Genomic DNA, 72089 nt, shown 5'->3' on the forward strand with positions numbered 1-72089 from the left:
AACCTTTCTTTTGAAAGAGCAGCTTTGAAACACTCTTTTCGTAGAATCTGCAAGTGGATATTTGGAGCGCTTTGAGGCCTATGCTGGGAAATGACATCTCTTCACCTAAAAACTAGACAGAAGCATTCTGAGAAACTTCTGTGTGACGAGTGCATTCAACTCACAGACTTGAACGTTCCCTTTGATAGAACAGTTTTGAAACACTCCTTTTGTAGAATCTGCAAGTGTTTATTCGGAGCACCTTGAGGCCTATGTTGGAAAAGGAAATATCTTCACATAAAAACTAGAGAGAAGGATTCTCAGAAACTTCTTTGTGATGAGTTCATTCAACTCACAGAGTTGAACCTACCAATTGATAGAGAAGTTTGGAAACACTCTTTTTGTAGAATCTGCAAGTGGATCTTTGGAGCCGTTTGAGGCCTATGCTGGAAAAAGAAATATCTTCACATAAAAACTGAACAGAAGCATTCTCAGAAACTTCTTTGTGTTGAGTGCATTCAACTCACAGACTTGAACTTACCTATAGAAAGAGCAGTTTTGAAACACTCTTTTGGTAAAATCTGCAAGTGGTTATTTGGAGCACTTCGAGGCCTGTGCTGGGATATGGAATATCTTCACCTAAAAACTACAGAGAAGCATTCTCAGAAAGTTCTTCACGATGCATTCGCTCAACTCACAGAGTTGAACCTTCCTTTTGATAGAACAGTTTTGAAACACTCTTTTTGTAGAATCTGCAAGAGGATATTTGGAGCGTTTTGAGGCCTATGCTGGAAAAGGAAATATCTTCACATAAAAACTAGACAGAAGCATTCTCAGAAACTTCTGTGTGATGAGTGCATTCAACTCACAGACTTGAACGTTCCTCTCGAAAGAGCAGTTTTGAAACACTCCTTTTGTAGAATCTGCAAGTGTTTATTTGGAGCGCTTTGAGGCCTATGTTGGAAAAGGAAATATCTTCACATACAAACTAGACAGAAGCATTCTCCGAAACTTCTTTGTGATGAGTGCATTCTACTCACAGTGTTGAAGCTTGCTTTTGATAGAGCAGTTTTGAAACACTCTTTTGGTAGAATCTGCAAGTGGATATTTGGAGGGCTTTGAGGCCTATGCTGGAAAAGGAAATGTCTTCACATAAAAACTAGACAGAAGCATTCCAGGAAACTTCTGTATGATAAGTGCATTCAACTCACAGACTTGAACGTTCCTTTTGATAGAACTCTTTTGAAACACTCCTTTTGTGGAATTTGCAAGTGTTTATTTGGAGCGCTTTGAGGCCTAAGCTGGAAAAGGAAATATCTTCACGTAAGAACTAGACAGAAGCATTCTCAGAAACTTCTTTCTGATGAGTGCATTCAACACACAGACTTGAACCTTGCTTTTGAAAGAGCAGCTTTGAAACACTCTTTTCGTAGAATCTGCAAGTGGATATTTGGAGCGCTTTGAGGCCTATGCTGGGAAATGACATCTCTTCACCTAAAAACTAGACAGAAGCATTCTGAGAAACTTCTGTGTGACGAGTGCATTCAACTCACAGACTTGAACGTTCCCTTTGATAGAACAGTTTTGAAACACTCCTTTTGTAGAATCTGCAAGTGTTTATTCGGAGCACCTTGAGGCCTATGTTGGAAAAGGAAATATCTTCACATAAAAACTAGAGAGAAGGATTCTCAGAAACTTCTTTGTGATGAGTTCATTCAACTCACAGAGTTGAACCTACCAATTGATAGAGAAGTTTGGAAACACTCTTTTTGTAGAATCTGCAAGTGGATCTTTGGAGCCGTTTGAGGCCTATGCTGGAAAAAGAAATATCTTCACATAAAAACTGAACAGAAGCATTCTCAGAAACTTCTTTGTGTTGAGTGCATTCAACTCACAGACTTGAACTTACCTATAGAAAGAGCAGTTTTGAAACACTCTTTTGGTAAAATCTGCAAGTGGTTATTTGGAGCACTTCGAGGCCTGTGCTGGGATATGGAATATCTTCACCTAAAAACTACAGAGAAGCATTCTCAGAAAGTTCTTCACGATGCATTCGCTCAACTCACAGAGTTGAACCTTCCTTTTGATAGAACAGTTTTGAAACACTCTTTTTGTAGAATCTGCAAGAGGATATTTGGAGCGTTTTGAGGCCTATGCTGGAAAAGGAAATATCTTCACATAAAAACTAGACAGAAGCATTCTCAGAAACTTCTGTGTGATGAGTGCATTCAACTCACAGACTTGAACGTTCCTCTCGAAAGAGCAGTTTTGAAACACTCCTTTTGTAGAATCTGCAAGTGTTTATTTGGAGCGCTTTGAGGCCTATGTTGGAAAAGGAAATATCTTCACATACAAACTAGACAGAAGCATTCTCCGAAACTTCTTTGTGATGAGTGCATTCTACTCACAGTGTTGAAGCTTACTTTTGATAGAGCAGTTTTGAAACACTCTTTTGGTAGAATCTGCAAGTGGATATTTGGAGGGCTTTGAGGCCTATGCTGGAAAAGGAAATGTCTTCACATAAAAACTAGACAGAAGCATTCCAGGAAACTTCTGTATGATAAGTGCATTCAACTCACAGACTTGAACGTTCCTTTTGATAGAACTCTTTTGAAACACTCCTTTTGTGGAATTTGCAAGTGTTTATTTGGAGCGCTTTGAGGCCTAAGCTGGAAAAGGAAATATCTTCACGTAAGAACTAGACAGAAGCATTCTCAGAAACTTCTTTCCGATGAGTGCATTCAACACACAGACTTGAACCTTGCTTTTGAAAGAGCAGCTTTGAAACACTCTTTTCGTAGAATCTGCAAGTGGATATTTGGAGCGCTTTGAGGCCTATGCTGGGAAATGAAATCTCTTCACCTAAAAACTAGACAGAAGCATTCTGAGAAACTTCTGTGTGATGAGTGCATTCAACTCACAGACTTGAACGTTCCCTTTGATAGAACAGTTTTGAAACACTCCTTTTGTAGAATCTGCAAGTGTTTATTCGGAGCACCTTGAGGCCTATGTTGGAAAAGGAAATATCTTCACATAAAAACTAGACAGAAGCATTCTCAGAAACTTCTTTGTGATGAGTTCATTCAACTCACAGAGTTGAACCTACCAATTGATAGAGAAGTTTGGAAACACTCTTTTTGTAGAATCTGCAAGTGGATATTTGGAGCCGTTTGAGGCCTATGCTGGAAAAGGAAATATCTTCACATAAAAACTGAACAGAATCATTCTCAGAAACTTCTTTGTGTTGAGTGCATTCAACTCACAGACTTGAACTTACCTATTGAAAGAGAAGTTTTGAAACACTCTTTTGGTAAAATCTGCAAGTGGTTATTTGGAGCACTTCGAGGCCTGTGCTGGGATATGGAATATCTTCACCTAAAAACTACAGAGAAGCATTCTCAGAAAGTTCTTCACGATGCATTCGCTCAACTCACAGAGTTGAACCTTCCTTTTGATAGAACAGTTTTGAAACACTCTTTTTGTAGAATCTGCAAGAGGATATTTGGAGCGTTTTGAGGCCTATGCTGGAAAAGGAAATATCTTCACATAAAAACTAGACAGAAGCATTCTCAGAAACTTCTGTGTGATGAGTGCATTCAACTCACAGACTTGAACGTTCCTCTCGAAAGAGCAGTTTTGAAACACTCCTTTTGTAGAATCTGCAAGTGTTTATTTGGAGCGCTTTGAGGCCTATGTTGGAAAAGGAAATATCTTCACATACAAACTAGACAGAAGCATTCTCCGAAACTTCTTTGTGATGAGTGCATTCTACTCACAGTGTTGAAGCTTGCTTTTGATAGAGCAGTTTTGAAACACTCTTTTGGTAGAATCTGCAAGTGGATATTTGGAGGGCTTTGAGGCCTATGCTGGAAAAGGAAATGTCTTCACATAAAAACTAGACAGAAGCATTCCAGGAAACTTCTGTATGATAAGTGCATTCAACTCACAGACTTGAACGTTCCTTTTGATAGAACTCTTTTGAAAACTCCTTTTGTGGAATTTGCAAGTGTTTATTTGGAGCGCTTTGAGGCCTAAGCTGGAAAAGGAAATATCTTCACGTAAGAACTAGACAGAAGCATTCTCAGAAACTTCTTTCTGATGAGTGCATTCAACACACAGACTTGAACCTTGCTTTTGAAAGAGCAGCTTTGAAACACTCTTTTCGTAGAATCTGCAAGTGGATATTTGGAGCGCTTTGAGGCCTATGCTGGGAAATGAAATCTCTTCACCTAAAAACTAGACAGAAGCATTCTGAGAAACTTCTGTGTGATGAGAGCATTCAACTCACAGACTTGAACGTTCCCTTTGATAGAACCGTTTTGAAACACTCCTTTTGTAGAATCTGCAAGTGTTTATTCGGAGCACCTTGAGGCCTATGTTGGAAAAGGAAATATCTTCACATAAAAACTAGAGAGAAGGATTCTCAGAAACTTCTTTGTGATGAGTTCATTCAACTCACAGAGTTGAACCTACCCATTGATAGAGAAGTTTGGAAACACTCTTTTTGTAGAATCTGCAAGTGGATTTTGGAACCGTTTGAGGCCTATGCTGGAAAAAGAAATATCTTCACATAAAAACTGAACAGAAGCATTCTCAGAAACTTCTTTGTGTTGAGTGCATTCAACTCACAGACTTGAACTTACCTATAGAAAGAGCAGTTTTGAAACACTCTTTTGGTAAAATCTGCAAGTGGTTATTTGGAGCACTTCGAGGCCTGTGCTGGGATATGGAATATCTTCACCTAAAAACTACAGAGAAGCATTCTCAGAAAGTTCTTCACGATGCATTCGCTCAACTCACAGAGTTGAACCTTCCTTTTGATAGAACAGTTTTGAAACACTCTTTTTGTAGAATCTGCAAGAGGATATTTGGAGCGTTTTGAGGCCTATGCTGGAAAAGGAAATATCTTCACATAAAAACTAGACAGAAGCATTCTCAGAAACTTCTGTGTGATGAGTGCATTCAACTCACAGACTTGAACGTTCCTCTCGAAAGAGCAGTTTTGAAACACTCCTTTTGTAGAATCTGCAAGTGTTTATTTGGAGCGCTTTGAGGCCTATGTTGGAAAAGGAAATATCTTCACATACAAACTAGACAGAAGCATTCTCCGAAACTTCTTTGTGATGAGTGCATTCTACTCACAGTGTTGAAGCTTGCTTTTGATAGAGCAGTTTTGAAACACTCTTTTGGTAGAATCTGCAAGTGGATATTTGGAGGGCTTTGAGGCCTATGCTGGAAAAGGAAATGTCTTCACATAAAAACTAGACAGAAGCATTCCAGGAAACTTCTGTATGATAAGTGCATTCAACTCACAGACTTGAACGTTCCTTTTGATAGAACTCTTTTGAAACACTCCTTTTGTGGAATTTGCAAGTGTTTATTTGGAGCGCTTTGAGGCCTAAGCTGGAAAAGGAAATATCTTCACGTAAGAACTAGACAGAAGCATTCTCAGAAACTTCTTTCTGATGAGTGCATTCAACACACAGACTTGAACCTTGCTTTTGAAAGAGCAGCTTTGAAACACTCTTTTCGTAGAATCTGCAAGTGGATATTTGGAGCGCTTTGACTCCTATGCTGGGAAATGACATCTCTTCACCTAAAAACTAGACAGAAGCATTCTGAGAAACTTCTGTGTGATGAGTGCATTCAACTCACAGACTTGAACGTTCCCTTTGATAGAACCGTTTTGAAACACTCCTTTTGTAGAATCTGCAAGTGTTTATTCGGAGCACCTTGAGGCCTATGTTGGAAAAGGAAATATCTTCACATAAAAACTAGAGAGAAGGATTCTCAGAAACTTCTTTGTGATGAGTTCATTCAACTCACAGAGTTGAACCTACCCATTAATAGAGAAGTTTGGAAACACTCTTTTTGTAGAATCTGCAAGTGGATTTTGGAACCGTTTGAGGCCTATGCTGGAAGAAGAAATATCTTCACATAAAAACTGAACAGAAGCATTCTCAGAAACTTCTTTGTGTTGAGTGCATTCAACTCACAGACTTGAACTTACCTATAGAAAGAGCAGTTTTGAAACACTCTTTTGGTAAAATCTGCAAGTGGTTATTTGGAGCACTTCGAGGCCTGTGCTGGGATATGGAATATCTTCACCTAAAAACTACAGAGAAGCATTCTCAGAAAGTTCTTCACGATGCATTCGCTCAACTCACAGAGTTGAACCTTCCTTTTGATAGAACAGTTTTGAAACACTCTTTTTGTAGAATCTGCAAGAGGATATTTGGAGCGTTTTGAGGCCTATGCTGGAAAAGGAAATATCTTCACATAAAAACTAGACAGAAGCATTCTCAGAAACTTCTGTGTGATGAGTGCATTCAACTCACAGACTTGAACGTTCCTCTCGAAAGAGCAGTTTTGAAACACTCCTTTTGTAGAATCTGCAAGTGTTTATTTGGAGCGCTTTGAGGCCTATGTTGGAAAAGGAAATATCTTCACATAAAAACTAGACAGAAGCATTCTCCGAAACTTCTTTGTGATGAGTGCATTCTACTCACAGTGTTGAAGCTTGCTTTTGATAGAGCAGTTTTGAAACACTCTTTTGGTAGAATCTGCAAGTGGATATTTGGAGGGCTTTGAGGCCTATGCTGGAAAAGGAAATGTCTTCACATAAAAACTAGACAGAAGCATTCCAGGAAACTTCTGTATGATAAGTGCATTCAACTCACAGACTTGAACATTCCTTTTGATAGAACTCTTTTGAAACACTCCTTTTGTGGAATTTGCAAGTGTTTATTTGGAGCGCTTTGAGGCCTAAGCTGGAAAAGGAAATATCTTCACGTAAGAACTAGACAGAAGCATTCTCAGAAACTTCTTTCTGATGAGTGCATTCAACACACAGACTTGAACCTTGCTTTTGAAAGAGCAGCTTTGAAACACTCTTTTCGTAGAATCTGCAAGTGGATATTTGGAGCGCTTTGAGGGCTATGCTGGGAAATGACATCTCTTCACCTAAAAACTAGACAGAAGCATTCTGAGAAACTTCTGTGTGACGAGTGCATTCAACTCACAGACTTGAACGTTCCCTTTGATAGAACAGTTTTGAAACACTCCTTTTGTAGAATCTGCAAGTGTTTATTCGGAGCACCTTGAGGCCTATGTTGGAAAAGGAAATATCTTCACATAAAAACTAGAGAGAAGGATTCTCAGAAACTTCTTTGTGATGAGTTCATTCAACTCACAGAGTTGAACCTACCAATTGATAGAGAAGTTTGGAAACACTCTTTTTGTAGAATCTGCAAGTGGATCTTTGGAGCCGTTTGAGGCCTATGCTGGAAAAAGAAATATCTTCACATAAAAACTGAACAGAAGCATTCTCAGAAACTTCTTTGTGTTGAGTGCATTCAACTCACAGACGTGAACTTACCTATAGAAAGAGCAGTTTTGAAACACTCTTTTGGTAAAATCTGCAAGTGGTTATTTGGAGCACTTCGAGGCCTGTGCTGGGATATGGAATATCTTCACCTAAAAACTACAGAGAAGCATTCTCAGAAAGTTCTTCACGATGCATTCGCTCAACTCACAGAGTTGAACCTTCCTTTTGATAGAACAGTTTTGAAACACTCTTTTTGTAGAATCTGCAAGAGGATATTTGGAGCGTTTTGAGGCCTATGCTGGAAAAGGAAATATCTTCACATAAAAACTAGACAGAAGCATTCCCAGAAACTTCTGTGTGATGAGTGCATTCAACTCACAGACTTGAACGTTCCTCTCGAAAGAGCAGTTTTGAAACACTCCTTTTGTAGAATCTGCAAGTGTTTATTTGGAGCGCTTTGAGGCCTATGTTGGAAAAGGAAATATCTTCACATACAAACTAGACAGAAGCATTCTCCGAAACTTCTTTGTGATGAGTGCATTCTACTCACAGTGTTGAAGCTTGCTTTTGATAGAGCAGTTTTGAAACACTCTTTTGGTAGAATCTGCAAGTGGATATTTGGAGGGCTTTGAGGCCTATGCTGGAAAAGGAAATGTCTTCACATAAAAACTAGACAGAAGCATTCCAGGAAACTTCTGTATGATAAGTGCATTCAACTCACAGACTTGAACGTTCCTTTTGATAGAACTCTTTTGAAACACTCCTTTTGTGGAATTTGCAAGTGTTTATTTGGAGCGCTTTGAGGCCTAAGCTGGAAAAGGAAATATCTTCACGTAAGAACTAGACAGAAGCATTCTCAGAAACTTCTTTCTGATGAGTGCATTCAACACACAGACTTGAACCTTGCTTTTGAAAGAGCAGCTTTGAAACACTCTTTTCGTAGAATCTGCAAGTGGATATTTGGAGCGCTTTGAGGCCTATGCTGGGAAATGACATCTCTTCACCTAAAAACTAGACAGAAGCATTCTGAGAAACTTCTGTGTGACGAGTGCATTCAACTCACAGACTTGAACGTTCCCTTTGATAGAACAGTTTTGAAACACTCCTTTTGTAGAATCTGCAAGTGTTTATTCGGAGCACCTTGAGGCCTATGTTGGAAAAGGAAATATCTTCACATAAAAACTAGAGAGAAGGATTCTCAGAAACTTCTTTGTGATGAGTTCATTCAACTCACAGAGTTGAACCTACCAATTGATAGAGAAGTTTGGAAACACTCTTTTTGTAGAATCTGCAAGTGGATCTTTGGAGCCGTTTGAGGCCTATGCTGGAAAAAGAAATATCTTCACATAAAAACTGAACAGAAGCATTCTCAGAAACTTCTTTGTGTTGAGTGCATTCAACTCACAGACTTGAACTTACCTATAGAAAGAGCAGTTTTGAAACACTCTTTTGGTAAAATCTGCAAGTGGTTATTTGGAGCACTTCGAGGCCTGTGCTGGGATATGGAATATCTTCACCTAAAAACTACAGAGAAGCATTCTCAGAAAGTTCTTCACGATGCATTCGCTCAACTCACAGAGTTGAACCTTCCTTTTGATAGAACAGTTTTGAAACACTCTTTTTGTAGAATCTGCAAGAGGATATTTGGAGCGTTTTGAGGCCTATGCTGGAAAAGGAAATATCTTCACATAAAAACTAGACAGAAGCATTCTCAGAAACTTCTGTGTGATGAGTGCATTCAACTCACAGACTTGAACGTTCCTCTCGAAAGAGCAGTTTTGAAACACTCCTTTTGTAGAATCTGCAAGTGTTTATTTGGAGCGCTTTGAGGCCTATGTTGGAAAAGGAAATATCTTCACATACAAACTAGACAGAAGCATTCTCCGAAACTTCTTTGTGATGAGTGCATTCTACTCACAGTGTTGAAGCTTACTTTTGATAGAGCAGTTTTGAAACACTCTTTTGGTAGAATCTGCAAGTGGATATTTGGAGGGCTTTGAGGCCTATGCTGGAAAAGGAAATGTCTTCACATAAAAACAAGACAGAAGCATTCCAGGAAACTTCTGTATGATAAGTGCATTCAACTCACAGACTTGAACGTTCCTTTTGATAGAACTCTTTTGAAACACTCCTTTTGTGGAATTTGCAAGTGTTTATTTGGAGCGCTTTGAGGCCTAAGCTGGAAAAGGAAATATCTTCACGTAAGAACTAGACAGAAGCATTCTCAGAAACTTCTTTCCGATGAGTGCATTCAACACACAGACTTGAACCTTGCTTTTGAAAGAGCAGCTTTGAAACACTCTTTTCTGAGAATCTGCAAGTGGATATTTGGAGCGCTTTGAGGCCTATGCTGGGAAATGAAATCTCTTCACCTAAAAACTAGACAGAAGCATTCTGAGAAACTTCTGTGTGATGAGTGCATTCAACTCACAGACTTGAACGTTCCCTTTGATAGAACAGTTTTGAAACACTCCTTTTGTAGAATCTGCAAGTGTTTATTCGGAGCACCTTGAGGCCTATGTTGGAAAAGGAAATATCTTCACATAAAAACTAGACAGAAGCATTCTCAGAAACTTCTTTGTGATGAGTTCATTCAACTCACAGAGTTGAACCTACCAATTGATAGAGAAGTTTGGAAACACTCTTTTTGTAGAATCTGCAAGTGGATATTTGGAGCCGTTTGAGGCCTATGCTGGAAAAGGAAATATCTTCACATAAAAACTGAACAGAAGCATTCTCAGAAACTTCTTTGTGTTGAGTGCATTCAACTCACAGACTTGAACTTACCTATTGAAAGAGAAGTTTTGAAACACTCTTTTGGTAAAATCTGCAAGTGGTTATTTGGAGCACTTCGAGGCCTGTGCTGGGATATGGAATATCTTCACCTAAAAACTACAGAGAAGCATTCTCAGAAAGTTCTTCACGATGCATTCGCTCAACTCACAGAGTTGAACCTTCCTTTTGATAGAACAGTTTTGAAACACTCTTTTTGTAGAATCTGCAAGAGGATATTTGGAGCGTTTTGAGGCCTATGCTGGAAAAGGAAATATCTTCACATAAAAACTAGACAGAAGCATTCTCAGAAACTTCTGTGTGATGAGTGCATTCAACTCACAGACTTGAACGTTCCTCTCGAAAGAGCAGTTTTGAAACACTCCTTTTGTAGAATCTGCAAGTGTTTATTTGGAGCGCTTTGAGGCCTATGTTGGAAAAGGAAATATCTTCACATACAAACTAGACAGAAGCATTCTCCGAAACTTCTTTGTGATGAGTGCATTCTACTCACAGTGTTGAAGCTTGCTTTTGATAGAGCAGTTTTGAAACACTCTTTTGGTAGAATCTGCAAGTGGATATTTGGAGGGCTTTGAGGCCTATGCTGGAAAAGGAAATGTCTTCACATAAAAACTAGACAGAAGCATTCCAGGAAACTTCTGTATGATAAGTGCATTCAACTCACCGACTTGAACGTTCCTTTTGATAGAACTCTTTTGAAACACTCCTTTTGTGGAATTTGCAAGTGTTTATTTGGAGCGCTTTGAGGCCTAAGCTGGAAAAGGAAATATCTTCACGTAAGAACTAGACAGAAGCATTCTCAGAAACTTCTTTCTGATGAGTGCATTCAACACACAGACTTGAACCTTGCTTTTGAAAGAGCAGCTTTGAAACACTCTTTTCGTAGAATCTGCAAGTGGATATTTGGAGCGCTTTGAGGCCTATGCTGGGAAATGACATCTCTTCACCTAAAAACTAGACAGAAGCATTCTGAGAAACTTCTGTGTGACGAGTGCATTCAACTCACAGACTTGAACGTTCCCTTTGATAGAACAGTTTTGAAACACTCCTTTTGTAGAATCTGCAAGTGTTTATTCGGAGCACCTTGAGGCCTATGTTGGAAAAGGAAATATCTTCACATAAAAACTAGAGAGAAGGATTCTCAGAAACTTCTTTGTGATGAGTTCATTCAACTCACAGAGTTGAACCTACCAATTGATAGAGAAGTTTGGAAACACTCTTTTTGTAGAATCTGCAAGTGGATCTTTGGAGCCGTTTGAGGCCTATGCTGGAAAAAGAAATATCTTCACATAAAAACTGAACAGAAGCATTCTCAGAAACTTCTTTGTGTTGAGTGCATTCAACTCACAGACTTGAACTTACCTATAGAAAGAGCAGTTTTGAAACACTCTTTTGGTAAAATCTGCAAGTGGTTATTTGGAGCACTTCGAGGCCTGTGCTGGGATATGGAATATCTTCACCTAAAAACTACAGAGAAGCATTCTCAGAAAGTTCTTCACGATGCATTCGCTCAACTCACAGAATTGAACCTTCCTTTTGATAGAACAGTTTTGAAACACTCTTTTTGTAGAATCTGCAAGAGGATATTTGGAGCGTTTTGAGGCCTATGCTGGAAAAGGAAATATCTTCACATAAAAACTAGACAGAAGCATTCTCAGAAACTTCTGTGTGATGAGTGCATTCAACTCACAGACTTGAACGTTCCTCTCAAAAGAGCAGTTTTGAAACACTCCTTTTGTAGAATCTGCAAGTGTTTATTTGGAGCGCTTTGAGGCCTATGTTGGAAAAGGAAATATCTTCACATACAAACTAGACAGAAGCATTCTCCGAAACTTCTTTGTGATGAGTGCATTCTACTCACAGTGTTGAAGCTTGCTTTTGATAGAGCAGTTTTGAAACACTCTTTTGGTAGAATCTGCAAGTGGATATTTGGAGGGCTTTGAGGCCTATGCTGGAAAAGGAAATGTCTTCACATAAAAACTAGACAGAAGCATTCCAGGAAACTTCTGTATGATAAGTGCATTCAACTCACAGACTTGAACGTTCCTTTTGATAGAACTCTTTTGAAACACTCCTTTTGTGGAATTTGCAAGTGTTTATTTGGAGCGCTTTGAGGCCTAAGCTGGAAAAGGAAATATCTTCACGTAAGAACTAGACACAAGCATTCTCAGAAACTTCTTTCTGATGAGTGCATTCAACACACAGACTTGAACCTTGCTTTGGAAAGAGCAGCTTTGAAACACTCTTTTCGTAGAATCTGCAAGTGGATATTTGGAGCGCTTTGAGGCCTATGCTGGGAAATGAAATCTCTTCACCTAAAAACTAGACAGAAGCATTCTGAGAAACTTCTGTGTGATGAGTGCATTCAACTCACAGACTTGAACGTTCCCTTTGATAGAACAGTTTTGAAACACTCCTTTTGTAGAATCTGCAAGTGTTTATTCGGAGCACCTTGAGGCCTATGTTGGAAAAGGAAATATCTTGACATAAAAACTAGACAGAAGCATTCTCAGAAACTTCTTTGTGATGAGTTCATTCAACTCACAGAGTTGAACCTACCAATTGATAGAGAAGTTTGGAAACACTCTTTTTGTAGAATCTGCAAGTGGATATTTGGAGCCGTTTGAGGCCTATGCTGGAAAAGGAAATATCTTCACATAAAAACTGAACAGAAGCATTCTCAGAAACTTCTTTGTGTTGAGTGCATTCAACTCACAGACTTGAACTTACCTATAGAAAGAGCAGTTTTGAAACACACTTTTGGTAAAATCTGCAAGTGGTTATTTGGAGCACTTCGAGGCCTGTGCTGGGATATGGAATATCTTCACCTAAAAACTACAGAGAAGCATTCTCAGAAAGTTCTTCACGATGCATTCGCTCAACTCACAGAGTTGAACCTTCCTTTTGATAGAACAGTTTTGAAACACTCTTTTTGTAGAATCTGCAAGAGGATATTTGGAGCATTTTGAGGCCTATGCTGGAAAAGGAAATATCTTCACATAAAAACTAGACAGAAGCATTCTCAGAAACTTCTGTGTGATGAGTGCATTCAACTCACAGACTTGAACGTTCCTCTCGAAAGAGCAGTTTTGAAACACTCCTTTTGTAGAATCTGCAAGTGTTTATTTGGAGCGCTTTGAGGCCTATGTTGGAAAAGGAAATATCTTCACATAAAAACTAGACAGAAGCATTCTCCGAAACTTCTTTGTGATGAGTGCATTCTACTCACAGTGTTGAAGCTTGCTTTTGATAGAGCAGTTTTGAAACACTCTTTTGGTAGGATCTGCAAGTGGATATTTGGAGGGCTTTGAGGCCTATGCTGGAAAAGGAAATGTCTTCACATAAAAACAAGACAGAAGCATTCCAGGAAACTTCTGTATGATAAGTGCATTCAACTCACAGACTTGAACGTTCCTTTTGATAGAACTCTTTTGAAACACTCCTTTTGTGGAATTTGCAAGTGTTTATTTGGAGCGCTTTGAGGCCTAAGCTGGAAAAGGAAATATCTTCACGTAAGAACTAGACAGAAGCATTCTCAGAAACTTCTTTCTGATGAGTGCATTCAACACACAGACTTGAACCTTGCTTTGGAAAGAGCAGCTTTGAAACACTCTTTTCGTAGAATCTGCAAGTGGATATTTGGAGCGCTTTGAGGCCTATGCTGGGAAATGACATCTCTTCACCTAAAAACTAGACAGAAGCATTCTGAGAAACTTCTGTGTGATGAGTGCATTCAACTCACAGACTTGAACGTTCCCTTTGATAGAACAGTTTTGAAACACTCCTTTTGTAGAATCTGCAAGTGTTTATTCGGAGCACCTTGAGGCCTATGTTGGAAAAGGGAATATCTTGACATAAAAACTAGACAGAAGGATTCTCAGAAACTTCTTTGGGATGAGTTCATTCAACTCACAGAGTTGAACCTACCAATTGATAGAGAAGTTTGGAAACACACTTTTTGTAGAATCTGCAAGTGGATATTCGGAGCCGTTTGAGGCCTATGCTGGAAAAGGAAATATCTTCACATAAAAACTGAACAGAAGCATTCTCAGAAACTTCTTTGTGTTGAGTGCATTCAACTCACAGGCTTGAACTTACCTATAGAAAGAGCAGTTTTGAAACACTCTTTTGGTAAAATCTGCAAGTGGTTATTTGGAGCACCTCGAGGCCTCTGCTGGGATATGGAATATCTTCACCTAAAAACTACACAGAAGCATTCTCAGAAAGTTCCTCACGATGGATTCATTCAACTCACAGAGTTGAACCTTCCTTTTGATAGAACAGTTTTGAAACACTCTTTTTGTAGAATCTGCAAGAGGATATTTGGAGCGTTTTGAGGCTTATGCTGGAAAAGGAAATATCTTCACATAAAAACTAGACAGAAGCATTCTCAGAAACTTCTGTGTGATGAGTGCATTCAACTCACAGACTTGAACGTTCCTCTCGAAAGAGCAGTTTTGAAACACTCCTTTTGTAGAATCTGCAAGTGTTTATTTGGAGCGCTTTGAGGCCTATGTTGGAAAAGGAAATATCTTCACATACAAACTAGACAGAAGCATTCTCCGAAACTTCTTTGTGATGAGTGCATTCTACTCACAGTGTTGAAGCTTGCTTTTGATAGAGCAGTTTTGAAACACTCTTTTGTTAGAATCTGCAAATGGATATTTGGAGGGCTTTGAGGCCTATGCTGGAAAAGGAAATGTCTTCACATAAAAACTAGACAGAAGCATTCCAGGAAACTTCTGTATGATAAGTGCCTTCAACTCACAGACTTGAACGTTCCTTTTGATAGAACTCTTTTGAAACACTCCTTTTGTGGAATTTGCAAGTGTTTATTTGGAGCGCTTTGAGGCCTAAGCTGGAAAAGGAAATATCTTCACGTAAGAACTAGACAGAAGCATTCTCAGAAACTTCTTTCTGATGAGTGCATTCAACACACAGACTTGAACCTTGCTTTGGAAAGAGCAGCTTTGAAACACTCTTTTCGTAGAATCTGCAAGTGGATATTTGGAGCGCTTTGAGGGCTATGCTGGGAAATGACATCTCTTCACCTAAAAACTAGACAGAAGCATTCTGAGAAACTTCTGTGTGATGAGTGCATTCAACTCACAGACTTGAACGTTCCCTTTGATAGAACAGTTTTGAAACACTCCTTTTGTAGAATCTGCAAGTGTTTATTCGGAGCACCTTGAGGCCTATGTTGGAAAAGGAAATATCTTCACATAAAAACTAGAGAGAAGGATTCTCAGAAACTTCTTTGTGATGAGTTCATTCAACTCACAGAGTTGAACCTACCAATTGATAGAGAAGTTTGGAAACACTCTTTTTGTAGAATCTGCAAGTGGATCTTTGGAGCCGTTTGAGGCCTATGCTGGAAAAAGAAATATCTTCACATAAAAACTGAACAGAAGCATTCTCAGAAACTTCTTTGTGTTGAGTGCATTCAACTCACAGACTTGAACTTACCTATAGAAAGAGCAGTTTTGAAACACTCTTTTGGTAAAATCTGCAAGTGGTTATTTGGAGCACTTCGAGGCCTGTGCTGGGATATGGAATATCTTCACCTAAAAACTACAGAGAAGCATTCTCAGAAAGTTCTTCACGATGCATTCGCTCAACTCACAGAGTTGAACCTTCCTTTTGATAGAACAGTTTTGAAACACTCTTTTTGTAGAATCTGCAAGAGGATATTTGGAGCGTTTTGAGGCCTATGCTGGAAAAGGAAATATCTTCACATAAAAACTAGACAGAAGCATTCTCAGAAACTTCTGTGTGATGAGTGCATTCAACTCACAGACTTGAACGTTCCTCTCGAAAGAGCAGTTTTGAAACACTCCTTTTGTAGAATCTGCAAGTGTTTATTTGGAGCGCTTTGAGGCCTATGTTGGAAAAGGAAATATCTTCACATACAAACTAGACAGAAGCATTCTCCGAAACTTCTTTGTGATGAGTGCATTCTACTCACAGTGTTGAAGCTTACTTTTGATAGAGCAGTTTTGAAACACTCTTTTGGTAGAATCTGCAAGTGGATATTTGGAGGGCTTTGAGGCCTATGCTGGAAAAGGAAATGTCTTCACATAAAAACTAGACAGAAGCATTCCAGGAAACTTCTGTATGATAAGTGCATTCAACTCACAGACTTGAACGTTCCTTTTGATAGAACTCTTTTGAAACACTCCTTTTGTGGAATTTGCAAGTGTTTATTTGGAGCGCTTTGAGGCCTAAGCTGGAAAAGGAAATATCTTCACGTAAGAACTAGACAGAAGCATTCTCAGAAACTTCTTTCCGATGAGTGCATTCAACACACAGACTTGAACCTTGCTTTTGAAAGAGCAGCTTTGAAACACTCTTTTCGTAGAATCTGCAAGTGGATATTTGGAGCGCTTTGAGGCCTATGCTGGGAAATGAAATCTCTTCACCTAAAAACTAGACAGAAGCATTCTGAGAAACTTCTGTGTGATGAGTGCATTCAACTCACAGACTTGAACGTTCCCTTTGATAGAACAGTTTTGAAACACTCCTTTTGTAGAATCTGCAAGTGTTTATTCGGAGCACCTTGAGGCCTATGTTGGAAAAGGAAATATCTTCACATAAAAACTAGACAGAAGCATTCTCAGAAACTTCTTTGTGATGAGTTCATTCAACTCACAGAGTTGAACCTACCAATTGATAGAGAAGTTTGGAAACACTCTTTTTGTAGAATCTGCAAGTGGATATTTGGAGCCGTTTGAGGCCTATGCTGGAAAAGGAAATATCTTCACATAAAAACTGAACAGAATCATTCTCAGAAACTTCTTTGTGTTGAGTGCATTCAACTCACAGACTTGAACTTACCTATTGAAAGAGAAGTTTTGAAACACTCTTTTGGTAAAATCTGCAAGTGGTTATTTGGAGCACTTCGAGGCCTGTGCTGGGATATGGAATATCTTCACCTAAAAACTACAGAGAAGCATTCTCAGAAAGTTCTTCACGATGCATTCGCTCAACTCACAGAGTTGAACCTTCCTTTTGATAGAACAGTTTTGAAACACTCTTTTTGTAGAATCTGCAAGAGGATATTTGGAGCGTTTTGAGGCCTATGCTGGAAAAGGAAATATCTTCACATAAAAACTAGACAGAAGCATTCTCAGAAACTTCTGTGTGATGAGTGCATTCAACTCACAGACTTGAACGTTCCTCTCGAAAGAGCAGTTTTGAAACACTCCTTTTGTAGAATCTGCAAGTGTTTATTTGGAGCGCTTTGAGGCCTATGTTGGAAAAGGAAATATCTTCACATACAAACTAGACAGAAGCATTCTCCGAAACTTCTTTGTGATGAGTGCATTCTACTCACAGTGTTGAAGCTTGCTTTTGATAGAGCAGTTTTGAAACACTCTTTTGGTAGAATCTGCAAGTGGATATTTGGAGGGCTTTGAGGCCTATGCTGGAAAAGGAAATGTCTTCACATAAAAACTAGACAGAAGCATTCCAGGAAACTTCTGTATGATAAGTGCATTCAACTCACAGACTTGAACGTTCCTTTTGATAGAACTCTTTTGAAAACTCCTTTTGTGGAATTTGCAAGTGTTTATTTGGAGCGCTTTGAGGCCTAAGCTGGAAAAGGAAATATCTTCACGTAAGAACTAGACAGAAGCATTCTCAGAAACTTCTTTCTGATGAGTGCATTCAACACACAGACTTGAACCTTGCTTTTGAAAGAGCAGCTTTGAAACACTCTTTTCGTAGAATCTGCAAGTGGATATTTGGAGCGCTTTGAGGCCTATGCTGGGAAATGAAATCTCTTCACCTAAAAACTAGACAGAAGCATTCTGAGAAACTTCTGTGTGATGAGAGCATTCAACTCACAGACTTGAACGTTCCCTTTGATAGAACCGTTTTGAAACACTCCTTTTGTAGAATCTGCAAGTGTTTATTCGGAGCACCTTGAGGCCTATGTTGGAAAAGGAAATATCTTCACATAAAAACTAGAGAGAAGGATTCTCAGAAACTTCTTTGTGATGAGTTCATTCAACTCACAGAGTTGAACCTACCCATTGATAGAGAAGTTTGGAAACACTCTTTTTGTAGAATCTGCAAGTGGATTTTGGAACCGTTTGAGGCCTATGCTGGAAAAAGAAATATCTTCACATAAAAACTGAACAGAAGCATTCTCAGAAACTTCTTTGTGTTGAGTGCATTCAACTCACAGACTTGAACTTACCTATAGAAAGAGCAGTTTTGAAACACTCTTTTGGTAAAATCTGCAAGTGGTTATTTGGAGCACTTCGAGGCCTGTGCTGGGATATGGAATATCTTCACCTAAAAACTACAGAGAAGCATTCTCAGAAAGTTCTTCACGATGCATTCGCTCAACTCACAGAGTTGAACCTTCCTTTTGATAGAACAGTTTTGAAACACTCTTTTTGTAGAATCTGCAAGAGGATATTTGGAGCGTTTTGAGGCCTATGCTGGAAAAGGAAATATCTTCACATAAAAACTAGACAGAAGCATTCTCAGAAACTTCTGTGTGATGAGTGCATTCAACTCACAGACTTGAACGTTCCTCTCGAAAGAGCAGTTTTGAAACACTCCTTTTGTAGAATCTGCAAGTGTTTATTTGGAGCGCTTTGAGGCCTATGTTGGAAAAGGAAATATCTTCACATACAAACTAGACAGAAGCATTCTCCGAAACTTCTTTGTGATGAGTGCATTCTACTCACAGTGTTGAAGCTTGCTTTTGATAGAGCAGTTTTGAAACACTCTTTTGGTAGAATCTGCAAGTGGATATTTGGAGGGCTTTGAGGCCTATGCTGGAAAAGGAAATGTCTTCACATAAAAACTAGACAGAAGCATTCCAGGAAACTTCTGTATGATAAGTGCATTCAACTCACAGACTTGAACGTTCCTTTTGATAGAACTCTTTTGAAACACTCCTTTTGTGGAATTTGCAAGTGTTTATTTGGAGCGCTTTGAGGCCTAAGCTGGAAAAGGAAATATCTTCACGTAAGAACTAGACAGAAGCATTCTCAGAAACTTCTTTCTGATGAGTGCATTCAACACACAGACTTGAACCTTGCTTTTGAAAGAGCAGCTTTGAAACACTCTTTTCGTAGAATCTGCAAGTGGATATTTGGAGCGCTTTGACTCCTATGCTGGGAAATGACATCTCTTCACCTAAAAACTAGACAGAAGCATTCTGAGAAACTTCTGTGTGATGAGTGCATTCAACTCACAGACTTGAACGTTCCCTTTGATAGAACCGTTTTGAAACACTCCTTTTGTAGAATCTGCAAGTGTTTATTCGGAGCACCTTGAGGCCTATGTTGGAAAAGGAAATATCTTCACATAAAAACTAGAGAGAAGGATTCTCAGAAACTTCTTTGTGATGAGTTCATTCAACTCACAGAGTTGAACCTACCCATTAATAGAGAAGTTTGGAAACACTCTTTTTGTAGAATCTGCAAGTGGATTTTGGAACCGTTTGAGGCCTATGCTGGAAGAAGAAATATCTTCACATAAAAACTGAACAGAAGCATTCTCAGAAACTTCTTTGTGTTGAGTGCATTCAACTCACAGACTTGAACTTACCTATAGAAAGAGCAGTTTTGAAACACTCTTTTGGTAAAATCTGCAAGTGGTTATTTGGAGCACTTCGAGGCCTGTGCTGGGATATGGAATATCTTCACCTAAAAACTACAGAGAAGCATTCTCAGAAAGTTCTTCACGATGCATTCGCTCAACTCACAGAGTTGAACCTTCCTTTTGATAGAACAGTTTTGAAACACTCTTTTTGTAGAATCTGCAAGAGGATATTTGGAGCGTTTTGAGGCCTATGCTGGAAAAGGAAATATCTTCACATAAAAACTAGACAGAAGCATTCTCAGAAACTTCTGTGTGATGAGTGCATTCAACTCACAGACTTGAACGTTCCTCTCGAAAGAGCAGTTTTGAAACACTCCTTTTGTAGAATCTGCAAGTGTTTATTTGGAGCGCTTTGAGGCCTATGTTGGAAAAGGAAATATCTTCACATAAAAACTAGACAGAAGCATTCTCCGAAACTTCTTTGTGATGAGTGCATTCTACTCACAGTGTTGAAGCTTGCTTTTGATAGAGCAGTTTTGAAACACTCTTTTGGTAGAATCTGCAAGTGGATATTTGGAGGGCTTTGAGGCCTATGCTGGAAAAGGAAATGTCTTCACATAAAAACTAGACAGAAGCATTCCAGGAAACTTCTGTATGATAAGTGCATTCAACTCACAGACTTGAACATTCCTTTTGATAGAACTCTTTTGAAACACTCCTTTTGTGGAATTTGCAAGTGTTTATTTGGAGCGCTTTGAGGCCTAAGCTGGAAAAGGAAATATCTTCACGTAAGAACTAGACAGAAGCATTCTCAGAAACTTCTTTCTGATGAGTGCATTCAACACACAGACTTGAACCTTGCTTTTGAAAGAGCAGCTTTGAAACACTCTTTTCGTAGAATCTGCAAGTGGATATTTGGAGCGCTTTGAGGGCTATGCTGGGAAATGACATCTCTTCACCTAAAAACTAGACAGAAGCATTCTGAGAAACTTCTGTGTGACGAGTGCATTCAACTCACAGACTTGAACGTTCCCTTTGATAGAACAGTTTTGAAACACTCCTTTTGTAGAATCTGCAAGTGTTTATTCGGAGCACCTTGAGGCCTATGTTGGAAAAGGAAATATCTTCACATAAAAACTAGAGAGAAGGATTCTCAGAAACTTCTTTGTGATGAGTTCATTCAACTCACAGAGTTGAACCTACCAATTGATAGAGAAGTTTGGAAACACTCTTTTTGTAGAATCTGCAAGTGGATCTTTGGAGCCGTTTGAGGCCTATGCTGGAAAAAGAAATATCTTCACATAAAAACTGAACAGAAGCATTCTCAGAAACTTCTTTGTGTTGAGTGCATTCAACTCACAGACGTGAACTTACCTATAGAAAGAGCAGTTTTGAAACACTCTTTTGGTAAAATCTGCAAGTGGTTATTTGGAGCACTTCGAGGCCTGTGCTGGGATATGGAATATCTTCACCTAAAAACTACAGAGAAGCATTCTCAGAAAGTTCTTCACGATGCATTCGCTCAACTCACAGAGTTGAACCTTCCTTTTGATAGAACAGTTTTGAAACACTCTTTTTGTAGAATCTGCAAGAGGATATTTGGAGCGTTTTGAGGCCTATGCTGGAAAAGGAAATATCTTCACATAAAAACTAGACAGAAGCATTCCCAGAAACTTCTGTGTGATGAGTGCATTCAACTCACAGACTTGAACGTTCCTCTCGAAAGAGCAGTTTTGAAACACTCCTTTTGTAGAATCTGCAAGTGTTTATTTGGAGCGCTTTGAGGCCTATGTTGGAAAAGGAAATATCTTCACATACAAACTAGACAGAAGCATTCTCCGAAACTTCTTTGTGATGAGTGCATTCTACTCACAGTGTTGAAGCTTGCTTTTGATAGAGCAGTTTTGAAACACTCTTTTGGTAGAATCTGCAAGTGGATATTTGGAGGGCTTTGAGGCCTATGCTGGAAAAGGAAATGTCTTCACATAAAAACTAGACAGAAGCATTCCAGGAAACTTCTGTATGATAAGTGCATTCAACTCACAGACTTGAACGTTCCTTTTGATAGAACTCTTTTGAAACACTCCTTTTGTGGAATTTGCAAGTGTTTATTTGGAGCGCTTTGAGGCCTAAGCTGGAAAAGGAAATATCTTCACGTAAGAACTAGACAGAAGCATTCTCAGAAACTTCTTTCTGATGAGTGCATTCAACACACAGACTTGAACCTTGCTTTTGAAAGAGCAGCTTTGAAACACTCTTTTCGTAGAATCTGCAAGTGGATATTTGGAGCGCTTTGAGGCCTATGCTGGGAAATGACATCTCTTCACCTAAAAACTAGACAGAAGCATTCTGAGAAACTTCTGTGTGACGAGTGCATTCAACTCACAGACTTGAACGTTCCCTTTGATAGAACAGTTTTGAAACACTCCTTTTGTAGAATCTGCAAGTGTTTATTCGGAGCACCTTGAGGCCTATGTTGGAAAAGGAAATATCTTCACATAAAAACTAGAGAGAAGGATTCTCAGAAACTTCTTTGTGATGAGTTCATTCAACTCACAGAGTTGAACCTACCAATTGATAGAGAAGTTTGGAAACACTCTTTTTGTAGAATCTGCAAGTGGATCTTTGGAGCCGTTTGAGGCCTATGCTGGAAAAAGAAATATCTTCACATAAAAACTGAACAGAAGCATTCTCAGAAACTTCTTTGTGTTGAGTGCATTCAACTCACAGACTTGAACTTACCTATAGAAAGAGCAGTTTTGAAACACTCTTTTGGTAAAATCTGCAAGTGGTTATTTGGAGCACTTCGAGGCCTGTGCTGGGATATGGAATATCTTCACCTAAAAACTACAGAGAAGCATTCTCAGAAAGTTCTTCACGATGCATTCGCTCAACTCACAGAGTTGAACCTTCCTTTTGATAGAACAGTTTTGAAACACTCTTTTTGTAGAATCTGCAAGAGGATATTTGGAGCGTTTTGAGGCCTATGCTGGAAAAGGAAATATCTTCACATAAAAACTAGACAGAAGCATTCTCAGAAACTTCTGTGTGATGAGTGCATTCAACTCACAGACTTGAACGTTCCTCTCGAAAGAGCAGTTTTGAAACACTCCTTTTGTAGAATCTGCAAGTGTTTATTTGGAGCGCTTTGAGGCCTATGTTGGAAAAGGAAATATCTTCACATACAAACTAGACAGAAGCATTCTCCGAAACTTCTTTGTGATGAGTGCATTCTACTCACAGTGTTGAAGCTTACTTTTGATAGAGCAGTTTTGAAACACTCTTTTGGTAGAATCTGCAAGTGGATATTTGGAGGGCTTTGAGGCCTATGCTGGAAAAGGAAATGTCTTCACATAAAAACTAGACAGAAGCATTCCAGGAAACTTCTGTATGATAAGTGCATTCAACTCACAGACTTGAACGTTCCTTTTGATAGAACTCTTTTGAAACACTCCTTTTGTGGAATTTGCAAGTGTTTATTTGGAGCGCTTTGAGGCCTAAGCTGGAAAAGGAAATATCTTCACGTAAGAACTAGACAGAAGCATTCTCAGAAACTTCTTTCCGATGAGTGCATTCAACACACAGACTTGAACCTTGCTTTTGAAAGAGCAGCTTTGAAACACTCTTTTCGTAGAATCTGCAAGTGGATATTTGGAGCGCTTTGAGGCCTATGCTGGGAAATGAAATCTCTTCACCTAAAAACTAGACAGAAGCATTCTGAGAAACTTCTGTGTGATGAGTGCATTCAACTCACAGACTTGAACGTTCCCTTTGATAGAACAGTTTTGAAACACTCCTTTTGTAGAATCTGCAAGTGTTTATTCGGAGCACCTTGAGGCCTATGTTGGAAAAGGAAATATCTTCACATAAAAACTAGACAGAAGCATTCTCAGAAACTTCTTTGTGATGAGTTCATTCAACTCACAGAGTTGAACCTACCAATTGATAGAGAAGTTTGGAAACACTCTTTTTGTAGAATCTGCAAGTGGATATTTGGAGCCGTTTGAGGCCTATGCTGGAAAAGGAAATATCTTCACATAAAAACTGAACAGAAGCATTCTCAGAAACTTCTTTGTGTTGAGTGCATTCAACTCACAGACTTGAACTTACCTATTGAAAGAGAAGTTTTGAAACACTCTTTTGGTAAAATCTGCAAGTGGTTATTTGGAGCACTTCGAGGCCTGTGCTGGGATATGGAATATCTTCACCTAAAAACTACAGAGAAGCATTCTCAGAAAGTTCTTCACGATGCATTCGCTCAACTCACAGAGTTGAACCTTCCTTTTGATAGAACAGTTTTGAAACACTCTTTTTGTAGAATCTGCAAGAGGATATTTGGAGCGTTTTGAGGCCTATGCTGGAAAAGGAAATATCTTCACATAAAAACTAGACAGAAGCATTCTCAGAAACTTCTGTGTGATGAGTGCATTCAACTCACAGACTTGAACGTTCCTCTCGAAAGAGCAGTTTTGAAACACTCCTTTTGTAGAATCTGCAAGTGTTTATTTGGAGCGCTTTGAGGCCTATGTTGGAAAAGGAAATATCTTCACATACAAACTAGACAGAAGCATTCTCCGAAACTTCTTTGTGATGAGTGCATTCTACTCACAGTGTTGAAGCTTGCTTTTGATAGAGCAGTTTTGAAACACTCTTTTGGTAGAATCTGCAAGTGGATATTTGGAGGGCTTTGAGGCCTATGCTGGAAAAGGAAATGTCTTCACATAAAAACTAGACAGAAGCATTCCAGGAAACTTCTGTATGATAAGTGCATTCAACTCACCGACTTGAACGTTCCTTTTGATAGAACTCTTTTGAAACACTCCTTTTGTGGAATTTGCAAGTGTTTATTTGGAGCGCTTTGAGGCCTAAGCTGGAAAAGGAAATATCTTCACGTAAGAACTAGACAGAAGCATTCTCAGAAACTTCTTTCTGATGAGTGCATTCAACACACAGACTTGAACCTTGCTTTTGAAAGAGCAGCTTTGAAACACTCTTTTCGTAGAATCTGCAAGTGGATATTTGGAGCGCTTTGAGGCCTATGCTGGGAAATGACATCTCTTCACCTAAAAACTAGACAGAAGCATTCTGAGAAACTTCTGTGTGACGAGTGCATTCAACTCACAGACTTGAACGTTCCCTTTGATAGAACAGTTTTGAAACACTCCTTTTGTAGAATCTGCAAGTGTTTATTCGGAGCACCTTGAGGCCTATGTTGGAAAAGGAAATATCTTCACATAAAAACTAGAGAGAAGGATTCTCAGAAACTTCTTTGTGATGAGTTCATTCAACTCACAGAGTTGAACCTACCAATTGATAGAGAAGTTTGGAAACACTCTTTTTGTAGAATCTGCAAGTGGATCTTTGGAGCCGTTTGAGGCCTATGCTGGAAAAAGAAATATCTTCACATAAAAACTGAACAGAAGCATTCTCAGAAACTTCTTTGTGTTGAGTGCATTCAACTCACAGACTTGAACTTACCTATAGAAAGAGCAGTTTTGAAACACTCTTTTGGTAAAATCTGCAAGTGGTTATTTGGAGCACTTCGAGGCCTGTGCTGGGATATGGAATATCTTCACCTAAAAACTACAGAGAAGCATTCTCAGAAAGTTCTTCACGATGCATTCGCTCAACTCACAGAATTGAACCTTCCTTTTGATAGAACAGTTTTGAAACACTCTTTTTGTAGAATCTGCAAGAGGATATTTGGAGCGTTTTGAGGCCTATGCTGGAAAAGGAAATATCTTCACATAAAAACTAGACAGAAGCATTCTCAGAAACTTCTGTGTGATGAGTGCATTCAACTCACAGACTTGAACGTTCCTCTCAAAAGAGCAGTTTTGAAACACTCCTTTTGTAGAATCTGCAAGTGTTTATTTGGAGCGCTTTGAGGCCTATGTTGGAAAAGGAAATATCTTCACATACAAACTAGACAGAAGCATTCTCCGAAACTTCTTTGTGATGAGTGCATTCTACTCACAGTGTTGAAGCTTGCTTTTGATAGAGCAGTTTTGAAACACTCTTTTGGTAGAATCTGCAAGTGGATATTTGGAGGGCTTTGAGGCCTATGCTGGAAAAGGAAATGTCTTCACATAAAAACTAGACAGAAGCATTCCAGGAAACTTCTGTATGATAAGTGCATTCAACTCACAGACTTGAACGTTCCTTTTGATAGAACTCTTTTGAAACACTCCTTTTGTGGAATTTGCAAGTGTTTATTTGGAGCGCTTTGAGGCCTAAGCTGGAAAAGGAAATATCTTCACGTAAGAACTAGACACAAGCATTCTCAGAAACTTCTTTCTGATGAGTGCATTCAACACACAGACTTGAACCTTGCTTTGGAAAGAGCAGCTTTGAAACACTCTTTTCGTAGAATCTGCAAGTGGATATTTGGAGCGCTTTGAGGCCTATGCTGGGAAATGACATCTCTTCACCTAAAAACTAGACAGAAGCATTCTGAGAAACTTCTGTGTGATGAGTGCATTCAACTCACAGACTTGAACGTTCCCTTTGATAGAACAGTTTTGAAACACTCCTTTTGTAGAATCTGCAAGTGTTTATTCGGAGCACCTTGAGGCCTATGTTGGAAAAGGGAATATCTTGACATAAAAACTAGACAGAAGGATTCTCAGAAACTTCTTTGGGATGAGTTCATTCAACTCACAGAGTTGAACCTACCAATTGATAGAGAAGTTTGGAAACACACTTTTTGTAGAATCTGCAAGTGGATATTCGGAGCCGTTTGAGGCCTATGCTGGAAAAGGAAATATCTTCACATAAAAACTGAACAGAAGCATTCTCAGAAACTTCTTTGTGTTGAGTGCATTCAACTCACAGGCTTGAACTTACCTATAGAAAGAGCAGTTTTGAAACACTCTTTTGGTAAAATCTGCAAGTGGTTATTTGGAGCACCTCGAGGCCTCTGCTGGGATATGGAATATCTTCACCTAAAAACTACACAGAAGCATTCTCAGAAAGTTCCTCACGATGGATTCATTCAACTCACAGAGTTGAACCTTCCTTTTGATAGAACAGTTTTGAAACACTCTTTTTGTAGAATCTGCAAGAGGATATTTGGAGCGTTTTGAGGCTTATGCTGGAAAAGGAAATATCTTCACATAAAAACTAGACAGAAGCATTCTCAGAAACTTCTGTGTGATGAGTGCATTCAACTCACAGACTTGAACGTTCCTCTCGAAAGAGCAGTTTTGAAACACTCCTTTTGTAGAATCTGCAAGTGTTTATTTGGAGCGCTTTGAGGCCTATGTTGGAAAAGGAAATATCTTCACATACAAACTAGACAGAAGCATTCTCCGAAACTTCTTTGTGATGAGTGCATTCTACTCACAGTGTTGAAGCTTGCTTTTGATAGAGCAGTTTTGAAACACTCTTTTGTTAGAATCTGCAAATGGATATTTGGAGGGCTTTGAGGCCTATGCTGGAAAAGGAAATGTCTTCACATAAAAACTAGACAGAAGCATTCCAGGAAACTTCTGTATGATAAGTGCCTTCAACTCACAGACTTGAACGTTCCTTTTGATAGAACTCTTTTGAAACACTCCTTTTGTGGAATTTGCAAGTGTTTATTTGGAGCGCTTTGAGGCCTAAGCTGGAAAAGGAAATATCTTCACGTAAGAACTAGACAGAAGCATTCTCAGAAACTTCTTTCTGATGAGTGCATTCAACACACAGACTTGAACCTTGCTTTGGAAAGAGCAGCTTTGAAACACTCTTTTCGTAGAATCTGCAAGTGGATATTTGGAGCGCTTTGAGGGCTATGCTGGGAAATGACATCTCTTCACCTAAAAACTAGACAGAAGCATTCTGAGAAACTTCTGTGTGATGAGTGCATTCAACTCACAGACTTGAACGTTCCCTTTGATAGAACAGTTTTGAAACACTCCTTTTGTAGAATCTGCAAGTGTTTATTCGGAGCACCTTGAGGCCTATGTTGGAAAAGGAAATATCTTCACATAAAAACTAGAGAGAAGGATTCTCAGAAACTTCTTTGTGATGAGTTCATTCAACTCACAGAGTTGAACCTACCAATTGATAGAGAAGTTTGGAAACACTCTTTTTGTAGAATCTGCAAGTGGATCTTTGGAGCCGTTTGAGGCCTATGCTGGAAAAAGAAATATCTTCACATAAAAACTGAACAGAAGCATTCTCAGAAACTTCTTTGTGTTGAGTGCATTCAACTCACAGACTTGAACTTACCTATAGAAAGAGCAGTTTTGAAACACTCTTTTGGTAAAATCTGCAAGTGGTTATTTGGAGCACTTCGAGGCGTGTGCTGGGATATGGAATATCTTCACCTAAAAACTACAGAGAAGCATTCTCAGAAAGTTCTTCACGATGCATTCGCTCAACTCACAGAATTGAACCTTCCTTTTGATAGAACAGTTTTGAAACACTCTTTTTGTAGAATCTGCAAGAGGATATTTGGAGCGTTTTGAGGCCTATGCTGGAAAAGGAAATATCTTCACATAAAAACTAGACAGAAGCATTCTCAGAAACTTCTGTGTGATGAGTGCATTCAACTCACAGACTTGAACGTTCCTCTCAAAAGAGCAGTTTTGAAACACTCCTTTTGTAGAATCTGCAAGTGTTTATTTGGAGCGCTTTGAGGCCTATGTTGGAAAAGGAAATATCTTCACATACAAACTAGACAGAAGCATTCTCCGAAACTTCTTTGTGATGAGTGCATTCTACTCACAGTGTTGAAGCTTGCTTTTGATAGAGCAGTTTTGAAACACTCTTTTGGTAGAATCTGCAAGTGGATATTTGGAGGGCTTTGAGGCCTATGCTGGAAAAGGAAATGTCTTCACATAAAAACTAGACAGAAGCATTCCAGGAAACTTCTGTATGATAAGTGCATTCAACTCACAGACTTGAACGTTCCTTTTGATAGAACTCTTTTGAAACACTCCTTTTGTGGAATTTGCAAGTGTTTATTTGGAGCGCTTTGAGGCCTAAGCTGGAAAAGGAAATATCTTCACGTAAGAACTAGACACAAGCATTCTCAGAAACTTCTTTCTGATGAGTGCATTCAACACACAGACTTGAACCTTGCTTTTGAAAGAGCAGCTTTGAAACACTCTTTTCGTAGAATCTGCAAGTGGATATTTGGAGCGCTTTGAGGCCTATGCTGGGAAATGAAATCTCTTCACCTAAAAACTAGACAGAAGCATTCTGAGAAACTTCTGTGTGATGAGTGCATTCAACTCACAGACTTGAACGTTCCCTTTGATAGAACAGTTTTGAAACACTCCTTTTGTAGAATCTGCAAGTGTTTATTCGGAGCACCTTGAGGCCTATGTTGGAAAAGGAAATATCTTGACATAAAAACTAGACAGAAGCATTCTCAGAAACTTCTTTGTGATGAGTTCATTCAACTCACAGAGTTGAACCTACCAATTGATAGAGAAGTTTGGAAACACTCTTTTTGTAGAATCTGCAAGTGGATATTTGGAGCCGTTTGAGGCCTATGCTGGAAAAGGAAATATCTTCACATAAAAACTGAACAGAAGCATTCTCAGAAACTTCTTTGTGTTGAGTGCATTCAACTCACAGACTTGAACTTACCTATAGAAAGAGCAGTTTTGAAACACACTTTTGGTAAAATCTGCAAGTGGTTATTTGGAGCACTTCGAGGCCTGTGCTGGGATATGGAATATCTTCACCTAAAAACTACAGAGAAGCATTCTCAGAAAGTTCTTCACGATGCATTCGCTCAACTCACAGAGTTGAACCTTCCTTTTGATAGAACAGTTTTGAAACACTCTTTTTGTAGAATCTGCAAGAGGATATTTGGAGCATTTTGAGGCCTATGCTGGAAAAGGAAATATCTTCACATAAAAACTAGACAGAAGCATTCTCAGAAACTTCTGTGTGATGAGTGCATTCAACTCACAGACTTGAACGTTCCTCTCGAAAGAGCAGTTTTGAAACACTCCTTTTGTAGAATCTGCAAGTGTTTATTTGGAGCGCTTTGAGGCCTATGTTGGAAAAGGAAATATCTTCACATAAAAACTAGACAGAAGCATTCTCCGAAACTTCTTTGTGATGAGTGCATTCTACTCACAGTGTTGAAGCTTGCTTTTGATAGAGCAGTTTTGAAACACTCTTTTGGTAGGATCTGCAAGTGGATATTTGGAGGGCTTTGAGGCCTATGCTGGAAAAGGAAATGTCTTCACATAAAAACAAGACAGAAGCATTCCAGGAAACTTCTGTATGATAAGTGCATTCAACTCACAGACTTGAACGTTCCTTTTGATAGAACTCTTTTGAAACACTCCTTTTGTGGAATTTGCAAGTGTTTATTTGGAGCGCTTTGAGGCCTAAGCTGGAAAAGGAAATATCTTCACGTAAGAACTAGACAGAAGCATTCTCAGAAACTTCTTTCTGATGAGTGCATTCAACACACAGACTTGAACCTTGCTTTGGAAAGAGCAGCTTTGAAACACTCTTTTCGTAGAATCTGCAAGTGGATATTTGGAGCGCTTTGAGGCCTATGCTGGGAAATGACATCTCTTCACCTAAAAACTAGACAGAAGCATTCTGAGAAACTTCTGTGTGATGAGTGCATTCAACTCACAGACTTGAACGTTCCCTTTGATAGAACAGTTTTGAAACACTCCTTTTGTAGAATCTGCAAGTGTTTATTCGGAGCACCTTGAGGCCTATGTTGGAAAAGGAAATATCTTGACATAAAAACTAGACAGAAGGATTCTCAGAAACTTCTTTGGGATGAGTTCATTCAACTCACAGAGTTGAACCTACCAATTGATAGAGAAGTTTGGAAACACACTTTTTGTAGAATCTGCAAGTGGATATTCGGAGCCGTTTGAGGCCTATGCTGGAAAAGGAAATATCTTCACATAAAAACTGAACAGAAGCATTCTCAGAAACTTCTTTGTGTTGAGTGCATTCAACTCACAGGCTTGAACTTACCTATAGAAAGAGCAGTTTTGAAACACTCTTTTGGTAAAATCTGCAAGTGGTTATTTGGAGCACCTCGAGGCCTCTGCTGGGATATGGAATATCTTCACCTAAAAACTACACAGAAGCATTCTCAGAAAGTTCCTCACGATGGATTCATTCAACTCACAGAGTTGAACCTTCCTTTTGATAGAACAGTTTTGAAACACTCTTTTTGTAGAATCTGCAAGAGGATATTTGGAGCGTTTTGAGGCTTATGCTGGAAAAGGAAATATCTTCACATAAAAACTAGACAGAAGCATTCTCAGAAACTTCTGTGTGATGAGTGCATTCAACTCACAGACTTGAACGTTCCTCTCGAAAGAGCAGTTTTGAAACACTCCTTTTGTAGAATCTGCAAGTGTTTATTTGGAGCGCTTTGAGGCCTATGTTGGAAAAGGAAATATCTTCACATACAAACTAGACAGAAGCATTCTCCGAAACTTCTTTGTGATGAGTGCATTCTACTCACAGTGTTGAAGCTTGCTTTTGATAGAGCAGTTTTGAAACACTCTTTTGTTAGAATCTGCAAATGGATATTTGGAGGGCTTTGAGGCCTATGCTGGAAAAGGAAATGTCTTCACATAAAAACTAGACAGAAGCATTCCAGGAAACTTCTGTATGATAAGTGCCTTCAACTCACAGACTTGAACGTTCCTTTTGATAGAACTCTTTTGAAACACTCCTTTTGTGGAATTTGCAAGTGTTTATTTGGAGCGCTTTGAGGCCTAAGCTGGAAAAGGAAATATCTTCACGTAAGAACTAGACAGAAGCATTCTCAGAAACTTCTTTCTGATGAGTGCATTCAACACACAGACTTGAACCTTGCTTTGGAAAGAGCAGCTTTGAAACACTCTTTTCGTAGAATCTGCAAGTGGATATTTGGAGCGCTTTGAGGGCTATGCTGGGAAATGACATCTCTTCACCTAAAAACTAGACAGAAGCATTCTGAGAAACTTCTGTGTGATGAGTGCATTCAACTCACAGACTTGAACGTTCCCTTTGATAGAACAGTTTTGAAACACTCCTTTTGTAGAATCTGCAAGTGTTTATTCGGAGCACCTTGAGGCCTATGTTGGAAAAGGAAATATCTTCACATAAAAACTAGAGAGAAGGATTCTCAGAAACTTCTTTGTGATGAGTTCATTCAACTCACAGAGTTGAACCTACCCATTGATAGAGAAGTTTGGAAACACTCTTTTTGTAGAATCTGCAAGTGGATTTTTGAACCGTTTGAGGCCTATGCTGGAAAAAGAAATATCTTCACATAAAAACTGAACAGAAGCATTCTCAGAAACTTCTTTGTGTTGAGTGCATTCAACTCACAGACTTGAACTTACCTATAGAAAGAGCAGTTTTGAAACACTCTTTTGGTAAAATCTGCAAGTGGTTATTTGGAGCACTTCGAGGCCTGTGCTGGGATATGGAATATCTTCACCTAAAAACTACAGAGAAGCATTCTCAGAAAGTTCTTCACGATGCATTCGCTCAACTCACAGAGTTGAACCTTCCTTTTGATAGAACAGTTTTGAAACACTCTTTTTGTAGAATCTGCAAGAGGATATTTGGAGCGTTTTGAGGCCTATGCTGGAAAAGGAAATATCTTCACATAAAAACTAGACAGAAGCATTCTCAGAAACTTCTGTGTGATGAGTGCATTCAACTCACAGACTTGAACGTTCCTCTTGAAAGAGCAGTTTTGAAACACTCCTTTTGTAGAATCTGCAAGTGCTTATTTGGAGCGCTTTGAGGCCTATGTTGGAAAAGGAAATATCTTCACATACAAACTAGACAGAAGCATTCTCCGAAAGTTCTTTGTGATGAGTGCATTCTACTCACAGTGTTGAAGCTTGCTTTTGATAGAGCAGTTTTGAAACACTCTTTTGATAGAATCTGCAAGTGGATATTTGGAGGGCTTTGAGGCCTATGCTGGAAAAGGAAATGTCTTCACATAAAAACTAGACAGAAGCATTCCAGGAAACTTCTGTATGATAAGTGCATTCAACTCACAGACTTGAACGTTCCTTTTGATAGAACTCTTTTGAAACACTCCTTTTGTGGAATTTGCAAGTGTTTATTTGGAGCGCTTTGAGGCCTAAACTGAAAAAGGAAATATCTTCACGTAAGAACTAGACAGAAGCATTCTCAGAAACTTCTTTCTGATGAGTGCATTCAACACACAGACTTGAACCTTGCTTTTGAAAGAGCAGCTTTGAAACACTCTTTTCGTAGAATCTGCAAGTGGATATTTGGAGCGCTTTGAGGCCTATGCTGGGAAATGAAATCTCTTCACCTAAAAACTAGACAGAAGCATTCTGAGAAACTTCTGTGTGATGAGTGCATTCAACTCACAGACTTGAACGTTCCCTTTGATAGAACAGTTTTGAAACACTCCTTTTGTAGAATCTGCAAGTGTTTATTCGGAGCACCTTGAGGCCTATGTTGGAAAAGGAAATATCTTGACATAAAAACTAGAGAGAAGGATTCTCAGAAACTTCTTTGTGATGAGTTCATTCAACTCACAGAGTTGAACCTACCAATTGATAGAGAAGTTTGGAAACACTCTTTTTGTAGAATCTGCAAGTGGATATTTGGAGCCGTTTGAGGCCTATGCTGGAAAAAGAAATATCTTCACATAAAAACTGAACAGAAGCATTCTCAGAAACTTCTTTGTGTTGAGTGCATTCAACTCACAGACTTGAACTTACCTATAGAAAGAGCGGTTTTGAAACACTCTTTTGGTAAAATCTGCAAGTGGTTATTTGGAGCACTTCGAGGCCTGTGCTGGGATATGGAATATCTTCACCTAAAAACTACAGAGAAGCATTCTCAGAAAGTTCTTCACGATGCATTCGCTCAACTCACAGAGTTGAACCTTCCTTTTGATAGAACAGTTTTGAAACACTCTTTTTGTAGAATCTGCAAGAGGATATTTGGAGCGTTTTGAGGCCTATGCTGGAAAAGGAAATATCTTCACATAAAAACTAGACAGAAGCATTCTCAGAAACTTCTGTGTGATGAGTGCATTCAACTCACAGACTTGAACGTTCCTCTCGAAAGAGCAGTTTTGAAACACTCCTTTTGTAGAATCTGCAAGTGTTTATTTGGAGCGCTTTGAGGCCTATGTTGGAAAAGGAAATATCTTCACATACAAACTAGACAGAAGCATTCTCCGAAACTTCTTTGTGATGAGTGCATTCTACTCACAGTGTTGAAGCTTGCTTTTGATAGAGCAGTTTTGAAACACTCTTTTGGTAGAATCTGCAAGTGGATATTTGGAGGGCTTTGAGGCCTATGCTGGAAAAGGAAATGTCTTCACATAAAAACTAGACAGAAGCATTCCAGGAAACTTCTGTATGATAAGTGCATTCAACTCACAGACTTGAACGTTCCTTTTGATAGAACTCTTTTGAAACACTCCTTTTGTGGAATTTGCAAGTGTTTATTTGGAGCGCTTTGAGGCCTAAGCTGGAAAAGGAAATATCTTCACGTAAGAACTAGACAGAAGCATTCTCAGAAACTTCTTTCTGATGAGTGCATTCAACACACAGACTTGAACCTTGCTTTTGAAAGAGCAGCTTTGAAACACTCTTTTCGTAGAATCTGCAAGTGGATATTTGGAGCGCTTTGAGGCCTATGCTGGGAAATGACATCTCTTCACCTAAAAACTAGACAGAAGCATTCTGAGAAACTTCTGTGTGACGAGTGCATTCAACTCACAGACTTGAACGTTCCCTTTGATAGAACAGTTTTGAAACACTCCTTTTGTAGAATCTGCAAGTGTTTATTCGGAGCACCTTGAGGCCTATGTTGGAAAAGGAAATATCTTCACATAAAAACTAGAGAGAAGGATTCTCAGAAACTTCTTTGTGATGAGTTCATTCAACTCACAGAGTTGAACCTACCAATTGATAGAGAAGTTTGGAAACACTCTTTTTGTAGAATCTGCAAGTGGATCTTTGGAGCCGTTTGAGGCCTATGCTGGAAAAAGAAATATCTTCACATAAAAACTGAACAGAAGCATTCTCAGAAACTTCTTTGTGTTGAGTGCATTCAACTCACAGACTTGAACTTACCTATAGAAAGAGCAGTTTTGAAACACTCTTTTGGTAAAATCTGCAAGTGGTTATTTGGAGCACTTCGAGGCGTGTGCTGGGATATGGAATATCTTCACCTAAAAACTACAGAGAAGCATTCTCAGAAAGTTCTTCACGATGCATTCGCTCAACTCACAGAATTGAACCTTCCTTTTGATAGAACAGTTTTGAAACACTCTTTTTGTAGAATCTGCAAGAGGATATTTGGAGCGTTTTGAGGCCTATGCTGGAAAAGGAAATATCTTCACATAAAAACTAGACAGAAGCATTCTCAGAAACTTCTGTGTGATGAGTGCATTCAACTCACAGACTTGAACGTTCCTCTCAAAAGAGCAGTTTTGAAACACTCCTTTTGTAGAATCTGCAAGTGTTTATTTGGAGCGCTTTGAGGCCTATGTTGGAAAAGGAAATATCTTCACATACAAACTAGACAGAAGCATTCTCCGAAACTTCTTTGTGATGAGTGCATTCTACTCACAGTGTTGAAGCTTGCTTTTGATAGAGCAGTTTTGAAACACTCTTTTGGTAGAATCTGCAAGTGGATATTTGGAGGGCTTTGAGGCCTATGCTGGAAAAGGAAATGTCTTCACATAAAAACTAGACAGAAGCATTCCAGGAAACTTCTGTATGATAAGTGCATTCAACTCACAGACTTGAACGTTCCTTTTGATAGAACTCTTTTGAAACACTCCTTTTGTGGAATTTGCAAGTGTTTATTTGGAGCGCTTTGAGGCCTAAGCTGGAAAAGGAAATATCTTCACGTAAGAACTAGACACAAGCATTCTCAGAAACTTCTTTCTGATGAGTGCATTCAACACACAGACTTGAACCTTGCTTTTGAAAGAGCAGCTTTGAAACACTCTTTTCGTAGAATCTGCAAGTGGATATTTGGAGCGCTTTGAGGCCTATGCTGGGAAATGAAATCTCTTCACCTAAAAACTAGACAGAAGCATTCTGAGAAACTTCTGTGTGATGAGTGCATTCAACTCACAGACTTGAACGTTCCCTTTGATAGAACAGTTTTGAAACACTCCTTTTGTAGAATCTGCAAGTGTTTATTCGGAGCACCTTGAGGCCTATGTTGGAAAAGGAAATATCTTGACATAAAAACTAGACAGAAGCATTCTCAGAAACTTCTTTGTGATGAGTTCATTCAACTCACAGAGTTGAACCTACCAATTGATAGAGAAGTTTGGAAACACTCTTTTTGTAGAATCTGCAAGTGGATATTTGGAGCCGTTTGAGGCCTATGCTGGAAAAGGAAATATCTTCACATAAAAACTGAACAGAAGCATTCTCAGAAACTTCTTTGTGTTGAGTGCATTCAACTCACAGACTTGAACTTACCTATAGAAAGAGCAGTTTTGAAACACACTTTTGGTAAAATCTGCAAGTGGTTATTTGGAGCACTTCGAGGCCTGTGCTGGGATATGGAATATCTTCACCTAAAAACTACAGAGAAGCATTCTCAGAAAGTTCTTCACGATGCATTCGCTCAACTCACAGAGTTGAACCTTCCTTTTGATAGAACAGTTTTGAAACACTCTTTTTGTAGAATCTGCAAGAGGATATTTGGAGCATTTTGAGGCCTATGCTGGAAAAGGAAATATCTTCACATAAAAACTAGACAGAAGCATTCTCAGAAACTTCTGTGTGATGAGTGCATTCAACTCACAGACTTGAACGTTCCTCTCGAAAGAGCAGTTTTGAAACACTCCTTTTGTAGAATCTGCAAGTGTTTATTTGGAGCGCTTTGAGGCCTATGTTGGAAAAGGAAATATCTTCACATAAAAACTAGACAGAAGCATTCTCCGAAACTTCTTTGTGATGAGTGCATTCTACTCACAGTGTTGAAGCTTGCTTTTGATAGAGCAGTTTTGAAACACTCTTTTGGTAGGATCTGCAAGTGGATATTTGGAGGGCTTTGAGGCCTATGCTGGAAAAGGAAATGTCTTCACATAAAAACAAGACAGAAGCATTCCAGGAAACTTCTGTATGATAAGTGCATTCAACTCACAGACTTGAACGTTCCTTTTGATAGAACTCTTTTGAAACACTCCTTTTGTGGAATTTGCAAGTGTTTATTTGGAGCGCTTTGAGGCCTAAGCTGGAAAAGGAAATATCTTCACGTAAGAACTAGACAGAAGCATTCTCAGAAACTTCTTTCTGATGAGTGCATTCAACACACAGACTTGAACCTTGCTTTGGAAAGAGCAGCTTTGAAACACTCTTTTCGTAGAATCTGCAAGTGGATATTTGGAGCGCTTTGAGGCCTATGCTGGGAAATGACATCTCTTCACCTAAAAACTAGACAGAAGCATTCTGAGAAACTTCTGTGTGATGAGTGCATTCAACTCACAGACTTGAACGTTCCCTTTGATAGAACAGTTTTGAAACACTCCTTTTGTAGAATCTGCAAGTGTTTATTCGGAGCACCTTGAGGCCTATGTTGGAAAAGGAAATATCTTGACATAAAAACTAGACAGAAGGATTCTCAGAAACTTCTTTGGGATGAGTTCATTCAACTCACAGAGTTGAACCTACCAATTGATAGAGAAGTTTGGAAACACACTTTTTGTAGAATCTGCAAGTGGATATTCGGAGCCGTTTGAGGCCTATGCTGGAAAAGGAAATATCTTCACATAAAAACTGAACAGAAGCATTCTCAGAAACTTCTTTGTGTTGAGTGCATTCAACTCACAGGCTTGAACTTACCTATAGAAAGAGCAGTTTTGAAACACTCTTTTGGTAAAATCTGCAAGTGGTTATTTGGAGCACCTCGAGGCCTCTGCTGGGATATGGAATATCTTCACCTAAAAACTACACAGAAGCATTCTCAGAAAGTTCCTCACGATGGATTCATTCAACTCACAGAGTTGAACCTTCCTTTTGATAGAACAGTTTTGAAACACTCTTTTTGTAGAATCTGCAAGAGGATATTTGGAGCGTTTTGAGGCTTATGCTGGAAAAGGAAATATCTTCACATAAAAACTAGACAGAAGCATTCTCAGAAACTTCTGTGTGATGAGTGCATTCAACTCACAGACTTGAACGTTCCTCTCGAAAGAGCAGTTTTGAAACACTCCTTTTGTAGAATCTGCAAGTGTTTATTTGGAGCGCTTTGAGGCCTATGTTGGAAAAGGAAATATCTTCACATACAAACTAGACAGAAGCATTCTCCGAAACTTCTTTGTGATGAGTGCATTCTACTCACAGTGTTGAAGCTTGCTTTTGATAGAGCAGTTTTGAAACACTCTTTTGTTAGAATCTGCAAATGGATATTTGGAGGGCTTTGAGGCCTATGCTGGAAAAGGAAATGTCTTCACATAAAAACTAGACAGAAGCATTCCAGGAAACTTCTGTATGATAAGTGCCTTCAACTCACAGACTTGAACGTTCCTTTTGATAGAACTCTTTTGAAACACTCCTTTTGTGGAATTTGCAAGTGTTTATTTGGAGCGCTTTGAGGCCTAAGCTGGAAAAGGAAATATCTTCACGTAAGAACTAGACAGAAGCATTCTCAGAAACTTCTTTCTGATGAGTGCATTCAACACACAGACTTGAACCTTGCTTTGGAAAGAGCAGCTTTGAAACACTCTTTTCGTAGAATCTGCAAGTGGATATTTGGAGCGCTTTGAGGGCTATGCTGGGAAATGACATCTCTTCACCTAAAAACTAGACAGAAGCATTCTGAGAAACTTCTGTGTGATGAGTGCATTCAACTCACAGACTTGAACGTTCCCTTTGATAGAACAGTTTTGAAACACTCCTTTTGTAGAATCTGCAAGTGTTTATTCGGAGCACCTTGAGGCCTATGTTGGAAAAGGAAATATCTTCACATAAAAACTAGAGAGAAGGATTCTCAGAAACTTCTTTGTGATGAGTTCATTCAACTCACAGTGTTGAACCTACCCATTGATAGAGAAGTTTGGAAACACTCTTTTTGTAGAATCTGCAAGTGGATTTTTGAACCGTTTGAGGCCTATGCTGGAAAAAGAAATATCTTCACATAAAAACTGAACAGAAGCATTCTCAGAAACTTCTTTGTGTTGAGTGCATTCAACTCACAGACTTGAACTTACCTATAGAAAGAGCAGTTTTGAAACACTCTTTTGGTAAAATCTGCAAGTGGTTATTTGGAGCACTTCGAGGCCTGTGCTGGGATATGGAATATCTTCACCTAAAAACTACAGAGAAGCATTCTCAGAAAGTTCTTCACGATGCATTCGCTCAACTCACAGAGTTGAACCTTCCTTTTGATAGAACAGTTTTGAAACACTCTTTTTGTAGAATCTGCAAGAGGATATTTGGAGCGTTTTGAGGCCTATGCTGGAAAAGGAAATATCTTCACATAAAAACTAGACAGAAGCATTCTCAGAAACTTCTGTGTGATGAGTGCATTCAACTCACAGACTTGAACGTTCCTCTTGAAAGAGCAGTTTTGAAACACTCCTTTTGTAGAATCTGCAAGTGTTTATTTGGAGCGCTTTGAGGCCTATGTTGGAAAAGGAAATATCTTCACATACAAACTAGACAGAAGCATTCTCCGAAACTTCTTTGTGATGAGTGCATTCTACTCACAGTGTTGAAGCTTGCTTTTGATAGAGCAGTTTTGAAACACTCTTTTGATAGAATCTGCAAGTGGATATTTGGAGGGCTTTGAGGCCTATGCTGGAAAAGGAAATGTCTTCACATAAAAACTAGACAGAAGCATTCCAGGAAACTTCTGTATGATAAGTGCATTCAACTCACAGACTTGAACGTTCCTTTTGATAGAACTCTTTTGAAACACTCCTTTTGTGGAATTTGCAAGTGTTTATTTGGAGCGCTTTGAGGCCTAAACTGAAAAAGGAAATATCTTCACGTAAGAACTAGACAGAAGCATTCTCAGAAACTTCTTTCTGATGAGTGCATTCAACACACAGACTTGAACCTTGCTTTTGAAAGAGCAGCTTTGAAACACTCTTTTCTTAGAATCTGCAAGTGGATATTTGGAGCGCTTTGAGGCCTATGCTGGGAAATGAAATCTCTTCACCTAAAAACTAGACAGAAGCATTCTGAGAAACTTCTGTGTGATGAGTGCATTCAACTCACAGACTTGAACGTTCCCTTTGATAGAACAGTTTTGAAACACTCCTTTAGTAGAATCTGCAAGTGTTTATTCGGAGCACCTTGAGGCCTATGTTGGAAAAGGAAATATCTTGACATAAAAACTAGAGAGAAGGATTCTCAGAAACTTCTTTGTGATGAGTTCATTCAACTCACAGAGTTGAACCTACCAATTGATAGAGAAGTTTGGAAACACTCTTTTTGTAGAATCTGCAAGTGGATATTTGGAGCCGTTTGAGGCCTATGCTGGAAAAAGAAATATCTTCACATAAAAACTGAACAGAAGCATTCTCAGAAACTTCTTTGTGTTGAGTGCATTCAACTCACAGACTTGAACTTACCTATAGAAAGAGCGGTTTTGAAACACTCTTTTGGTAAAATCTGCAAGTGGTTATTTGGAGCACTTCGAGGCCTGTGCTGGGATATGGAATATCTTCACCTAAAAACTACAGAGAAGCATTCTCAGAAAGTTCTTCACGATGCATTCGCTCAACTCACAGAGTTGAACCTTCCTTTTGATAGAACAGTTTTGAAACACTCTTTTTGTAGAATCTGCAAGAGGATATTTGGAGCGTTTTGAGGCCTATGCTGGAAAAGGAAATATCTTCACATAAAAACAAGACAGAAGCATTCTCAGAAACTTCTGTGTGATGAGTGCATTCAACTCACAGACTTGAACGTTCCTCTTGAAAGAGCAGTTTTGAAACACTCCTTTTGTAGAATCTGCAAGTGTTTATTTGGAGCGCTTTGAGGCCTATGTTGGAAAAGGAAATATCTTCACATACAAACTAGACAGAAGCATTCTCCGAAACTTCTTTGTGATGAGTGCATTCTACTCACAGTGTTGAAGCTTGCTTTTGATAGAGCAGTTTTGAAACACTCTTTTGGTAGAATCTGCAAGTGGATATTTGGAGGGCTTTGAGGCCTATGCTGGAAAAGGAAATGTCTTCACATAAAAACTAGACAGAAGCATTCCAGGAAACTTCTGTATGATAAGTGCATTCAACTCACAGACTTGAACGTTCCTTTTGATAGAACTCTTTTGAAACACTCCTTTTGTGGAATTTGCAAGTGTTTATTTGGAGCGCTTTGAGGCCTAAGCTGGAAAAGGAAATATCTTCACGTAAGAACTAGACAGAAGCATTCTCAGAAACTTCTTTCTGATGAGTGCATTCAACACACAGACTTGAACCTTGCTTTTGAAAGAGCAGCTTTGAAACACTCTTTTCGTAGAATCTGCAAGTGGATATTTGGAGCGCTTTGAGGCCTATGCTGGGAAATGACATCTCTTCACCTAAAAACTAGACAGAAGCATTCTGAGAAACTTCTGTGTGACGAGTGCATTCAACTCACAGACTTGAACGTTCCCTTTGATAGAACAGTTTTGAAACACTCCTTTTGTAGAATCTGCAAGTGTTTATTCGGAGCACCTTGAGGCCTATGTTGGAAAAGGAAATATCTTCACATAAAAACTAGAGAGAAGGATTCTCAGAAACTTCTTTGTGATGAGTTCATTCAACTCACAGAGTTGAACCTACCAATTGATAGAGAAGTTTGGAAACACTCTTTTTGTAGAATCTGCAAGTGGATCTTTGGAGCCGTTTGAGGCCTATGCTGGAAAAAGAAATATCTTCACATAAAAACTGAACAGAAGCATTCTCAGAAACTTCTTTGTGTTGAGTGCATTCAACTCACAGACTTGAACTTACCTATAGAAAGAGCAGTTTTGAAACACTCTTTTGGTAAAATCTGCAAGTGGTTATTTGGAGCACTTCGAGGCCTGTGCTGGGATATGGAATATCTTCACCTAAAAACTACAGAGAAGCATTCTCAGAAAGTTCTTCACGATGCATTCGCTCAACTCACAGAGTTGAACCTTCCTTTTGATAGAACAGTTTTGAAACACTCTTTTTGTAGAATCTGCAAGAGGATATTTGGAGCGTTTTGAGGCCTATGCTGGAAAAGGAAATATCTTCACCTAAAAACTAGACAGAAGCATTCTCAGAAACTTCTGTGTGATGAGTGCATTCAACTCACAGACTTGAACGTTCCTCTCGAAAGAGCAGTTTTGAAACACTCCTTTTGTAGAATCTGCAAGTGTTTATTTGGAGCGCTTTGAGGCCTATGTTGGAAAAGGAAATATCTTCACATACAAACTAGACAGAAGCATTCTCCGAAACTTCTTTGTGATGAGTGCATTCTACTCACAGTGTTGAAGCTTGCTTTTGATAGAGCAGTTTTGAAACACTCTTTTGTTAGAATCTGCAAATGGATATTTGGAGGGCTTTGAGGCCTATGCTGGAAAAGGAAATGTCTTCACATAAAAACTAGACAGAAGCATTCCAGGAAACTTCTGTATGATAAGTGCCTTCAACTCACAGACTTGAACGTTCCTTTTGATAGAACTCTTTTGAAACACTCCTTTTGTGGAATTTGCAAGTGTTTATTTGGAGCGCTTTGAGGCCTAAGCTGGAAAAGGAAATATCTTCACGTAAGAACTAGACAGAAGCATTCTCAGAAACTTCTTTCCAATGAGTGCATTCAACACACAGACTTGAACCTTGCTTTGGAAAGAGCAGCTTTGAAACACTCTTTTCGTAGAATCTGCAAGTGGATATTTGGAGCGCTTTGAGGGCTATGCTGGGAAATGACATCTCTTCACCTAAAAACTAGACAGAAGCATTCTGAGAAACTTCTGTGTGATGAGTGCATTCAACTCACAGACTTGAACGTTCCCTTTGATAGAACAGTTTTGAAACACTCCTTTTGTAGAATCTGCAAGTGTTTATTTGGAGCGCTTTGAGGCCTATGTTGGAAAAGGAAATATCTTCACATACAAACTAGACAGAAGCATTCTCCGAAACTTCTTTGTGATGAGTGCAATCTACTCACAGTGTTGAAGCTTGCTTTTGATAGAGCAGTTTTGAAACACTCTTTTGGTAGAATCTGCAAGTGGATATTTGGAGGGCTTTGAGGCCTATGCTGGAAAAGGAAATGTCTTCACATAAAAACTAGACAGAAGCATTCCAGGAAACTTCTGTATGATAAGTGCATTCAACTCACAGACTTGAACGTTCCTTTTGATAGAACTCTTTTAAAACACTCCTTTTGTGGAATTTGCAAGTGTTTATTTGGAGCGCTTTGAGGCCTAAGCTGGAAAAGGAAATATCTTCACGTAAGAACTAGACAGAAGCATTCTCAGAAACTTCTTTCTGATGAGTGCATTCAACACACAGACTTGAACCTTGCTTTGGAAAGAGCAGCTTTGAAACACTCTTTTCGTAGAATCTGCAAGTGGATATTTGGAGCGCTTTGAGGCCTATGCTGGGAAATGACATCTCTTCACCTAAAAACTAGACAGAAGCATTCTGAGAAACTTCTGTGTGATGAGTGCATTCAACTCACAGACTTGAAAGTTCCCTTTGATAGAACAGTTTTGAAACACTCCTTTTGTAGAATCTGCAAGTGTTTATTCGGAGCACCTTGAGGCCTATGTTGGAAAAGGAAATATCTTCACATAAAAACTAGAGAGAAGGATTCTCAGAAACTTCTTTGTGATGAGTTCATTCAACTCACAGAGTTGAACCTACCAATTGATAGAGAAGTTTGGAAACACTCTTTTTGTAGAATCTGCAAGTGGATCTTTGGAGCCGTTTGAGGCCTATGCTGGAAAAAGAAATATCTTCACATAAAAACTGAACAGAAGCATTCTCAGAAACTTCTTTGTGTTGAGTGCATTCAACTCACAGACTTGAACTTACCTATAGAAAGAGCAGTTTTGAAACACTCTTTTGGTAAAATCTGCAAGTGGTTATTTAGAGCACTTCGAGGCGTGTGCTGGGATATGGAATATCTTCACCTAAAAACTACAGAGAAGCATTCTCAGAAAGTTCTTCATGATGCATTCGCTCAACTCACAGAGTTGAACCTTCCTTTTGATAGAACAGTTTTGAAACACTCTTTTTGTAGAATCTGCAAGAGGATATTTGGAGCGTTTTGAGGCCTATGCTGGAAAAGGAAATATCTTCACATAAAAACTAGACAGAAGCATTCTCAGAAACTTCTGTGTGATGAGTGCATTCAACTCACAGACTTGAACGTTCCTCTCGAAAGAGCAGTTTTGAAACACTCCTTTTGTAGAATCTGCAAGTGTTTATTTGGAGCGCTTTGAGGCCTATGTTGGAAAAGGAAATATCTTCACATAAACACTAGACAGAAGCATTCTCCGAAACTTCTTTGTGATGAGTGCATTCTACTCACAGTGTTGAAGCTTGCTTTTGATAGAGCAGTTTTGAAACACTCTTTTGGTAGAATCTGCAAGTGGATATTTGGAGGGCTTTGAGGCCTATGCTGGAAAAGGAAATGTCTTCACATAAAAACTAGACAGAAGCATTCCAGGAAACTTCTGTATGATAAGTGCATTCAACTCACAGACTTGAACGTTCCTTTTGATAGAACTCTTTTGAAACACTCCTTTTGTGGAATTTGCAAGTGTTTATTTGGAGCGCTTTGAGGCCTAAGCTGGAAAAGGAAATATCTTCACGTAAGAACTAGACAGAAGCATTCTCAGAAACTTCTTTCTGATGAGTGCATTCAACACACAGACTTGAACCTTGCTTTTGAAAGAGCAGCTTTGAAACACTCTTTTCGTAGAATCTGCAAGTGGATATTTGGAGCGCTTTGAGGCCTATGCTGGGAAATGAAATCTCTTCACCTAAAAACTAGACAGAAGCATTCTGAGAAACTTCTGTGTGATGAGTGCATTCAACTCACAGACTTGAACGTTCCCTTTGATAGAACAGTTTTGAAACACTCCTTTTGTAGAATCTGCAAGTGTTTATTCGGAGCACCTTGAGGCCTATGTTGGAAAAGGAAATATCTTGACATAAAAACTAGAGAGAAGGATTCTCAGAAACTTCTTTGTGATGAGTTCATTCAACTCACAGAGTTGAACCTACCAATTGATAGAGAAGTTTGGAAACACTCTTTTTGTAGAATCTGCAAGTGGATATTTGGAGCCGTTTGAGGCCTATGCTGGAAAAAGAAATATCTTCACATAAAAACTGAACAGAAGCATTCTCAGAAACTTCTTTGTGTTGAGTGCATTCAACTCACAGACTTGAACTTACCTATAGAAAGAGCGGTTTTGAAACACTCTTTTGGTAAAATCTGCAAGTGGTTATTTGGAGCACTTCGAGGCCTGTGCTGGGATATGGAATATCTTCACCTAAAAACTACAGAGAAGCATTCTCAGAAAGTTCTTCACGATGCATTCGCTCAACTCACAGAGTTGAACCTTCCTTTTGATAGAACAGTTTTGAAACACTCTTTTTGTAGAATCTGCAAGAGGATATTTGGAGCGTTTTGAGGCCTATGCTGGAAAAGGAAATATCTTCACATAAAAACAAGACAGAAGCATTCTCAGAAACTTCTGTGTGATGAGTGCATTCAACTCACAGACTTGAACGTTCCTCTTGAAAGAGCAGTTTTGAAACACTCCTTTTGTAGAATCTGCAAGTGTTTATTTGGAGCGCTTTGAGGCCTATGTTGGAAAAGGAAATATCTTCACATACAAACTAGACAGAAGCATTCTCCGAAACTTCTTTGTGATGAGTGCATTCTACTCACAGTGTTGAAGCTTGCTTTTGATAGAGCAGTTTTGAAACACTCTTTTGGTAGAATCTGCAAGTGGATATTTGGAGGGCTTTGAGGCCTATGCTGGAAAAGGAAATGTCTTCACATAAAAACTAGACAGAAGCATTCCAGGAAACTTCTGTATGATAAGTGCATTCAACTCACAGACTTGAACGTTCCTTTTGATAGAACTCTTTTGAAACACTCCTTTTGTGGAATTTGCAAGTGTTTATTTGGAGCGCTTTGAGGCCTAAGATGGAAAAGGAAATATCTTCACGTAAGAACTAGACAGAAGCATTCTCAGAAACTTCTTTCTGATGAGTGCATTCAACACACAGACTTGAACCTTGCTTTTGAAAGAGCAGCTTTGAAACACTCTTTTCGTAGAATCTGCAAGTGGATATTTGGAGCGCTTTGAGGCCTATGCTGGGAAATGACATCTCTTCACCTAAAAACTAGACAGAAGCATTCTGAGAAACTTCTGTGTGACGAGTGCATTCAACTCACAGACTTGAACGTTCCCTTTGATAGAACAGTTTTGAAACACTCCTTTTGTAGAATCTGCATGTGTTTATTCGGAGCACCTTGAGGCCTATGTTGGAAAAGGAAATATCTTCACATAAAAACTAGAGAGAAGGATTCTCAGAAACTTCTTTGTGATGAGTTCATTCAACTCACAGAGTTGAACCTACCAATTGATAGAGAAGTTTGGAAACACTCTTTTTGTAGAATCTGCAAGTGGATCTTTGGAGCCGTTTGAGGCCTATGCTGGAAAAAGAAATATCTTCACATAAAAACTGAACAGAAGCATTCTCAGAAACTTCTTTGTGTTGAGTGCATTCAACTCACAGACTTGAACTTACCTATAGAAAGAGCAGTTTTGAAACACTCTTTTGGTAAAATCTGCAAGTGGTTATTTGGAGCACTTCGAGGCCTGTGCTGGGATATGGAATATCTTCACCTAAAAACTACAGAGAAGCATTCTCAGAAAGTTCTTCACGATGCATTCGCTCAACTCACAGAGTTGAACCTTCCTTTTGATAGAACAGTTTTGAAACACTCTTTTTGTAGAATCTGCAAGAGGATATTTGGAGCGTTTTGAGGCCTATGCTGGAAAAGGAAATATCTTCACCTAAAAACTAGACAGAAGCATTCTCAGAAACTTCTGTGTGATGAGTGCATTCAACTCACAGACTTGAACGTTCCTCTCGAAAGAGCAGTTTTGAAACACTCCTTTTGTAGAATCTGCAAGTGTTTATTTGGAGCGCTTTGAGGCCTATGTTGGAAAAGGAAATATCTTCACATACAAACTAGACAGAAGCATTCTCCGAAACTTCTTTGTGATGAGTGCATTCTACTCACAGTGTTGAAGCTTGCTTTTGATAGAGCAGTTTTGAAACACTCTTTTGTTAGAATCTGCAAATGGATATTTGGAGGGCTTTGAGGCCTATGCTGGAAAAGGAAATGTCTTCACATAAAAACTAGACAGAAGCATTCCAGGAAACTTCTGTATGATAAGTGCCTTCAACTCACAGACTTGAACGTTCCTTTTGATAGAACTCTTTTGAAACACTCCTTTTGTGGAATTTGCAGGTGTTTATTTGGAGCGCTTTGAGGCCTAAGCTGGAAAAGGAAATATCTTCACGTAAGAACTAGACAGAAGCATTCTCAGAAACTTCTTTCCAATGAGTGCATTCAACACACAGACTTGAACCTTGCTTTGGAAAGAGCAGCTTTGAAACACTCTTTTCGTAGAATCTGCAAGTGGATATTTGGAGCGCTTTGAGGGCTATGCTGGGAAATGACATCTCTTCACCTAAAAACTAGACAGAAGCATTCTGAGAAACTTCTGTGTGATGAGTGCATTCAACTCACAGACTTGAACGTTCCCTTTGATAGAACCGTTTTGAAACACTCCTTTTGTAGAATCTGCAAGTGTTTATTCGGAGCACCTTGAGGCCTATGTTGGAAAAGGAAATATCTTCACATAAAAACTAGAGAGAAGGATTCTCAGAAACTTCTTTGTGATGAGTTCATTCAACTCACAGAGTTGAACCTACCCATTGATAGAGAAGTTTGGAAACACTCTTTTTGTAGAATCTGTAAGTGGATTTTGGAACCGTTTGAGGCCTATGCTGGAAAAAGAAATATCTTCACATAAAAACTGAACAGAAGCATTCTCAGAAACTTCTTTGTGTTGAGTGCATTCAACTCACAGACTTGAACTTACCTATAGAAAGAGCAGTTTTGAAACACTCTTTTGGTAAAATCTGCAAGTGGTTATTTGGAGCACTTCGAGGCCTGTGCTGGGATATGGAATATCTTCACCTAAAAACTACAGAGAAGCATTCTCAGAAAGTTCTTCACGATGCATTCGCTCAACTCACAGAGTTGAACCTTCCTTTTGATAGAACAGTTTTGAAACACTCTTTTTGTAGAATCTGCAAGAGGATATTTGGAGCGTTTTGAGGCCTATGCTGGAAAAGGAAATATCTTCACCTAAAAACTAGACAGAAGCATTCTCAGAAACTTCTGTGTGATGAGTGCATTCAACTCACAGACTTGAACGTTCCTCTCGAAAGAGCAGTTTTGAAACACTCCTTTTGTAGAATCTGCAAGTGTTTATTTGGAGCGCTTTGAGGCCTATGTTGGAAAAGGAAATATCTTCACATAAAAACTAGACAGAAGCATTCTCCGAAACTTCTTTGTGATGAGTGCATTCTACTCACAGTGTTGAAGCTTGCTTTTGATAGAGCAGTTTTGAAACACTCTTTTGGTAGAATCTGCAAGTGGATATTTGGAGGGCTTTGAGGCCTATGCTGGAAAAGGAAATGTCTTCACATAAAAACTAGACAGAAGCATTCCAGGAAACTTCTGTATGATAAGTGCATTCAACTCACAGACTTGAACGTTCCTTTTGATAGAACTCTTTTGAAACACTCCTTTTGTGGAATTTGCAAGTGTTTATTTGGAGCGCTTTGAGGCCTAAGCTGGAAAAGGAAATATCTTCACGTAAGAACTAGACAGAAGCATTCTCAGAAACTTCTTTCTGATGAGTGCATTCAACACACCGACTTGAACCTTGCTTTTGAAAGAGCAGCTTTGAAACACTCTTTTCGTAGAATCTGCAAGTGGATATTTGGAGCGCTTTGAGGCCTATGCTGGGAAATGACATCTCTTCACCTAAAAACTAGACAGAAGCATTCTGAGAAACTTCTGTGTGACGAGTGCATTCAACTCACAGACTTGAACGTTCCCTTTGATAGAACAGTTTTGAAACACTCCTTTTGTAGAATCTGCAAGTGTTTATTCGGAGCACCTTGAGGCCTATGTTGGAAAAGGAAATATCTTCACATAAAAACTAGAGAGAAGGATTCTCAGAAACTTCTTTGTGATGAGTTCATTCAACTCACAGAGTTGAACCTACCCATTGATAGAGAAGTTTGGAAACACTCTTTTTGTAGAATCTGCAAGTGGATTTTGGAACCGTTTGAGGCCTATGCTGGAAAAAGAAATATCTTCACATAAAAACTGAACAGAAGCATTCTCAGAAACTTCTTTGTGTTGAGTGCATTCAACTCACAGACTTGAACTTACCTATAGAAAGAGCAGTTTTGAAACACTCTTTTGGTAAAATCTGCAAGTGGTTATTTGGAGCACTTCGAGGCCTGTGCTGGGATATGGAATATCTTCACCTAAAAACTACAGAGAAGCATTCTCAGAAAGTTCTTCACGATGCATTCGCTCAACTCACAGAGTTGAACCTTCCTTTTGATAGAACAGTTTTGAAACACTCTTTTTGTAGAATCTGCAAGAGGATATTTGGAGCGTTTTGAGGCCTATGCTGGAAAAGGAAATATCTTCACATAAATACTAGACAGAAGCATTCTCAGAAACTTCTGTGTGATGAGTGCATTCAACTCACAGACTTGAACGTTCCTCTCGAAAGAGCAGTTTTGAAACACTCCTTTTGTAGAATCTGCAAGTGTTTATTTGGAGCGCTTTGAGGCCTATGTTGGAAAAGGAAATATCTTCACATACAAACTAGACAGAAGCATTCTCCGAAACTTCTTTGTGATGAGTGCATTCTACTCACAGTGTTGAAGCTTGCTTTTGATAGAGCAGTTTTGAAACACTCTTTTGGTAGAATCTGCAAGTCGATATTTGGAGGGCTTTGAGGCCTATGCTGGAAAAGGAAATGTCTTCACATAAAAACTAGACAGAAGCATTCCAGGAAACTTCTGTATGATAAGTGCCTTCAACTCACAGACTTGAACGTTCCTTTTGATAGAACTCTTTTGAAACACTCCTTTTGTGGAATTTGCAAGTGTTTATTTGGAGCGCTTTGAGGCCTAAGCTGGAAAAGGAAATATCTTCACGTAAGAACTAGACAGAAGCATTCTCAGAAACTTCTTTCTGATGAGTGCATTCAACACACAGACTTGAACCTTGCTTTTGAAAGAGCAGCTTTGAAACACTCTTTTCGTAGAATCTGCAAGTGGATATTTGGAGTGCTTTGAGGCCTATGCTGGGAAATGACATCTCTTCACCTAAAAACTAGACAGAAGCATTCTGAGAAACTTCTGTGTGATGAGTGCATTCAACTCACAGACTTGAACGTTCCCTTTGATAGAACCGTTTTGAAACACTCCTTTTGTAGAATCTGCAAGTGTTTATTCGGAGCACCTTGAGGCCTATGTTGGAAAAGGAAATATCTTCACATAAAAACTAGAGAGAAGGATTCTCAGAAACTTCTTTGTGATGAGTTCATTCAACTCACAGAGTTGAACCTACCCATTGATAGAGAAGTTTGGAAACACTCTTTTTGTAGAATCTGCAAGTGGATTTTGGAACCGTTTGAGGCCTATGCTGGAAAAAGAAATATCTTCACATAAAAACTGAACAGAAGCATTCTCAGAAACTTCTTTGTGTTGAGTGCATTCAACTCACAGACTTGAACTTACCTATAGAAAGAGCAGTTTTGAAACACTCTTTTGGTAAAATCTGCAAGTGGTTATTTGGAGCACTTCGAGGCCTGTGCTGGGATATGGAATATCTTCACCTAAAAACTACAGAGAAGCATTCTCAGAAAGTTCTTCACGATGCATTCGCTCAACTCACAGAGTTGAACCTTCCTTTTGATAGAACAGTTTTGAAACACTCTTTTTGTAGAATCTGCAAGAGGATATTTGGAGCGTTTTGAGGCCTATGCTGGAAAAGGAAATATCTTCACCTAAAAACTAGACAGAAGCATTCTCAGAAACTTCTGTGTGATGAGTGCATTCAACTCACAGACTTGAACGTTCCTCTCGAAAGAGCAGTTTTGAAACACTCCTTTTGTAGAATCTGCAAGTGTTTATTTGGAGCGCTTTGAGGCCTATGTTGGAAAAGGAAATATCTTCACATACAAACTAGACAGAAGCATTCTCCGAAACTTCTTTGTGATGAGTGCATTCTACTCACAGTGTTGAAGCTTGCTTTTGATAGAGCAGTTTTGAAACACTCTTTTGTTAGAATCTGCAAATGGATATTTGGAGGGCTTTGAGGCCTATGCTGGAAAAGGAAATGTCTTCACATAAAAACTAGACAGAAGCATTCCAGGAAACTTCTGTATGATAAGTGCCTTCAACTCACAGACTTGAACGTTCCTTTTGATAGAACTCTTTTGAAACACTCCTTTTGTGGAATTTGCAAGTGTTTATTTGGAGCGCTTTGAGGCCTAAGCTGGAAAAGGAAATATCTTCACGTAAGAACTAGACAGAAGCATTCTCAGAAACTTCTTTCTGATGAGTGCATTCAACACACAGACTTGAACCTTGCTTTGGAAAGAGCAGCTTTGAAACACTCTTTTCGTAGAATCTGGAAGTGGATATTTGGAGCGCTTTGAGGGCTATGCTGGGAAATGACATCTCTTCACCTAAAAACTAGACAGAAGCATTCTGAGAAACTTCTGTGTGATGAGTGCATTCAACTCACAGACTTGAACGTTCCCTTTGATAGAACAGTTTTGAAACACTCCTTTTGTAGAATCTGCAAGTGTTTATTCGGAGCACCTTGAGGCCTATGTTGGAAAAGGAAATATCTTCACATAAAAACTAGAGAGAAGGATTCTCAGAAACTTCTTTGTGATGAGTTCATTCAACTCACAGAGTTGAACCTACCCATTGATAGAGAAGTTTGGAAACACTCTTTTTGTAGAATCTGCAAGTGGATTTTGGAACCGTTTGAGGCCTATGCTGGAAAAAGAAATATCTTCACATAAAAACTGAACAGAAGCATTCTCAGAAACTTCTTTGTGTTGAGTGCATTCAACTCACAGACTTGAACTTACCTATAGAAAGAGCAGTTTTGAAACACTCTTTTGGTAAAATCTGCAAGTGGTTATTTGGAGCACTTCGAGGCCTGTGCTGGGATATGGAATATCTTCACCTAAAAACTACAGAGAAGCATTCTCAGAAAGTTCTTCACGATGCATTCGCTCAACTCGCAGAGTTGAACCTTCCTTTTGATAGAACAGTTTTGAAACACTCTTTTTGTAGAATCTGCAAGAGGATATTTGGAGCGTTTTGAGGCCTATGCTGGAAAAGGAAATATCTTCACATAAAAACTAGACAGAAGCATTCTCAGAAACTTCTGTGTGATGAGTGCATTCAACTCACAGACTTGAACGTTCCTCTCGAAAGAGCAGTTTTGAAACACTCCTTTTGTAGAATCTGCAAGTGTTTATTTGGAGCGCTTTGAGGCCTATGTTGGAAAAGGAAATATCTTCACATACAAACTAGACAGAAGCATTCTCCGAAACTTCTTTGTGATGAGTGCATTCTACTCACAGTGTTGAAGCTTGCTTTTGATAGAGCAGTTTTGAAACACTCTTTTGGTAGAATCTGCAAGTCGATATTTGGAGGGCTTTGAGGCCTATGCTGGAAAAGGAAATGTCTTCACATAAAAACTAGACAGAAGCATTCCAGGAAACTTCTGTATGATAAGTGCCTTCAACTCACAGACTTGAACGTTCCTTTTGATAGAACTCTTTTGAAACACTCCTTTTGTGGAATTTGCAAGTGTTTATTTGGAGCGCTTTGAGGCCTAAGCTGGAAAAGGAAATATCTTCACGTAAGAACTAGACAGAAGCATTCTCAGAAACTTCTTTCTGATGAGTGCATTCAACACACAGACTTGAACCTTGCTTTGGAAAGAGCAGCTTTGAAACACTCTTTTCGTAGAATCTGCAAGTGGATATTTGGAGCGCTTTGAGGCCTATGCTGGGAAATGACATCTCTTCACCTAAAAACTAGACAGAAGCATTCTGAGAAACTTCTGTGTGACGAGTGCATTCAACTCACAGACTTGAACGTTCCCTTTGATAGAACAGTTTTGAAACACTCCTTTTGTAGAATCTGCAAGTGTTTATTCGGAGCACCTTGAGGCCTATGTTGGAAAAGGAAATATCTTCACATAAAAACTAGAGAGAAGGATTCTCAGAAACTTCTTTGTGATGAGTTCATTCAACTCACAGAGTTGAACCTACCAATTGATAGAGAAGTTTGGAAACACTCTTTTTGTAGAATCTGCAAGTGGATCTTTGGAGCCGTTTGAGGCCTATGCTGGAAAAAGAAATATCTTCACATAAAAACTGAACAGAAGCATTCTCAGAAACTTCTTTGTGTTGAGTGCATTCAACTCACAGACTTGAACTTACCTATAGAAAGAGCAGTTTTGAAACACTCTTTTGGTAAAATCTGCAAGTGGTTATTTGGAGCACTTCGAGGCGTGTGCTGGGATATGGAATATCTTCACCTAAAAACTACAGAGAAGCATTCTCAGAAAGTTCTTCACGATGCATTCGCTCAACTCACAGAGTTGAACCTTCCTTTTGATAGAACAGTTTTGAAACACTCTTTTTGTAGAATCTGCAAGAGGATATTTGGAGCGTTTTGAGGCCTATGCTGGAAAAGGAAATATCTTCACATAAAAACTAGACAGAAGCATTCTCAGAAACTTCTGTGTGATGAGTGCATTCAACTCACAGACTTGAACGTTCCTCTCGAAAGAGCAGTTTTGAAACACTCCTTTTGTAGAATCTGCAAGTGTTTATTTGGAGCGCTTTGAGGCCTATGTTGGAAAAGGAAATATCTTCACATACAAACTAGACAGAAGCATTCTCCGAAACTTCTTTGTGATGAGTGCATTCTACTCACAGTGTTGAAGCTTGCTTTTGATAGAGCAGTTTTGAAACACTCTTTTGGTAGAATCTGCAAGTGGATATTTGGAGGGCTTTGAGGCCTATGCTGGAAAAGGAAATGTCTTCACATAAAAACTAGACAGAAGCATTCCAGGAAACTTCTGTATGATAAGTGCATTCAACTCACAGACTTGAACGTTCCTTTTGATAGAACTCTTTTGAAACACTCCTTTTGTGGAATTTGCAAGTGTTTATTTGGAGCGCTTTGAGGCCTAAGCTGGAAAAGGAAATATCTTCACGTAAGAACTAGACAGAAGCATTCTCAGAAACTTCTTTCTGATGAGTGCATTCAACACACAGACTTGAACCTTGCTTTTGAAAGAGCAGCTTTGAAACACTCTTTTCGTAGAATCTGCAAGTGGATATTTGGAGCGCTTTGAGGCCTATGCTGGGAAATGAAATCTCTTCACCTAAAAACTAGACAGAAGCATTCTGAGAAACTTCTGTGTGATGAGTGCATTCAACTCACAGACTTGAACGTTCCCTTTGATAGAACAGTTTTGAAACACTCCTTTTGTAGAATCTGCAAGTGTTTATTCGGAGCACCTTGAGGCCTATGTTGGAAAAGGAAATATCTTCACATAAAAACTAGACAGAAGCATTCTCAGAAACTTCTTTGTGATGAGTTCATTCAACTCACAGAGTTGAACCTACCCATTGATAGAGAAGTTTGGAAACACTCTTTTTGTAGAATCTGCAAGTGGATATTTGGAGCCGTTTGAGGCCTATGCTGGAAAAGGAAATATCTTCACATAAAAACTGAACAGAAGCATTCTCAGAAACTTCTTTGTGTTGAGTGCATTCAACTCACAGACTTGAACTTACCTATAGAAAGAGCAGTTTTGAAACACACTTTTGGTAAAATCTGCAAGTGGTTATTTGGAGCACTTCGAGGCCTGTGCTGGGATATGGAATATCTTCACCTAAAAACTACAGAGAAGCATTCTCAGAAAGTTCTTCACGATGCATTCGCTCAACTCACAGAGTTGAACCTTCCTTTTGAAAGAACAGTTTTGAAACACTCTTTTTGTAGAATCTGCAAGAGGATATTTGGAGCATTTTGAGGCCTATGCTGGAAAAGGAAATATCTTCACATAAAAACTAGACAGAAGCATTCTCAGAAACTTCTGTGTGATGAGTGCATTCAACTCGCAGACTTGAACGTTCCTCTCGAAAGAGCAGTTTTGAAACACTCCTTTTGTAGAATCTGCAAGTGTTTATTTGGAGCGCTTTGAGGCCTATGTTGGAAAAGGAAATATCTTCACATAAAAACTAGACAGAAGCATTCTCCGAAACTTCTTTGTGATGAGTGCATTCTACTCACAGTGTTGAAGCTTGCTTTTGATAGAGCAGTTTTGAAACACTCTTTTGGTAGGATCTGCAAGTGGATATTTGGAGGGCTTTGAGGCCTATGCTGGAAAAGGAAATGTCTTCACATAAAAACAAGACAGAAGCATTCCAGGAAACTTCTGTATGATAAGTGCATTCAACTCACAGACTTGAACGTTCCTTTTGATAGAACTCTTTTGAAACACTCCTTTTGTGGAATTTGCAAGTGTTTATTTGGAGCGCTTTGAGGCCTAAGCTGGAAAAGGAAATATCTTCACGTAAGAACTAGACAGAAGCATTCTCAGAAACTTCTTTCTGATGAGTGCATTCAACACACAGACTTGAACCTTGCTTTGGAAAGAGCAGCTTTGAAACACTCTTTTCGTAGAATCTGCAAGTGGATATTTGGAGCGCTTTGAGGGCTATGCTGGGAAATGACATCTCTTCACCTAAAAACTAGACAGAAGCATTCTGAGAAACTTCTGTGTGATGAGTGCATTCAACTCACAGACTTGAACGTTCCCTTCGATAGAACAGTTTTGAAACACTCCTTTTGTAGAATCTGCAAGTGTTTATTCGGAGCACCTTGAGGCCTATGTTGGAAAAGGAAATATCTTCACATAAAAACTAGACAGAAGGATTCTCAGAAACTTCTTTGTGATGAGTTCATTCAACTCACAGAGTTGAACCTACCCATTGATAGAGAAGTTTGGAAACACTCTTTTTGTAGAATCTGCAAGTGGATTTTTGAACCGTTTGAGGCCTATGCTGGAAAAAGAAATATCTTCACATAAAAACTGAACAGAAGCATTCTCAGAAACTTCTTTGTGTTGAGTGCATTCAACTCACAGACTTGAACTTACCTATAGAAAGAGCAGTTTTGAAACACTCTTTTGGTAAAATCTGCAAGTGGTTATTTGGAGCACTTCGAGGCCTGTGCTGGGATATGGAATATCTTCACCTAAAAACTACAGAGAAGCATTCTCAGAAAGTTCTTCACGATGCATTCGCTCAACTCACAGAGTTGAACCTTCCTTTTGATAGAACAGTTTTGAAACACTCTTTTTGTAGAATCTGCAAGAGGATATTTGGAGCGTTTTGAGGCCTATGCTGGAAAAGGAAATATCTTCACATAAAAACTAGACAGAAGCATTCTCAGAAACTTCTGTGTGATGAGTGCATTCAACTCACAGACTTGAACGTTCCTCTCGAAAGAGCAGTTTTGAAACACTCCTTTTGTAGAATCTGCAAGTGTTTATTTGGAGCGCTTTGAGGCCTATGTTGGAAAAGGAAATATCTTCACATACAAACTAGACAGAAGCATTCTCCGAAACTTCTTTGTGATGAGTGCATTCTACTCACAGTGTTGAAGCTTGCTTTTGATAGAGCAGTTTTGAAACACTCTTTTGGTAGAATCTGCAAGTGGATATTTGGAGGGCTTTGAGGCCTATGCTGGAAAAGGAAATGTCTTCACATAAAAACTAGACAGAAGCATTCCAGGAAACTTCTGTATGATAAGTGCATTCAACTCACAGACTTGAACGTTCCTTTTGATAGAACTCTTTTGAAACACTCCTTTTGTGGAATTTGCAAGTGTTTATTTGGAGCGCTTTGAGGCCTAAGCTGGAAAAGGAAATATCTTCACGTAAGAACTAGACAGAAGCATTCTCAGAAACTTCTTTCTGATGAGTGCATTCAACACACAGACTTGAACCTTGCTTTTGAAAGAGCAGCTTTGAAACACTCTTTTCGTAGAATCTGCAAGTGGATATTTGGAGCGCTTTGAGGCCTATGCTGGGAAATGAAATCTCTTCACCTAAAAACTAGACAGAAGCATTCTGAGAAACTTCTGTGTGACGAGTGCATTCAACTCACAGACTTGAACGTTCCCTTTGATAGAACAGTTTTGAAACACTCCTTTTGTAGAATCTGCAAGTGTTTATTCGGAGCACCTTGAGGCCTATGTTGGAAAAGGAAATATCTTGACATAAAAACTAGAGAGAAGGATTCTCAGAAACTTCTTTGTGATGAGTTCATTCAACTCACAGAGTTGAACCTACCAATTGATAGAGAAGTTTGGAAACACTCTTTTTGTAGAATCTGCAAGTGGATCTTTGGAGCCGTTTGAGGCCTATGCTGGAAAAAGAAATATCTTCACATAAAAACTGAACAGAAGCATTCTCAGAAACTTCTTTGTGTTGAGTGCATTCAACTCACAGACTTGAACTTACCTATAGAAAGAGCGGTTTTGAAACACTCTTTTGGTAAAATCTGCAAGTGGTTATTTGGAGCACTTCGAGGCCTGTGCTGGGATATGGAATATCTTCACCTAAAAACTACAGAGAAGCATTCTCAGAAAGTTCTTCACGATGCATTCGCTCAACTCACAGAGTTGAACCTTCCTTTTGATAGAACAGTTTTGAAACACTCTTTTTGTAGAATCTGCAAGAGGATATTTGGAGCGTTTTGAGGCCTATGCTGGAAAAGGAAATATCTTCACCTAAAAACTAGACAGAAGCATTCTCAGAAACTTCTGTGTGATGAGTGCATTCAACTCACAGACTTGAACGTTCCTCTCGAAAGAGCAGTTTTGAAACACTCCTTTTGTAGAATCTGCAAGTGTTTATTTGGAGCGCTTTGAGGCCTATGTTGGAAAAGGAAATATCTTCACATACAAACTAGACAGAAGCATTCTCCGAAACTTCTTTGTGATGAGTGCATTCTACTCACAGTGTTGAAGCCTGCTTTTGATAGAGCAGTTTTGAAACACTCTTTTGTTAGAATCTGCAAATGGATATTTGGAGGGCTTTGAGGCCTATGCTGGAAAAGGAAATGTCTTCACATAAAAACTAGACAGAAGCATTCCAGGAAACTTCTGTATGATAAGTGCCTTCAACTCAAAGACTTGAACGTTCCTTTTGATAGAACTCTTTTGAAACACTCCTTTTGTGGAATTTGCAAGTGTTTATTTGGAGCGCTTTGAGGCCTAAGCTGGAAAAGGAAATATCTTCACGTAAGAACTAGACAGAAGCATTCTCAGAAACTTCTTTCCAATGAGTGCATTCAACACACAGACTTGAACCTTGCTTTGGAAAGAGCAGCTTTGAAACACTCTTTTCGTAGAATCTGCAAGTGGATATTTGGAGCGCTTTGAGGGCTATGCTGGGAAATGACATCTCTTCACCTAAAAACTAGACAGAAGCATTCTGAGAAACTTCTGTGTGATGAGTGCATTCAACTCACAGACTTGAACGTTCCCTTTGATAGAACAGTTTTGAAACACTCCTTTTGTAGAATCTGCAAGTGTTTATTTGGAGCGCTTTGAGGCCTATGTTGGAAAAGGAAATATCTTCACATACAAACTAGACAGAAGCATTCTCCGAAACTTCTTTGTGATGAGTGCAATCTACTCACAGTGTTGAAGCTTGCTTTTGATAGAGCAGTTTTGAAACACTCTTTTGGTAGAATCTGCAAGTGGATATTTGGAGGGCTTTGAGGCCTATGCTGGAAAAGGAAATGTCTTCACATAAAAACTAGACAGAAGCATTCCAGGAAACTTCTGTATGATAAGTGCATTCAACTCACAGACTTGAACGTTCCTTTTGATAGAACTCTTTTAAAACACTCCTTTTGTGGAATTTGCAAGTGTTTATTTGGAGCGCTTTGAGGCCTAAGCTGGAAAAGGAAATATCTTCACGTAAGAACTAGACAGAAGCATTCTCAGAAACTTCTTTCTGATGAGTGCATTCAACACACAGACTTGAACCTTGCTTTGGAAAGAGCAGCTTTGAAACACTCTTTTCGTAGAATCTGCAAGTGGATATTTGGAGCGCTTTGAGGCCTATGCTGGGAAATGACATCTCTTCACCTAAAAACTAGACAGAAGCATTCTGAGAAACTTCTGTGTGATGAGTGCATTCAACTCACAGACTTGAAAGTTCCCTTTGATAGAACAGTTTTGAAACACTCCTTTTGTAGAATCTGCAAGTGTTTATTCGGAGCACCTTGAGGCCTATGTTGGAAAAGGAAATATCTTCACATAAAAACTAGAGAGAAGGATTCTCAGAAACTTCTTTGTGATGAGTTCATTCAACTCACAGAGTTGAACCTACCAATTGATAGAGAAGTTTGGAAACACTCTTTTTGTAGAATCTGCAAGTGGATCTTTGGAGCCGTTTGAGGCCTATGCTGGAAAAAGAAATATCTTCACATAAAAACTGAACAGAAGCATTCTCAGAAACTTCTTTGTGTTGAGTGCATTCAACTCACAGACTTGAACTTACCTATAGAAAGAGCAGTTTTGAAACACTCTTTTGGTAAAATCTGCAAGTGGTTATTTGGAGCACTTCGAGGCGTGTGCTGGGATATGGAATATCTTCACCTAAAAACTACAGAGAAGCATTCTCAGAAAGTTCTTCATGATGCATTCGCTCAACTCACAGAGTTGAACCTTCCTTTTGATAGAACAGTTTTGAAACACTCTTTTTGTAGAATCTGCAAGAGGATATTTGGAGCGTTTTGAGGCCTATGCTGGAAAAGGAAATATCTTCACATAAAAACTAGACAGAAGCATTCTCAGAAACTTCTGTGTGATGAGTGCATTCAACTCACAGACTTGAACGTTCCTCTCGAAAGAGCAGTTTTGAAACACTCCTTTTGTAGAATCTGCAAGTGTTTATTTGGAGCGCTTTGAGGCCTATGTTGGAAAAGGAAATATCTTCACATAAAAACTAGACAGAAGCATTCTCCGAAACTTCTTTGTGATGAGTGCATTCTACTCACAGTGTTGAAGCTTGCTTTTGATAGAGCAGTTTTGAAACACTCTTTTGGTAGAATCTGCAAGTGGATATTTGGAGGGCTTTGAGGCCTATGCTGGAAAAGGAAATGTCTTCACATAAAAACTAGACAGAAGCATTCCAGGAAACTTCTGTATGATAAGTGCATTCAACTCACAGACTTGAACGTTCCTTTTGATAGAACTCTTTTGAAACACTCCTTTTGTGGAATTTGCAAGTGTTTATTTGGAGCGCTTTGAGGCCTAAGCTGGAAAAGGAAATATCTTCACGTAAGAACTAGACAGAAGCATTCTCAGAAACTTCTTTCTGATGAGTGCATTCAACACACAGACTTGAACCTTGCTTTTGAAAGAGCAGCTTTGAAACACTCTTTTCGTAGAATCTGCAAGTGGATATTTGGAGCGCTTTGAGGCCTATGCTGGGAAATGAAATCTCTTCACCTAAAAACTAGACAGAAGCATTCTGAGAAACTTCTGTGTGATGAGTGCATTCAACTCACAGACTTGAACGTTCCCTTTGATAGAACAGTTTTGAAACACTCCTTTTGTAGAATCTGCAAGTGTTTATTCGGAGCACCTTGAGGCCTATGTTGGAAAAGGAAATATCTTGACATAAAAACTAGAGAGAAGGATTCTCAGAAACTTCTTTGTGATGAGTTCATTCAACTCACAGAGTTGAACCTACCCATTGATAGAGAAGTTTGGAAACACTCTTTTTGTAGAATCTGCAAGTGGATCTTTGGAGCCGTTTGAGGCCTATGCTGGAAAAAGAAATATCTTCACATAAAAACTGAACAGAAGCATTCTCAGAAACTTCTTTGTGTTGAGTGCATTCAACTCACAGACTTGAACTTACCTATAGAAAGAGCGGTTTTGAAACACTCTTTTGGTAAAATCTGCAAGTGGTTATTTGGAGCACTTCGAGGCCTGTGCTGGGATATGGAATATCTTCACCTAAAAACTACAGAGAAGCATTCTCAGAAAGTTCTTCACGATGCATTCGCTCAACTCACAGAGTTGAACCTTCCTTTTGATAGAACAGTTTTGAAACACTCTTTTTGTAGAATCTGCAAGAGGATATTTGGAGCGTTTTGAGGCCTATGCTGGAAAAGGAAATATCTTCACATAAAAACAAGACAGAAGCATTCTCAGAAACTTCTGTGTGATGAGTGCATTCAACTCACAGACTTGAACGTTCCTCTTGAAAGAGCAGTTTTGAAACACTCCTTTTGTAGAATCTGCAAGTGTTTATTTGGAGCGCTTTGAGGCCTATGTTGGAAAAGGAAATATCTTCACATACAAACTAGACAGAAGCATTCTCCGAAACTTCTTTGTGATGAGTGCATTCTACTCACAGTGTTGAAGCTTGCTTTTGATAGAGCAGTTTTGAAACACTCTTTTGGTAGAATCTGCAAGTGGATATTTGGAGGGCTTTGAGGCCTATGCTGGAAAAGGAAATGTCTTCACATAAAAACTAGACAGAAGCATTCCAGGAAACTTCTGTATGATAAGTGCATTCAACTCACAGACTTGAACGTTCCTTTTGATAGAACTCTTTTGAAACACTCCTTTTGTGGAATTTGCAAGTGTTTATTTGGAGCGCTTTGAGGCCTAAGCTGGAAAAGGAAATATCTTCACGTAAGAACTAGACAGAAGCATTCTCAGAAACTTCTTTCTGATGAGTGCATTCAACACACAGACTTGAACCTTGCTTTTGAAAGAGCAGCTTTGAAACACTCTTTTCGTAGAATCTGCAAGTGGATATTTGGAGCGCTTTGAGGCCTATGCTGGGAAATGACATCTCTTCACCTAAAAACTAGACAGAAGCATTCTGAGAAACTTCTGTGTGACGAGTGCATTCAACTCACAGACTTGAACGTTCCCTTTGATAGAACAGTTTTGAAACACTCCTTTTGTAGAATCTGCAAGTGTTTATTCGGAGCACCTTGAGGCCTATGTTGGAAAAGGAAATATCTTCACATAAAAACTAGAGAGAAGGATTCTCAGAAACTTCTTTGTGATGAGTTCATTCAACTCACAGAGTTGAACCTACCAATTGATAGAGAAGTTTGGAAACACTCTTTTTGTAGAATCTGCAAGTGGATCTTTGGAGCCGTTTGAGGCCTATGCTGGAAAAAGAAATATCTTCACATAAAAACTGAACAGAAGCATTCTCAGAAACTTCTTTGTGTTGAGTGCATTCAACTCACAGACTTGAACTTACCTATAGAAAGAGCAGTTTTGAAACACTCTTTTGGTAAAATCTGCAAGTGGTTATTTGGAGCACTTCGAGGCCTGTGCTGGGATATGGAATATCTTCACCTAAAAACTACAGAGAAGCATTCTCAGAAAGTTCTTCACGATGCATTCGCTCAACTCACAGAGTTGAACCTTCCTTTTGATAGAACAGTTTTGAAACACTCTTTTTGTAGAATCTGCAAGAGGATATTTGGAGCGTTTTGAGGCCTATGCTGGAAAAGGAAATATCTTCACCTAAAAACTAGACAGAAGCATTCTCAGAAACTTCTGTGTGATGAGTGCATTCAACTCACAGACTTGAACGTTCCTCTCGAAAGAGCAGTTTTGAAACACTCCTTTTGTAGAATCTGCAAGTGTTTATTTGGAGCGCTTTGAGGCCTATGTTGGAAAAGGAAATATCTTCACATACAAACTAGACAGAAGCATTCTCCGAAACTTCTTTGTGATGAGTGCATTCTACTCACAGTGTTGAAGCCTGCTTTTGATAGAGCAGTTTTGAAACACTCTTTTGTTAGAATCTGCAAATGGATATTTGGAGGGCTTTGAGGCCTATGCTGGAAAAGGAAATGTCTTCACATAAAAACTAGACAGAAGCATTCCAGGAAACTTCTGTATGATAAGTGCCTTCAACTCAAAGACTTGAACGTTCCTTTTGATAGAACTCTTTTGAAACACTCCTTTTGTGGAATTTGCAAGTGTTTATTTGGAGCGCTTTGAGGCCTAAGCTGGAAAAGGAAATATCTTCACGTAAGAACTAGACAGAAGCATTCTCAGAAACTTCTTTCCAATGAGTGCATTCAACACACAGACTTGAACCTTGCTTTGGAAAGAGCAGCTTTGAAACACTCTTTTCGTAGAATCTGCAAGTGGATATTTGGAGCGCTTTGAGGGCTATGCTGGGAAATGACATCTCTTCACCTAAAAACTAGACAGAAGCATTCTGAGAAACTTCTGTGTGATGAGTGCATTCAACTCACAGACTTGAACGTTCCCTTTGATAGAACAGTTTTGAAACACTCCTTTTGTAGAATCTGCAAGTGTTTATTTGGAGCGCTTTGAGGCCTATGTTGGAAAAGGAAATATCTTCACATACAAACTAGACAGAAGCATTCTCCGAAACTTCTTTGTGATGAGTGCATTCTACTCACAGTGTTGAAGCTTGCTTTTGATAGAGCAGTTTTGAAACACTCTTTTGGTAGAATCTGCAAGTGGATATTTGGAGGGCTTTGAGGCCTATGCTGGAAAAGGAAATGTCTTCACATAAAAACTAGACAGAAGCATTCCAGGAAACTTCTGTATGATAAGTGCATTCAACTCACAGACTTGAACGTTCCTTTTGATAGAACTCTTTTGAAACACTCCTTTTGTGGAATTTGCAAGTGTTTATTTGGAGCGCTTTGAGGCCTAAGCTGGAAAAGGAAATATCTTCACGTAAGAACTAGACAGAAGCATTCTCAGAAACTTCTTTCTGATGAGTGCATTCAACACACAGACTTGAACCTTGCTTTTGAAAGAGCAGCTTTGAAACACTCTTTTCGTAGAATCTGCAAGTGGATATTTGGAGCGCTTTGAGGCCTATGCTGGGAAATGAAATCTCTTCACCTAAAAACTAGACAGAAGCATTCTGAGAAACTTCTGTGTGATGAGTGCATTCAACTCACAGACTTGAACGTTCCCTTTGATAGAACAGTTTTGAAACACTCCTTTTGTAGAATCTGCAAGTGTTTATTCGGAGCACCTTGAGGCCTATGTTGGAAAAGGAAATATCTTGACATAAAAACTAGACAGAAGCATTCTCAGAAACTTCTTTGTGATGAGTTCATTCAACTCACAGAGTTGAACCTACCCATTGATAGAGAAGTTTGGAAACACTCTTTTTGTAGAATCTGCAAGTGGATATTTGGAGCCGTTTGAGGCCTATGCTGGAAAAGGAAATATCTTCACATAAAAACTGAACAGAAGCATTCTCAGAAACTTCTTTGTGTTGAGTGCATTCAACTCACAGACTTGAACTTACCTATAGAAAGAGCAGTTTTGAAACACACTTTTGGTAAAATCTGCAAGTGGTTATTTGGAGCACTTCGAGGCCTGTGCTGGGATATGGAATATCTTCACCTAAAAACTACAGAGAAGCATTCTCAGAAAGTTCTTCACGATGCATTCGCTCAACTCACAGAGTTGAACCTTCCTTTTGATAGAACAGTTTTGAAACACTCTTTTTGTAGAATCTGCAAGAGGATATTTGGAGCATTTTGAGGCCTATGCTGGAAAAGGAAATATCTTCACATAAAAACTAGACAGAAGCATTCTCAGAAACTTCTGTGTGATGAGTGCATTCAACTCACAGACTTGAACGTTCCTCTCGAAAGAGCAGTTTTGAAACACTCCTTTTGTAGAATCTGCAAGTGTTTATTTGGAGCGCTTTGAGGCCTATGTTGGAAAAGGAAATATCTTCACATAAAAACTAGACAGAAGCATTCTCCGAAACTTCTTTGTGATGAGTGCATTCTACTCACAGTGTTGAAGCTTGCTTTTGATAGAGCAGTTTTGAAACACTCTTTTGGTAGGATCTGCAAGTGGATATTTGGAGGGCTTTGAGGCCTATGCTGGAAAAGGAAATGTCTTCACATAAAAACAAGACAGAAGCATTCCAGGAAACTTCTGTATGATAAGTGCATTCAACTCACAGACTTGAACGTTCCTTTTGATAGAACTCTTTTGAAACACTCCTTTTGTGGAATTTGCAAGTGTTTATTTGGAGCGCTTTGAGGCCTAAGCTGGAAAAGGAAATATCTTCACGTAAGAACTAGACAGAAGCATTCTCAGAAACTTCTTTCTGATGAGTGCATTCAACACACAGACTTGAACCTTGCTTTGGAAAGAGCAGCTTTGAAACACTCTTTTCGTAGAATCTGCAAGTGGATATTTGGAGCGCTTTGAGGGCTATGCTGGGAAATGACATCTCTTCACCTAAAAACTAGACAGAAGCATTCTGAGAAACTTCTGTGTGATGAGTGCATTCAACTCACAGACTTGAACGTTCCCTTCGATAGAACAGTTTTGAAACACTCCTTTTGTAGAATCTGCAAGTGTTTATTCGGAGCACCTTGAGGCCTATGTTGGAAAAGGAAATATCTTCACATAAAAACTAGACAGAAGGATTCTCAGAAACTTCTTTGTGATGAGTTCATTCAACTCACAGATTTGAACCTACCCATTGATAGAGAAGTTTGGAAACACTCTTTTTGTAGAATCTGCAAGTGGATTTTTGAACCGTTTGAGGCCTATGCTGGAAAAAGAAATATCTTCACATAAAAACTGAACAGAAGCATTCTCAGAAACTTCTTTGTGTTGAGTGCATTCAACTCACAGACTTGAACTTACCTATAGAAAGAGCAGTTTTGAAACACTCTTTTGGTAAAATCTGCAAGTGGTTATTTGGAGCACTTCGAGGCCTGTGCTGGGATATGGAATATCTTCACCTAAAAACTACAGAGAAGCATTCTCAGAAAGTTCTTCACGATGCATTCGCTCAACTCACAGAGTTGAACCTTCCTTTTGATAGAACAGTTTTGAAACACTCTTTTTGTAGAATCTGCAAGAGGATATTTGGAGCGTTTTGAGGCCTATGCTGGAAAAGGAAATATCTTCACATAAAAACTAGACAGAAGCATTCTCAGAAACTTCTGTGTGATGAGTGCATTCAACTCACAGACTTGAACGTTCCTCTCGAAAGAGCAGTTTTGAAACACTCCTTTTGTAGAATCTGCAAGTGTTTATTTGGAGCGCTTTGAGGCCTATGTTGGAAAAGGAAATATCTTCACATACAAACTAGACAGAAGCATTCTCCGAAACTTCTTTGTGATGAGTGCATTCTACTCACAGTGTTGAAGCTTGCTTTTGATAGAGCAGTTTTGAAACACTCTTTTGGTAGAATCTGCAAGTGGATATTTGGAGGGCTTTGAGGCCTATGCTGGAAAAGGAAATGTCTTCACATAAAAACTAGACAGAAGCATTCCAGGAAACTTCTGTATGATAAGTGCATTCAACTCACAGACTTGAACGTTCCTTTTGATAGAACTCTTTTGAAACACTCCTTTTGTGGAATTTGCAAGTGTTTATTTGGAGCGCTTTGAGGCCTAAGCTGGAAAAGGAAATATCTTCACGTAAGAACTAGACAGAAGCATTCTCAGAAACTTCTTTCTGATGAGTGCATTCAACACACAGACTTGAACCTTGCTTTTGAAAGAGCAGCTTTGAAACACTCTTTTCGTAGAATCTGCAAGTGGATATTTGGAGCGCTTTGAGGCCTATGCTGGGAAATGAAATCTCTTCACCTAAAAACTAGACAGAAGCATTCTGAGAAACTTCTGTGTGACGAGTGCATTCAACTCACAGACTTGAACGTTCCCTTTGATAGAACAGTTTTGAAACACTCCTTTTGTAGAATCTGCAAGTGTTTATTCGGAGCACCTTGAGGCCTATGTTGGAAAAGGAAATATCTTGACATAAAAACTAGAGAGAAGGATTCTCAGAAACTTCTTTGTGATGAGTTCATTCAACTCACAGAGTTGAACCTACCAATTGATAGAGAAGTTTGGAAACACTCTTTTTGTAGAATCTGCAAGTGGATCTTTGGAGCCGTTTGAGGCCTATGCTGGAAAAAGAAATATCTTCACATAAAAACTGAACAGAAGCATTCTCAGAAACTTCTTTGTGTTGAGTGCATTCAACTCACAGACTTGAACTTACCTATAGAAAGAGCGGTTTTGAAACACTCTTTTGGTAAAATCTGCAAGTGGTTATTTGGAGCACTTCGAGGCCTGTGCTGGGATATGGAATATCTTCACCTAAAAACTACAGAGAAGCATTCTCAGAAAGTTCTTCACGATGCATTCGCTCAACTCACAGAGTTGAACCTTCCTTTTGATAGAACAGTTTTGAAACACTCTTTTTGTAGAATCTGCAAGAGGATATTTGGAGCGTTTTGAGGCCTATGCTGGAAAAGGAAATATCTTCACCTAAAAACTAGACAGAAGCATTCTCAGAAACTTCTGTGTGATGAGTGCATTCAACTCACAGACTTGAACGTTCCTCTCGAAAGAGCAGTTTTGAAACACTCCTTTTGTAGAATCTGCAAGTGTTTATTTGGAGCGCTTTGAGGCCTATGTTGGAAAAGGAAATATCTTCACATACAAACTAGACAGAAGCATTCTCCGAAACTTCTTTGTGATGAGTGCATTCTACTCACAGTGTTGAAGCCTGCTTTTGATAGAGCAGTTTTGAAACACTCTTTTGTTAGAATCTGCAAATGGATATTTGGAGGGCTTTGAGGCCTATGCTGGAAAAGGAAATGTCTTCACATAAAAACTAGACAGAAGCATTCCAGGAAACTTCTGTATGATAAGTGCCTTCAACTCAAAGACTTGAACGTTCCTTTTGATAGAACTCTTTTGAAACACTCCTTTTGTGGAATTTGCAAGTGTTTATTTGGAGCGCTTTGAGGCCTAAGCTGGAAAAGGAAATATCTTCACGTAAGAACTAGACAGAAGCATTCTCAGAAACTTCTTTCCAATGAGTGCATTCAACACACAGACTTGAACCTTGCTTTGGAAAGAGCAGCTTTGAAACACTCTTTTCGTAGAATCTGCAAGTGGATATTTGGAGCGCTTTGAGGGCTATGCTGGGAAATGACATCTCTTCACCTAAAAACTAGACAGAAGCATTCTGAGAAACTTCTGTGTGATGAGTGCATTCAACTCACAGACTTGAACGTTCCCTTTGATAGAACAGTTTTGAAACACTCCTTTTGTAGAATCTGCAAGTGTTTATTTGGAGCGCTTTGAGGCCTATGTTGGAAAAGGAAATATCTTCACATACAAACTAGACAGAAGCATTCTCCGAAACTTCTTTGTGATGAGTGCAATCTACTCACAGTGTTGAAGCTTGCTTTTGATAGAGCAGTTTTGAAACACTCTTTTGGTAGAATCTGCAAGTGGATATTTGGAGGGCTTTGAGGCCTATGCTGGAAAAGGAAATGTCTTCACATAAAAACTAGACAGAAGCATTCCAGGAAACTTCTGTATGATAAGTGCATTCAACTCACAGACTTGAACGTTCCTTTTGATAGAACTCTTTTAAAACACTCCTTTTGTGGAATTTGCAAGTGTTTATTTGGAGCGCTTTGAGGCCTAAGCTGGAAAAGGAAATATCTTCACGTAAGAACTAGACAGAAGCATTCTCAGAAACTTCTTTCTGATGAGTGCATTCAACACACAGACTTGAACCTTGCTTTGGAAAGAGCAGCTTTGAAACACTCTTTTCGTAGAATCTGCAAGTGGATATTTGGAGCGCTTTGAGGCCTATGCTGGGAAATGACATCTCTTCACCTAAAAACTAGACAGAAGCATTCTGAGAAACTTCTGTGTGATGAGTGCATTCAACTCACAGACTTGAAAGTTCCCTTTGATAGAACAGTTTTGAAACACTCCTTTTGTAGAATCTGCAAGTGTTTATTCGGAGCACCTTGAGGCCTATGTTGGAAAAGGAAATATCTTCACATAAAAACTAGAGAGAAGGATTCTCAGAAACTTCTTTGTGATGAGTTCATTCAACTCACAGAGTTGAACCTACCAATTGATAGAGAAGTTTGGAAACACTCTTTTTGTAGAATCTGCAAGTGGATCTTTGGAGCCGTTTGAGGCCTATGCTGGAAAAAGAAATATCTTCACATAAAAACTGAACAGAAGCATTCTCAGAAACTTCTTTGTGTTGAGTGCATTCAACTCACAGACTTGAACTTACCTAAAGAAAGAGCAGTTTTGAAACACTCTTTTGGTAAAATCTGCAAGTGGTTATTTGGAGCACTTCGAGGCGTGTGCTGGGATATGGAATATCTTCACCTAAAAACTACAGAGAAGCATTCTCAGAAAGTTCTTCATGATGCATTCGCTCAACTCACAGAGTTGAACCTTCCTTTTGATAGAACAGTTTTGAAACACTCTTTTTGTAGAATCTGCAAGAGGATATTTGGAGCGTTTTGAGGCCTATGCTGGAAAAGGAAATATCTTCACATAAAAACTAGACAGAAGCATTCTCAGAAACTTCTGTGTGATGAGTGCATTCAACTCACAGACTTGAACGTTCCTCTCGAAAGAGCAGTTTTGAAACACTCCTTTTGTAGAATCTGCAAGTGTTTATTTGGAGCGCTTTGAGGCCTATGTTGGAAAAGGAAATATCTTCACATAAAAACTAGACAGAAGCATTCTCCGAAACTTCTTTGTGATGAGTGCATTCTACTCACAGTGTTGAAGCTTGCTTTTGATAGAGCAGTTTTGAAACACTCTTTTGGTAGAATCTGCAAGTGGATATTTGGAGGGCTTTGAGGCCTATGCTGGAAAAGGAAATGTCTTCACATAAAAACTAGACAGAAGCATTCCAGGAAACTTCTGTATGATAAGTGCATTCAACTCACAGACTTGAACGTTCCTTTTGATAGAACTCTTTTGAAACACTCCTTTTGTGGAATTTGCAAGTGTTTATTTGGAGCGCTTTGAGGCCTAAGCTGGAAAAGGAAATATCTTCACGTAAGAACTAGACAGAAGCATTCTCAGAAACTTCTTTCTGATGAGTGCATTCAACACACAGACTTGAACCTTGCTTTTGAAAGAGCAGCTTTGAAACACTCTTTTCGTAGAATCTGCAAGTGGATATTTGGAGCGCTTTGAGGCCTATGCTGGGAAATGAAATCTCTTCACCTAAAAACTAGACAGAAGCATTCTGAGAAACTTCTGTGTGATGAGTGCATTCAACTCACAGACTTGAACGTTCCCTTTGATAGAACAGTTTTGAAACACTCCTTTTGTAGAATCTGCAAGTGTTTATTCGGAGCACCTTGAGGCCTATGTTGGAAAAGGAAATATCTTGACATAAAAACTAGAGAGAAGGATTCTCAGAAACTTCTTTGTGATGAGTTCATTCAACTCACAGAGTTGAACCTACCAATTGATAGAGAAGTTTGGAAACACTCTTTTTGTAGAATCTGCAAGTGGATCTTTGGAGCCGTTTGAGGCCTATGCTGGAAAAAGAAATATCTTCACATAAAAACTGAACAGAAGCATTCTCAGAAACTTCTTTGTGTTGAGTGCATTCAACTCACAGACTTGAACTTACCTATAGAAAGAGCGGTTTTGAAACACTCTTTTGGTAAAATCTGCAAGTGGTTATTTGGAGCACTTCGAGGCCTGTGCTGGGATATGGAATATCTTCACCTAAAAACTACAGAGAAGCATTCTCAGAAAGTTCTTCACGATGCATTCGCTCAACTCACAGAGTTGAACCTTCCTTTTGATAGAACAGTTTTGAAACACTCTTTTTGTAGAATCTGCAAGAGGATATTTGGAGCGTTTTGAGGCCTATGCTGGAAAAGGAAATATCTTCACATAAAAACAAGACAGAAGCATTCTCAGAAACTTCTGTGTGATGAGTGCATTCAACTCACAGACTTGAACGTTCCTCTTGAAAGAGCAGTTTTGAAACACTCCTTTTGTAGAATCTGCAAGTGTTTATTTGGAGCGCTTTGAGGCCTATGTTGGAAAAGGAAATATCTTCACATACAAACTAGACAGAAGCATTCTCCGAAACTTCTTTGTGATGAGTGCATTCTACTCACAGTGTTGAAGCTTGCTTTTGATAGAGCAGTTTTGAAACACTCTTTTGGTAGAATCTGCAAGTGGATATTTGGAGGGCTTTGAGGCCTATGCTGGAAAAGGAAATGTCTTCACATAAAAACTAGACAGAAGCATTCCAGGAAACTTCTGTATGATAAGTGCATTCAACTCACAGACTTGAACGTTCCTTTTGATAGAACTCTTTTGAAACACTCCTTTTGTGGAATTTGCAAGTGTTTATTTGGAGCGCTTTGAGGCCTAAGCTGGAAAAGGAAATATCTTCACGTAAGAACTAGACAGAAGCATTCTCAGAAACTTCTTTCTGATGAGTGCATTCAACACACAGACTTGAACCTTGCTTTTGAAAGAGCAGCTTTGAAACACTCTTTTCGTAGAATCTGCAAGTGGATATTTGGAGCGCTTTGAGGCCTATGCTGGGAAATGACATCTCTTCACCTAAAAACTAGACAGAAGCATTCTGAGAAACTTCTGTGTGACGAGTGCATTCAACTCACAGACTTGAACGTTCCCTTTGATAGAACAGTTTTGAAACACTCCTTTTGTAGAATCTGCAAGTGTTTATTCGGAGCACCTTGAGGCCTATGTTGGAAAAGGAAATATCTTCACATAAAAACTAGAGAGAAGGATTCTCAGAAACTTCTTTGTGATGAGTTCATTCAACTCACAGAGTTGAACCTACCAATTGATAGAGAAGTTTGGAAACACTCTTTTTGTAGAATCTGCAAGTGGATCTTTGGAGCCGTTTGAGGCCTATGCTGGAAAAAGAAATATCTTCACATAAAAACTGAACAGAAGCATTCTCAGAAACTTCTTTGTGTTGAGTGCATTCAACTCACAGACTTGAACTTACCTATAGAAAGAGCAGTTTTGAAACACTCTTTTGGTAAAATCTGCAAGTGGTTATTTGGAGCACTTCGAGGCCTGTGCTGGGATATGGAATATCTTCACCTAAAAACTACAGAGAAGCATTCTCAGAAAGTTCTTCACGATGCATTCGCTCAACTCACAGAGTTGAACCTTCCTTTTGATAGAACAGTTTTGAAACACTCTTTTTGTAGAATCTGCAAGAGGATATTTGGAGCGTTTTGAGGCCTATGCTGGAAAAGGAAATATCTTCACCTAAAAACTAGACAGAAGCATTCTCAGAAACTTCTGTGTGATGAGTGCATTCAACTCACAGACTTGAACGTTCCTCTCGAAAGAGCAGTTTTGAAACACTCCTTTTGTAGAATCTGCAAGTGTTTATTTGGAGCGCTTTGAGGCCTATGTTGGAAAAGGAAATATCTTCACATACAAA

Source organism: Pongo pygmaeus, chromosome 13 (genome assembly GCF_028885625.2).
Source record: "Pongo pygmaeus isolate AG05252 chromosome 13, NHGRI_mPonPyg2-v2.0_pri, whole genome shotgun sequence".
Classification (NCBI taxonomy): Eukaryota; Metazoa; Chordata; class Mammalia; order Primates; family Hominidae; genus Pongo; species Pongo pygmaeus.